We start from the raw sequence: 72089 nt of genomic DNA on the forward strand, positions 1-72089 counted from the left end.
GCTGCATCACCACTAAACCCTGCATCCTCTCTTTTCTCCAAGTTACCTGTCCTTTTCCCCAGCCCCCCCCCCCCCCCCCCAACACTACACTAAAGCCCCACCTTACCCACCACCTGCTATCACCCTTCCTCATTCAGAAGCCAGCCACATACCCCCACACTCCTCCTTATCCCCCTGCTCTAGATCAATATCACCTCCACACTACATCAACCCTAATAATCTCATTCTCCTCTCGCCTCTTAACTGTCCCTCTCTCCTGTTCCCTCTGGAAAGCCAGTTTTGACTATAATAAACTGGCCCCTGTTCATGAGCACTTCATCTGCAACGCCTTGATTCTCCTTGCCATAACCAAACCCTGGATTTACCCATCTGACACCACCGCTCCTGCAGCTATCTCCTTTGGGGGCCTCACATCCTCTCACACACCCTGGCCTGGAGGTTTCCGGGGTGGTGGTCTTGGGATCCTGCTATCCTTGGGTCACTCCTACTAAGTCTTACCTTCTGAACCCCCCATCTCATTCTTTCCATTCAACACTCATGACATTTGCCTCTTCCAACTTCTTCAAGTAGCTGCCCTTTTTTTTTTTTGTCTTCCTGGCCTTCTGTTATGTTCTGGGTTGCTTGTGGACCCGGGGTGGTAGTAGGAGCGATCACAGAAGCAGATTTGAAAATAAAACTTGGATTTTTAATAAGTGCTTGAGTAGACATATAATGTGGCAGTAAATAAAAGTCCAGGAAAATATAAAATTTATTAACAGTTTCTTATATAGCGCAGCATATTCCGTTGCGCTTTACAATTGTAAACATTGATAGAACAAAACAGGGTAATAACAGACAGACAGAGGTAAGAGGGCCCTGCTTGCAAGCTTACAATCTATAGGCACAAGAGTTCTGTGGTGGGAGCAAAAGGGTTAATGTCCAGGTAGAAACAATTAGAGCTGTCCAAGTGTGCAGGTAGTGAAACTGAAAATAATCAAGCCAGGTTTGCAGGTAGTGAACTGAAAAATAATCAAGCCAGGTTTGCAGGTAGTGAACTGAAGCGCAGGATGTCAGCAGGCTCAGGCACTCAGGTATGGGCAAGGGTGATGAAGGAAGCGGGGTAGTCCAGTGGGAACTAGGAGCTGACAGGCAGACTGGCAGACAGCGAATTCACAGGAACAGGAAAGCACAGAGAACTCCCTCTCAGCTAGGCTGAGATACACGTTGCACTGGCAAAGAAGGAAGGCACTGACCCTTCCTAAATACCCCATGCCGTGCTGTTACTGGCCGGAGGGAACATGTGACTCACCAGGATTGGCCAGCCGCATCACATGGCCAGAAGGCAAGATGGCGGCGCCCATGCCAAACGGAACGGAGACGCCGCCAGGCCTCACCAGCGCAGAGTGACAACAGGGCCGCACAACAACGCGCGCAGCCAAAGCCCCCCGCCAGACACCAGACAGCCCGCGCCACAACGATCTCACAGGTAACACCCGCCTAGCGCCATGCTGAAATACCCTGGCCGTAACAGTACACCCCCTTTTGGGGTGGCCTCAGGACACTCACCAGGCTTCTCCGGGATGGGCAGAATGGAATCTCCTGATGAGCGTGGGAGCGTGGACATCACGAGCATCGGTCCAGCAACGTTCCTCTGGACCGTAACCTTTCCAGTCCAACAAAAACAGAAGATGACCTCTGCGCAGACGAGAGTCCAAGATCTGGGCGACTTCAAACTCAACTCCTCTCTCCGTCTGGACTCGAGGAGAAGCAGGTAGAGCATTATGGAACTTATTCAGGACTAGGGGCTTTAATAAGGAAACATGGAAGGAATTGGGAATTGTTAGGTATGGGGGTAACTGTAAACGGTAGGCCACTGGATTAATGACTTCTGTTATGGTGAAGGGACCGATGAAGCGGGGTGCGAATTTCATAGACGGAACTCTTAGACGAAGGTTCCGAGTAGACAACCAGACCTGGTTTCCTACTTGCATGCGTGGAACTATTCTACGCTTCTTATCGGCCTGGGTCTTATAGCGAGAGGATGCCTTCAACAAATCAGACCGTACTTGAGTCCAGATGGCAGCAAAATTCCGCACCGTGTCCTCCACGGCCGGAACATCGAAAACAGGCAGGCTTCGGAATTCGGGAACACGAGGATGAAGGCCATATACAACCTGAAATGGCGTTTGGTTAGTTGACGAGTGGTAGGAAGCATTATGTGCAAACTCACCCACGGAAGCAAGGCAGCCCAATTGTCCTGGGAAGATGACATAAAAATTCTTAAGAAAGTCTCTAGATCTTGATTAACTCTCTCGATGGAGCCGTTGCTTTGCGGATGGTAGGCCGTGGAAAAGTTTAACTTCACTTGAAGAACAGAACACAAAGCCCTCCAGAATTTTGCAGTAAACTGCACACCACGGTCAAAGACAATTTCAGCAGGAAGGCCATGTAGACGAAATATGTGTTGGACAAACAACTGTGCCAGGTCAGGGGCAGATGGTAACTTCTTCAACGGTATATAGCGGACCATCTTAGAAAATCGGTCTATTACAACCCAGATAGTGTTGAAACCTTGAGAGACTGGCAGGTCTTTGACGAAATCCATGGAGAGATGCGTCCATGGACGTGATGGAGTAGGTAATGGAAGCAATTCCCCAGCTGGAGCTTGTCGTGATGATTTATGCTGGGCACAGGAGGAGCAGGAAGAGATAAACTCCATTATATCTGCCTTCATAGAAGGCCACCAATAGTGTCTTTTCAGGAACTCCAAGGTCTTCCGAGTGCCTGAGTGCCCTGCGAAGCGAGAGGAATGTGCCCAAGTGAGAAGCTGCTTCCTTAATTCCGGGGCCACAAATGATTTTCCCGTAGGAGGCTGAAGTTGTAATGCAGCGAAAACTCTTGATTCCAAGACAGGGGTATTGCTTTGATTTTCAGATTGATCATCACAGAGGAGAGATCGCGATAGGGCATCAGCCTTCTGATTAAGTGCTCCAGACCAGAAGGTCAGGGTGAACTGAAACCTGGCAAAGAATATTGCCCAGCGGGCCAAACGAGGACTCACACATTGGAGGTTTTTGAGAAATAGAAGATTTCTATGGTCCGTAAATACAGTAAATGGAAACTTGGCGCCTTCTAGCAAATATCTCCATTCCTTCAACGCCAGCTTTACAGCTAGTAGTTCTTGCTCACCTATGGCGTAGTTCCTTTCGGCAGGAGAAAATTTTTTAGAAAAGAACCCACACGGATGGACTCGGTTGTCCTCATAACGTTGAGACAAGACTGCTCCCACAGCTTCAGATGATGCGCCTACTTCCAACAAAAAAGGCCTGTCCAGATCGGGTTGTCGAAGAACTGGTGCTGAGATAAAGGCCTGTTTTAGAAGATGAAAGGCAGACTCTGCCTCAGGTGACCATTGGGCAGGATTAGCACCTTTGCGGGTCAAGGCTGTAATGGGAGCCAGCAGTGTAGAAAATCCCTTAATGAAGCGTCTATAATAATTTGCGAAGCCCAACAATCTCTGGATGGCCTTCAGTGTCTGAGGTCGGGTCCAATCCAGAATTGCTTGCACCTTCTTGGGGTCCATTTCTAAACTGGAGCCAGATATTACATAGCCGAGAAAAGGTACACTGGGCACTCCAAAGACGCACTTCTCCAGTTTGCAGTAAAGGTGGTTTTCTCTCAAACGGGTCAGAACTTCTTTAACATGTTCTTGATGTTTAGCCACAGAGGGTGAAAAAATCAGTATGTCATCCAGATAGACAACAACCGAAACATATAACAGATCCCGGAAAATCTCATTAATGAAACTTTGAAAGACAGCAGGGGCATTACACAATCCAAAAGGTTTTACTAAATACTCGAAATGTCCATCTCTGGTATTAAAAGCGGTCTTCCATTCATCGCCAGCTCGGATACGAATGAGGTTGTAAGCCCCTCTCAGATCTAATTTCGAAAAAATGACAGAGCCCTTGACCCTATCAAACAACTCAGTAATCAGGGGAAGAGGGTATCGATTCTTTACAGTAATGTCATTAAGGCCTCGATAATCGATACATGGTCTTAGACCACCGTCCTTCTTGCCAACGAAGAAAAACCCAGCTCCGGCAGGTGAAGTAGAGGGGCGAATGAACCCCTTTGCCAGGTTGTCCCGGATGTATTCGGTCATGGCTTGAGTCTCAGGAAGGACAGCGGATTGGTACGACCACGAGGTGGTATCTTATCAGGTATCAATTCAATTGGACAGTCCCATTCCCTATGAGGGGGTAAGATATTTGCTTGTTGTTCAGAGAAAACGTCGGCGAACATCTGATATTCCTTGGGAATGGCAGAAGAAACTAATGGAACTGTCTTTCTCACAGGTCGAATTTTTGGAAGACAGGATTTCTGACAGTCCATACCCCATGACAGAATCTGCATAGAACTCCAATCAATCCTGGGATTATGTTGACGTAACCAGGGTAGACCATAAACAATTTCTTGAGAGGCCTCTGATATCACCAGGAATTTTAAGGACTCAGAATGAAGTGCCCCAATTCGAACTAATACTGGTTGAGTCTCTTTGGTGACTATCCCGTTAGTTAGAGGGCGTCCGTCTATAGAGGTCAGAGAGATGGCATGGTTGAGAGACAAACAAGGAATCTGAAATTTATCTATGAAACTAGACGTTATGAAATATCCGGCTGCTCCCGAGTCGAGTAGAGCAGTAGTAAAGACAGGTTTGGGTTTAAGATCCAAGGCTAGGGTAATCGTGAAATCTTTAATTTTTGGAGACGGGTTCATAACTCCTAACTTGATGTCTCCAGGGTCAGTTAGGATTTGGCATTACCCGGTTTACAGGGGCAGGAGATCAGCAGGTGACCGGACTCTCCGCAGTACAGACAGAGGTTCTTTTGCATTCTTCTCTGACGTTCTTTTTGAGAGAGGTGTGTATGATTCACCTGCATAGGCTCCTCTTCAGTAGGGGAAGGAATGGGACGGGTAGAAATGGAGGGGGTAAATGACCTTTGCCGGTCAGTTCTGTTTTTCTCAGCCTGACGTTCCCTGAAGCGTAGGTCAACTTTGATACACAACAAAATCATGTCGTTCAGATTAGTAGGAAGCTCTCGAGTGACTAGATCATCCTTTAGTCGGTCTGACAACCCATGCCAGAAGGTCGAGGTGAGGGCTTCCTCATTCCATTTGAGCTCTGATGCTAAAATTTGAAATTGCACGGTATATTGACTGACAGGACGGACCCCTTGTCTCAGTGTCATGATGTTTGATGATGCTGATACAGTACGCCCAGGTTCATCGAAAATCCTCCTGAAGGATGACACAAAGCCTGCATAATTATCCAGCACCGGATCTGAGCGCTCCCAGAGTGGGGAAGCCCATTCCAAGGCCTGGCCGGATAACAGAGAGACTATATAAGCCACTTTAGTTCTTGCAGTTAGAAAGTGGTCAGGCTGCAGGGTAAAATGTATGTCACACTGATTTAGGAATCCTCGGCAGAGTTTAGGATTGCCGTCAAATTTATTTGGTAAAGGAAGACTTAAGCGGGGAGATGATCTGCCTCCTGTATTCCCAGACGCTGATTTCCGGATGTAGATGCTGGTACTTCAGGGGTAGAAAAGGAAGTTTGCAAACTATCCTGTCGCTTGGACATCTCTTGCAGAAATTGAGCCATCTGATGCTGCATGTTTTCCAGAAATGCACCGGAACAAATCCACTCCTGACTCCTGATAAGTGGCCGGCTCCATGGGGCCAGTGCAAACTGTTATGTTCTGGGTTGCTTGTGGACCCGGGGTGGTAGCAGGAGCGATCACAGAAGCAGATTTGAAAATAAAACTAGGATTTTTAATAAGTGCTTGAGTAGACATATAATGTGGCAGTAAATAAAAGTCCAGGGAAATATAAATGTGCACAAGAGTTCTGTGGTGGGAGCAAAAGGGTTAATGTCCAGGTAGGAACAATTAGAGCTGTCCAGGTGTGCAGGTAGTGAAACTGAAAATAATCAAGCCAGGTTTGCAGGTAGTGAACTGAAAAATAATCAAGCCAGGTTTGCAGGTAGTGAACTGAAGCGCAGGATGTCAGCAGGCTCAGGCACTCAGGTATGGGCAAGGGTGATGAAGGAAGCGGGGTAGTCCAGTGGGAACTAGGAGCTGACAGGCAGACTGGCAGACAGCGAATTCACAGGAACAGGAAGCACAGAGAACTCCCTCTCAGCTAGGCTGAGATACACGTTGCACTGGCAAAGAAGGAAGGCACTGACCCTTCCTAAATACCACATGCCGTGCTGTTACTGGCCGGAGGGAACATGTGACTCACCAGGATTGGCCAGCCGCATCACATGGCCAGAAGGCAAGATGGCAGCGCCCATGCCAAACGGAACGGAGACGCCGCCAGGCCTCACCAGTGCAGAGTGACAACAGGGCCGCACAACAACGCGCGCAGCCAAAGCCCCCCGCCAGACACCAGCTCCGCCACCAGACAGCCCGCGCCACAACGACCTCACAGGTAACACCCGCCTAGCGCCATGCTGAAATACCCTGGCCGTGACACCTTCTTTCAAAATTCCTCCATCACTTGGCTTCCTGGATCTTAATCTTCAAATGGGCTCTCAAGACCCATTTCTTCCTCAATGCTATCCAGCGCTCATCCTAACTCACTACTCTATGCTCCTTCCTCACTATCTAGCCCATCTGTGTCACCCGTTTGTCTGACCCTCCCCTTTAGAATGTAAGCTCTCGCGAGCAGGGCCCTCTTCCCTCACGTGCTTCTTCTTGCCTTACTTATACTTTAATTTACAATGGCACCTAAAACCTGGTTACTGACACCCTGCTGCTTATTTAGGTATTATGCAGCATTGTTTATAAATCATGTACTTGTCCTGCACTGTCTGTACTGTTAATAAGTGTTGTGTGCTCGTTTGTTTCTGTACTTTGTAAAGCGCTGCGGAACCCTTTTGGCGCCGTATAAATAAAAGGACAATAATAATAATAATTTAAATAGCGCCATCATTTTATGTACAGAGGATATTTACCTGCCTCATTGGATTTACAGTCTAAGGGACCCATCTAATAACGAGTATTATGCTTCTTATCACTCTGTACCAATCTTAAAGGATGCTCCAACCAATCAGCTTGTCACTGGAGTATTGAAAGCTGAGTTCCAGGGTTGTGGGAGGAATCGAAGACGAGGGGCCTGGATATAAGATCTCCTCATCCACAGGTCTTGGACGTTGGCGAGACCTGGTCAAAAGAAATGCCTAACCAAAGGCACAATTTCACAGAGGGGTTTCACCAGAAGGTGGTACCCAGGAATGGGTACTCTGACGCACTTTTGCACTAGAAGATGGCACTAGAGGAGGTAGACTGCCAGTGGTGTACTGATGCACGTTTGCGCTGGAAGCTGACACTTGAAGTAGTACACCAGCAGTGGTGTACTGATGCACATTTGCACAAAGGGATAGCACAGGTAGCGCACACAGGCAGAGATGTAATCGCACTGTTGCTGGAGGGGATACAGATTAGTTGCACACAGGCAGAGATGTTAGTCGCGCTGCTACTCAGGATGACCCTGGCAATTGGCACACAGGCAGAGATGTTAGTCGCGCTGCTACTCAGGATGACCCTGGCAATTGGCACACAGGCAGAGATGTTGATCGCACTGTTGCTCAAAGGATACACTGGAAACTCAACTTAAGAAGCAAGGGAACCTGGAACGAGGACTCAACTAGTTACACTAGAAGCGACAAACGTTGTTCAGGCAACTTCCTGGAGACCTGGAGCCGGTTATATACCCAGGGGTAGCAGCTGATAGGAGAACAGCGTCAGCTGACAAACCATGCTACCATTGGCTGGAGATACTGTCACGTGAGAAGGACTGTCATGGCGGCGCCCATGAGAGAGACCACGATCCCCAAGACACAAGGCCGACCACGAGCGTCTAAGGCAGAATACTCAGCGCATCACCCGCCGTCGCACCAGACGTCTGACCGCACGAGAAGTCAGGGGAAGCCGGCGCGGAGGTAAGAGACAGCCGATCCTAGGCTGAACCCTGACACAGCTCCTGTCATTTTTCAAACACAGACAGTAAAGTGACAGGAGCGGATTGGTTTCGAGCACCTGTCAGACTCTCCACCTCTTTCCAAAGTTTCAAACAGGCTCTTAAAATCCACTTCTTTATTAAAGCCTTTCAGCTCTCATCCCAACCCACCGCAATAAGCTTTTCCTTCCCTCACTTATACCATCATCTCCTCCCCATTACCAACAGCAGTACCGAACCTTTGGCTTCAGCCGGCGCTGCCTTTGTGGGTATCAGGACTGCATGTGCAGCAATGTTTTGATAGCTTGTTTTCCATGTTCTGTACTTGAAAACTTCTGCACCATTTTCCTGTTATGTTTGCACAGTTTCTAAGAATTTTACTCACCATAAAATCTCTTCCTTGGAATCCATCTGGGGGATGCCATTACTTCTGGGTTATGCATAGTGTGGTGTGGAGTTGGGCACTAACTAATTAAGACTGGCTCCCACCCCCTATATAACCCCTCCCCTTCCACTAGAACCTCAGTCTATGTTTAACAAAGCCAGAGACAGACCACGGAAGAACTGAGGGCCTGATTCAGAGCCGAACGCTCTGACCAGAGCGCTCACTCTGAATCAGGGCCCTCCTCCATGAAAATGGAGCGTCCTCCTGGACGTTCGCATAGCTGTGGGTGATCACCCACAGCTTATGCGAGAGTCCATGATGATGGTCGCGATGGTCAAGACCATCGCGACCATCGGGCTTGCGACGGAGACCCTGCGATAGGGTCTCGCTGCCGCAAGCCCTGGAGTGATTTTGGCTCTATCAGAGCCAAAATCACTCCCACTGACATCACTAGTGATGTCAGTGGGGCCGGCTTCAGACGGTAGGCGTTCCCATGGGAACGCCTCCGTCTGGCAGCCATGCCCCCGGCACGCCCACCAAAGGGGGCGTGCTGTCAATCAACATCGACAGCACGCCCCCTTTGGTGCGAGACCCGGAGCGACGGAGAGCCCGTCGCTTTCCGGGTCTCGCGCATGCGCACGACGGAGCTCCCTCCGTCGTGCGCATGCGTAGTGGGGCAACATCGACCCGCTTGCGAGCGTCCTGCGCTCGCGAGCGGGTCTGAATGACCCCCTGAGACACCAGAAACCAACAGGTCACTAGTATGAAACCAAACAACGGTGGGCATCCCGTAGTTGGAATATTCAACAGTCGGGTTTCCGGCGTCTGTATTTGAACCGGCGGCTATTCAGCCGTCAGGATATCATACCCAACCCCATGGAAGATTAAATACATCCATCAAAGTCCAACAAAAGATTTCTGCATCAGAATTTGTGTCCTATGCGTACCAGAAACTGGTGCCAAATTCTACCTGATCTGTAACGCATCATAATAACTAGAAGGGATAAAATGTATACTTATTTTAACAGATTTTTACAACTAAGTTTCAGATCTGTGGCAGTACAGTTATCGGACATTCAATCACCCAGGTAGAGTGCTTCAGTCCAAGACATTTACATGATAGTTTAGCTGCTAGCTGGGCATCAAAGCTGCAATCATGGAAAACCATAGGAAACAATAGGACAATACAGTCACATCAAACTGTAGGTAAAGAACTGCAGCAGTAAATTACCGAATACACTAAAGGGCAAAATCAAATCCGGTTCTGTGCACTTGTGTACAGGCAAGGTTATTAGGATAGGCAACACATCACTCTTTGCTCATGCCAGAGGTGTAAGCAAAACAAAGCATGGTTTTCCTCCTCGGATATCCCACAGAGGTTCATTGAATCTGCCACTTCCACAATTCTCTAGTGTTCCCTTCAATGAATCACATTGCTAAAGAATGCAATAACCTGTCGCGAGAACACTGTAGTACAGTCCAGGATATTCTTATGACATTCCCCACTTAATTGGCTGCATAGGAAAAAAATATGAATAAAGTCTGATGAAAACTTATTTAATTTTTCAGTAAAAAATACAAAATATAGGAGTATAACTTCATGCAGTTTGGATTATAGTTGTTTCATTATACTGATCAGATTGCACATCAACATAGAAAAGCAGTCAAACTGTATACATTACAACAAACTCTACATCACAAATGTGTCCAGACTCCATTCTGAGTAATGAAATTCATCATAGCAACATACATATAGTTAAAGTGGACATTTGCACTGTATGTAATTGCCATTTTGTTAGCATCAGCCGTTGTTCTCAAGTCATAGATCAGAAACCAGAATGTTCTACTAGCGCAGGGAATGCTGTGAGTTACAGTTCCACAATAGATGAACACAGATTATCCAAAAGCTATTAGACTGGTTTTGAACAGTTCATTCATACATACATACTATGGCTGGCCTGACAATTCAGCAGTCAGAGCTGAGGTTTAGTAAGTGTGAAGTAAGAAAGATTTTATATATGAAGAGTGAGGATCAATTGTAAATCGCATCCGGTTTACTGAAAGGGTTTTGACGATTTAGCCACGAAATTGAAAGCTGCAATTTATTTATAGTCAAAACCAACCTGATTGCGTTTTTAAAAATATTACTGCTTTAATTTTGTGCTAAACTGCCAAAACATTGGAATTTCTGGTAACCTGGAGGCTATTACATCTGGCCCAGAATGTCAAGGAAGGACGTCTACATTCATTATTGCTCATCTCATTTCTGAGAAAATAAAAAAAACATTCTTTGTAGTACATTATAACTCTGTAATAAAACAATAAGATTAGAAGAGAACCATTATTGCTTTGAATATACTTACAAAAATACAGATTTGTTATACATATGTGCAATTATACAAACTTTTAAAAGAAATAGTCCATTTACAAGAAAGAAAAAAAAAAGTGTAACATGTTACCAATGTATAATTGGCCTATCTGCGCCCCAGTGTGCCACATAATGTTGGCGCCCTTACTCAGTGTTAAATTAAATCAAATGTAAAAATAAGTTCTTGAAAACAGTAAGACTTTGATTATTGATTTTTTTATATTTTTCAGCTAAACCTACCTAATATCACTTAGCGGCCTCGTCTGAAGTGTCCATAACTCCTGGCATGTAATGATTGGCAGGGACCTAGTGAGGTAATAACAGGTGGGCTGACTCACAGCCCGAGAGTAGCAGCATATGGAATTTGTGCCAGAAAACAATCCTCATTCACATTCTAGGAATAAGGACATGAGGGTGGGGGAACCTTGCACTGAAAAGGAGGAGTTTAATTCCCACTTTATACCATCTTTTATCCTGAGGGCTTGGTCTTCCCTCCACCCAGAGAAGCTCTCTCCTCCAGATAAGTACCAAATGAAAGTTAATTTTAAGTATTATTGTGTTAGCATATTATTCAAAAAGACAATGCCTCAAAAATTCCTAGCTGAACAAAAAGATAAGAAACAATAGTGCAAGAAGCACTGTTTACATAGGATTTGAATGAGCATATAATATAATTCAGATGTGTGATTTAATAGATATTCTGAATATATTAGTCTACTAAAGCTGGAGTGCATCTTTGAATAAACACAATTTATAATAGGCACTCAGAACGTTACAAACTCTCTCCCTCCCCCCCTCCCTCCCGAGTTGAGGTTCTGTAAACATGTAAGATAGCCATACAAAATATTGAGCTCTGACCAAAACAATAAGTTTCATGGAGATGGTCTAAAGTCTTATACACTGTTCACCTACATAAGCAGTGCTGGCAATTCCGCCCCCACTGTGAGGTTCTCAGTCACATGCACTGGGAAGTACACAAGTAAGAGGCAATATGTGAAGCACTTCCTGGATGGATACGGCCAGTAGGGCAAGTATACAGAAAATCTGTGCAGGATTGTTGGAGGATATAGGATTTCATATGTTGTCCAGAAGGTTATTCTTTAAAATCTCCCTTCAAATATTTTTGGTTAAAAAAACACCCAGAGAATAGTGTGCATTATCTTCTTTAGTAACACCGAAATAGAGAACCGGTGTAGGCCTAATAAAGCTCAGTCTCATTCCTCATTTAATAAAACCTGAGGGCTCACGTGCCCACATCCCTTTATGGAGAAGTATGCTTAGACAAACTCATCCCAGTGGTACACATTAGGAATACAGTAACATCACCCAAACGGCAAGTATTGGGGGCCAGTGGGTGTCTAAGCATATACATGGGGCACGTTTTCTGCAGACATACAACCTGTAGGAAACAAATCATCAACATTTATAAACCTGTTAAACACTTCTATTACCTAAACTGCATAGATTGACATTTCTGGCACAAAGAGACTTCATGTATGTGATTCAACAAACTCTGATCAAACCAAAAGGAGCTTCGCAAACTCTGTAAACTTTAGCACACGATGGACAAGTCATTCCTGGGCAGTTACTTCAGGACACTTCTGTGAGCCAGCGAATACAAGTGGCTACAATAATGTTCAGGCAGCTGTGAGGAACAATATATAAATATCAGAAATAAACAACTGTAATTAAACAAAAATGCCTATATACAGCCTAGACACATAATAGATCGGTCATAAATATACTGCTTCTAACCTGCACTGTTACATATTCACTGTCTGGTTCTGTTCAATAAGCCTGGATAGCAGATATTTGAAATGCATATACACCATGCAGGCAGCCACATCTATGTAAGTATCCATTATAATAGAGTAACCAAGGGTAAATACACATCATATGCGACTATTCATAGCCAAGATGCGATACATACACACTTACTTTCCAGTGCTTGGAGGATCCATTGACTCAGCAGGAACCTTGATACATCCAATACACAGAGAAGAAAAACCTTTCTCCTGCTTGGCTGGGCCTTGCTCAGGTTACTGATGCCCCGTTCCCAGTGAACTCCCACTTGTGATTGAGAAGCTCAAAGGGGAGGACTTTGACCATACCCACCAAGGCCTGCCAAAGCAAGATCTCCTGCATGGATATCGGGGGACATGCCAAATAGCAAGACCCAACGAGCATCCCTTGCCTCTGGAAGCTCTTCCCCAAAACAACAGTGACAACTTTGGTCTCCTAACTCTTGCTGCATATTGTATTTAGGTCTAAGACCAATTAAATTAAGATGGATACATACGGATACTACTGCCTGTGTTCTATTTATCAGCAGATAATTTATTTTTTATTTTTCACAGAAAATACTTTATTCCATTTAGTCTCTTTAATATAGGGATTCAGGCAGTTTCCAAATGTTGTAGATGTGGGTCAGCTGAGGGGACTTTTTGGCACTTCTGTGTCTTTTTGGTTTCTCCCTTGAAGAATTGTTTGAGGTCATAACCTATGTTTTTAAGTTGTTATCCCTGGCCAAGGTTATTATAGCACTGGCATGGCTCGGGGTTGATCCTCCTCTTTTTCACAGCTGGGTCTCCTTTGTTAATGATACTGTTAACCACAAAAGATTTCTGTATACAGCTAGAGAAAATTTGCCCAAATTTCACAAATTATGGTCACCATGATACACATCTCACTATGGTCGAAGGGGTAGCGCCTTCTCCCTGCCTGACACTGGTTGATTTGGGGGGGGCTGCCAGCACTTGCTATTGTACTACATTATTTGCTGCCACAACGTTTTAATATTTGTTTAATACTATGTTCTGCATACACACACATTATTATATATATATATATATATATATATATATATACACACACACACACACATATACATACATATATATATATATATATATATATATATATATATATATATATAGTCATAACCACATGTTACTGTGATTCTTTTTATTGTTCATTCTGTGACTGTTTGAACAATACTCTTTGTACTGCTGTTTTTTATTTTCTGGAGTTTGTTTTTGTTTTATTGAAAATTAGGATGGATACAAGAACTTTGCTTATGTGACAAACCATTACCCGTACAATCAACCAATTTGCCATTTATGCCCGAATGGTGCCATTTTAAGCATATCAAAGCTTAGAGAGGAAATGTGAAATAAAACACAAAGCAAAATGGTAGATATAGTCTACATCTGTAGCCCATAAGCTCCAATGGGACAGGGACAGATGTGGATGCCCCATATTCTATAACAGATTTAATAGGCATTATAGTGATACTATTGTACCAATGTTATGCAATGTACAGTTGTGCTGAGGTGACAAGTTCACATGTATTGCTCTTGACGTGCAGTTATGAGACATACCTGTGCTCCCAGTCTTGAAAGATATCGAACCCTCACAGCAAATGCACTCAAAGGCCGAATCCTACTTTGTGAATTTTCCCGCCGTAATCGTGCTTTCTCTGCCCTATAAATAACACAATACACGGTAAGTAGATGGGAAAACATAATACACAGAGTAAGGACAAGCTCATGCTGGCGCTCGGCTTACTGTAAACTCACAGAAGAACACAAGATGGATCCATAAGCATGTATAGCACTGAGTTATAAATCATGTTAACGATCTAGCGAAACACATTAAACAATCAACATCAGTATGTAGGAGGCCTAAATAAATATTCTAGGAGTGCAAAAGGCTAATAATGTTCATCTTATGCCTTTCATAATACTGTATCATTTAATAAAAACACCACAAAGATTTTTTTTTGTAAATGTTTTATTATAATCCAAGTATTTATCTAATAAAGTTATCTTAAAGAAAGTGCATAAAATAAAAGATAAATACAGAAGCATTAGTAAGTGCTAGTGAGCAAACACAACCATAAAGGGAAACTGCCCTGAGAATGTTACGCAAATATAAATAATACAACTGAATAAAAATAAGCAGCTTAATATACATCCAGAATTTTAAGGACAGATGTAGAAACAATTAGAAAACTTAGCTGCATGTGTACCGAACCGTCAGGACTGTGCCTATATGTAAGATGAAAGTGCAAAATTCACTTATAAACACAGTCATATCTCCAAGAGCCATTAAAGGGAAGTGATTTTCTTCAATGCAGGGTGAATAGGTCACAAAAAGCTAAATGACAAGTCAAATGCTTCACCTACATGCGCTTGGTGATAAATAGGGATGACATTAAAAATGACAGCATAAAGAGAGTACAGTATTTGAGTGATATTTATACAGATAAATCTGTTTGCAATCTAAGCCTTGGATGACTGGGAGCTGCGATGATGATTGTATACAAGTAGAGAGCAAAGAAAATTGCATGGTCATGAAAAAGCTTTGCGTCTACTTACTAGGTGCATTCAGTATAATAACTGACCTTTTAATGATATATACACACAATTAACCAAAAAAAATGTAAGCTGATCCGAAACAATAAAAAATACATCTAGTAAAATCATCCATGCACAGCATAGCCCGATTTCTAGCATCTTTAGCACTAAAAAACAAACAAAAAAAACAAAATATTCCAGACCCTTTTCCACAAGACCCCATAAATGCTTTTATATCAAGCAAGTAGTCTGTAAAACACAATATAATTAGAATACCCACAGATATATTAACAAACTGATGCAATATTTCCAACATTATAAAATTAAGTTAAAGAAGTAAAAAAATAAAAAAAATTGTTATTTCCTGTTTTTTCTTAAGACCACCCCATATTTAGCCATGTTCTGCCTTTGAGGAAATGCTTATGGCAAGATTATTCCATAACAATTTAAGATACAGCGGTACCTGCAACATCACTAAATTAGATGGGCTAAAACTGAAACGACCACACACCTATTTACTGGTACCCTACCACCGAGTGACATCACTTGAATTCCACTATGTAGTCACATCACACAGTAGAGTACAAGTACAACTGGTACCCTACCACCGAGTGACGTCACTGGAATCTTGCCATGTAGTCACATCACACAGTACGAGTACAACTTTTTAGAACATACAAACCTATTTCATACAATACTTCATACAGCGGCAGGGTTAACATGTGCCCTCCATTCCAAACAAAAAGCTGCACAAAGCACACAATTAAATTATCCCAATTATGCACTTCAACATAAAGACTGCTTTACACAAATGCAACTTCAATACAAATAACTCAAGTGACAAAAACAAAACACTTTGCTAACTAATAAATGAACAAACCCAAGCAGCTTTCACAGAGTGACTGAGATGAACATAGGGCCTGATTCAGAGATGGACTTTATTGTACAATAATATGCTGATGTCGCAACAGGCGCGTAGTATAAAAAGTTGCCCCCTGCCAGCATCGTAGATCTGAGAGCTGCGTCTAAAGACGCATCATCGAGTCACTCTGGGTGAACCTCAGGTTACTCAGGATGGCCAGTGTTTTCACGCTGGAAGACGCAGTCACGGGTCTCGGCACGCCTTGTAAATGGGGCAGACACACCCCCATTTTAGAGAATGCTGTCCGTTGGTGCGTAGTCCCCGCCCTCAAAAAGATTACCATGCTGCAGCTTACGGGACACTGCGAGGGATCTCGCAGAAAGATCTGCATATAAGGTCCATAGTGCCGCATAGCTCAGCTATTGCCTTACACACTGAACATGCTAGCGTGTATAGCATTCTGGTCCAGAATGTCTAAACATATGCAAGTAGTGATGTACATGTAGAAATAAAAGCATGTATAAATCCATGGGAAAAAAAAAAAAAAAACAGGATGTCTATAAATCTACAACAACAAAACAAGAGTCTTAAAAAAACAAAAAAAGAAAAACAGAAATTTTAATTGACCTGTAGCTTTAAGAAAATGAACATCTAAGTGCTACACAAAAACTATGTTTAATAATGATTAGAACACAGAGGAAAGGATTCACCCGGTTACGAGTAGCTTAAAGCAAGCAAAACAACACTAAAACCACTTTTTGTTTAGGATAAATGTGCTCCCTAGACAGACATAAGTACACTACACGTATAATTCCACTGATAATATATTTCTGCACATCACTCACTGGTAGTTGTTTTTTTCCCTTTTATACATGTTAATTAAAGTGCATTGTGAACAGTAAAATCCTTAAGTACCGTTTTGTGCTCACCTGACTGCACCACATAAAAACAATTATGCTTCTAAAACTAAGTGCTTTGTTGCATTAAATTTAAATGAACTCTCAAGAAGAAAACCTGGTAAATGCACAACAGAAATGAAGTCCCTGTGGCAAACCTAAAAGTCTGAGGAAGAGTGTCGTAAAACCCTCAATTGTCAATTTAATGCTTTATCATTTTGGAATTAATCCAAGACATGTTAGGAAATTACTAAGTGCTATAAGAACAGATAAGAGCTTTATCAAAATACAAAGTGACCTCAGCTAAGCGATTTGTGACTTAATGTCGCAAGAAAAGTCAGTTAATTAAAGCAAGTATCAAGAGAAAACGAAGGCATATTGACCGTAAGAAAAGTTCCCCCCCCCCCCCCCCAGTGCCAAAGACTAATGCCACATAACCACTTATCCCACACGAGTCCTTTCTGGCACCACCAACGTGCAAACACGCGCGACTGAAAGGAAAGTTTCCCTTTTGGTCTGTAATAAGAGTCCTTTTCCTTTCACTACAGTATTACTGTAAGATGGTTAGTTTATGGAAGGTAATTGAAGTGAAATAATAATTTGACTATTTGTAGCAAGCTCAGAAGACACTAAGGCTCCTCGAGTTGACAGATTGCTGACCACTTTCTGCATACGTGAAGATGACATTTTGCTATTCAGTTTCTTTTCTGCAAGAGATTATTATAAAATGTTAAGTTAAAATGGGCAAATGCCGGTGACGAACACACTAGAGTACAGAATGATTTGTATAATGGATTCAAACATATCCAATACTGGAATAAATTAAAGCAACTATAAACCGTATAACTGTATCAGTATTAAAAGGGCATATAGGTTTTATCTTCAGAATATCCGACTATCCTCCAAATAGGAGAATGGGCCCTAAAATCAAAATCCACTGAATATAGAGCTTAAGCCTTTATGGCTTCTCTGATGAAATCAGTGTAACTGGTTTTCTTACATCGTTTCATTGGTCTGGGTGGCTCGTACAGCCTACATTAGTGGTGTCTGATGAGATAGCCTTCACCCACTCACATAATATTAAAGGCATTACTATGGGTTCACAAGGAATCCCAAACATGGGAAGTTGTACATATAAATGTTCCATACCGACTTATGAGTTTTGACCGGTTACCTGAAATACATCAACGTAAAGACCGAAACCGAATGGGTTTGCATGTGTTGGCAATGTACTTTAAACAAGTTTCATGAAGATCTCGCTGTACCAACACAGTGGTTATAAGTGCATTTTAAAAAATATAAATAAATGCACATTTACTATGTAAAAAAAAAATAAAAAATAAAAAAAAATAACCAAGGCATGCATTGGTAGGTATGGATCATTACAGGGGTTAGGTTATATTTTTAAAAAGCCAGATTGGTGTGCAGGAAAAAATAAGAAGGTTCTGTAACCCACAGCAACCAGTGTTCATAATAGTCCTTGTTTATTGTGCAGGTACTACCGAATTTAAATTGGAACCATATTTCTTTGGGAATGGGTTTTATGTTCTAGCTAAACACTTCAGGACATGGAGTAGCCCACCTGTTATACATTATATTGTGAGTGTATAATGTGCATAATGTAAAAAAATGTCTAATTCCTCTAGTGTATGTTATGTGCCACTTCTAATAATTACAAGTTCATTGGGGTTACTGAAAACATCCTAGGTCTCAGCTTTGGCCAAAGACATGTTTAGTTTAAAGTCAGCAGAACAATATGATAAATATGAAATGCATGTAGCTGTAACTGTCATATAAACAACCCATTATTACAACAGCAAACTGCAACTATAGACTAACAAATTAATAGGGTTGCTGAAAAAACAACACGTGCAAATCACTATAGCGTAAAAGGTTTAGCAAAGCCAAAAGTAATAATATGCAAAGCACAAAGATGCAAAGCACAATGAAAATAGCTTAGCTGCAAATCAAAGGGTAAAGCATTCTTACATTACCAGAAAGAAGTCCTATTTTAGAAATGCTATTAAAGTAGAAATCCTCACAATGACCAAAGTAGTGAAATAACCTCTGAAGACAATACGTAAGAAAGAAAAAAAAAAAAAAAAGAAGAAAAACTTGAGCTATATTTACGAAGCTGAGGCTTTTGTAAGCCATCACTTCTTTTTGGGTTGGAGCTGAAAATTTAAAGGAGTACTCAAATTAAGGGGGAGAACATTTTTTTTAAAGCTTCGAGCAAATCAATTTGAGCTTGTTTTTTTGCATCCAAAAAAAAAAAAAAAAAAATCTGTTTTCGAGCAAAGACCAGATAAGTTCATGGACCTATGTGCTTTCGCTGGCGGCTTCCCAAATACAGGCTAATTATCGAGAGTGGTACAATAATGACAATCTGCAGGCTAGAGTGAAGCATGGTGGTGGTTCCTTGCAAGGTTGGGGCTGCCTTTCAGCAAATTAAGTTGGGGATTTGGTCAGGATTAATAGTGTCCTCAATGCTAATACAGGCAGGTACTTCATCATGCAATACCATCAGGGAGGCGTCTGATTGGCTCCAATTTTATTCTGCATCAGGACAACGACCCCAAATATACAGCCATTGTCATTAAGAACTATCTTCAGCATACAGAAGAACAAGGAGTCCTGGAAGTAATATGGCCCCCACAGAGCCCTGATCTCAACATCATCGAGTCTGTCTGGGATTACATGAAGAGTCAGAAGGATGTGAGCAAGCCTACATCCACATTGATCTGTGGTTAGTTCTCCAAGATGTTTGGAACAACCTCCCTGCAGAGTTCCTTCAAACAACTGTGTGCAAGTGTACCTAGAAGAATTGATGCCGTTTTGAAGGCAAAGAGTGGTCACACCAAATATTAAATTTGACTTAGATTTCTCTTCTGTTCATTCACTTTGCTTTTTGTTAATTGATAAAAATAAACTATTAACACTTCTATTTTTTTAAAGCATTCTTACTTTACAGCATTTTTCCACACCTGCCTAAAACTTTTGCACAGTACTGTGTGTGTATATTAACGAAGTTGATTACGAAACGCATTAGGACATGGCTTGCTGACTATCACCACATGACCCGGCGTCCCAGTTCCTGTACCTGAAGAAGTGAAGGCGTGCTGCGGCTTTCGAGGGAGCAGACTGTGTTCGGCTTATCATCGGCGGGGATCAGCGGTGGTTGAAGATGTGCCTGGGTTTAATGTTGTAAACCAAGTGGTAACCAGCACACTCCGTGGGTTACTCGGTACGAGTCTATTCGTGAGCAGTGGTTATTTTTAACTACCTGTTTTATAAATAAAACTTTTATGCACTATGGAGTGTTCCCTTTGTTCATGTTCATATATTTAGGCAAAAATTCGATTTTCATGAAGATAAGATTAATAGAGCAAAAGCCAGTGTTAAGGAACAGGTTATGCAAGATGCAACACTGAGAAGTAGCCACAAAGCAGCGCCCAAAGACTATAACGTGGCAGAAGCAGAAAGCAACAATGACCAGGACAATCACATTATATGAATAAAAGCCCATAAAGGATTTCTTAAATTTGGACAACAACCCCTTAAAGTATCCAGCATGGAGTCTTCACAACACTGCAGCTCTCACCAAGTTATTTACCAGTCCAGTCCTCATCAAGTTATCCTTCATAAAGAGGACTTGTCAGATGGAACAACAGTGTGATAGTTTAAGACATGGCTGGTGACAGAATATATTAAGGAGGGTTGTCTCAAAAAGGAAGTCCCTTTAAATATACATTAAAATAAAAGTATACATTAAAAACAAACAAAACAAAAAAAAAAACACTGGAGTTGTCCTTTAGTGTCTGTACTTACTCAATGGCAGCTCTTTTCTGCAGCTTTTCCCTCTCCCATGAGGATAAATTAAGATCTCCACCTGGGATGAACAGAATGATTTGAAATAAGTTGCAACATTGTTTAAACCATGTCTGGTGCTAAAATAATTTTGGATTAAAAAGCCCAACCTTTATCCAGTATATCTTTATAAAGGTGCCATGCTATGTAACCTTTTCCAGCCTTATCTCTACTCATACTCCCTTCTGCATACTTCACTCTGCCAATGACCACCACCTCACCGTACTCCAATCTGGTATTCAGTACTTTTCCCATGCCACCCCCAACCATTACTCAAGCTTACCACCCTTCCTTTTACCATCTATACTAACCTTTGTATTCTCTATGTAATTTAAACACTGTAATTACGTAGTTAAGTATAGGTGTATGCTGGAAGTTATAGATTAAAGACAGCAGGAAACAAATACGAATCCCCGATATCATGCATGACATGTAGACAACCCCACATTAATATAATTGCGCCGATGCCTTTTATGTTTAAACAAAATACTACTTTCTTACCTCTAAGGAGGTTCACAAAATACAGCATAAACACAGCGATAATGGCCACTGCAATGATAAAGCAAAGATAAAAAACTGTAAAATGCAAATGTTCTACATAGTTTGAGTATTTCGTTAAAAAAACATATACAAGATCAGCAGGATTTAAGAGATCCAGCGTGTATTCAGAGCCATAAACTATCATTGCTAGTGACACGGAGAAGGTGTAAGGTTTCCAATAACTGGATGAGGAAACGTCAAAAATCCCACTCACACACAAAAGTACCTAAAGAAAGCTAGATGCAGACAGATATATGTAAGATACATACAGATAGATATATCCATCTACCCATCTATCGATCTACTAGAATGACAGAAACCAGGTTAAGCTAGTTGCAATAGAGGCTGTTGTGTCATGATGTAGATTGCAGAGAACACAGGGCCTGATTCAGCAACGATCGCTAATCTGCTTATACGCACGCAACGCAGCTGCTAATATCAGTGGTGATAAGTAAATAATTGTATCTGCATTGCGATCCCAGCCTAACATAAGGACGCACACTTCCCCTTACTCACATCCGTATACTTTGGCAACATATCGAAACAATCGGTAACATCGGACACATACACACAGTTAAGGCAGGTCAGACCTCCCTCAGGAATTGCTTACTTCAGTGTACGCTATGAGGCCTCAGGCTGCGTCTGGTATCGCAGTGGCTAATTTATGCACGCCCATGCAACGTTGTCCCAACACACTGGCAGGCCTGCGTTTGTCCGACCACCCTCCAACTGTCCCCACCCAGAAACGGCACTTCCTGTCAATCACTCTGCCATGAGTGTGTATCCTCTGCGATCACAGCAACCACGTCACGCACTGCAAGGCATATGCAGTACGCAACAATCGGCCGATTGCGTGCATATAAGCATCTGCGATCCTTGCTGTATCAGGCCCACAAACTGAAACTTTCATGGCTACATTATGTGATAACATGAAGCTTACTGCAAATGCAAGCACTGAAGAAGACTTCTAGAAACAGATATCCTCGGGAGTCCAGAATAACTCCAGCAACGATGGCAATAATGGCAAGGCCCAGGTTCTGTATAGACTGCATGCTGCAAGAGAGATCCAGAGTACATCACACACGAGTAAGCCTATGTACACATTTACATCAGATGGTTAGATCATCATGAACCATAGACGCTGCATACTTATGAACATCAAATTTGCCCACAAAAAGGAAATACAAAGTCACCAATGACAGTGAGCGAAAAGTGTACTTTAAGGACAGCAGGTATTAAAGAAAAATAGAATATTAGATAGAAATCATACTTACAATCCATATGCCGTACCCAGCTGATGCTCTGGTACAACAAAAGCCACCATAGGCCACAAAGCACAAGCCAAAAGAGAATAGGAAACACCCAATAAGCTCTGTGGAAAGAAACAGCATTCGTGATGAAGACTACATATATGCAAAATGCACCAGGTTCTCAGCTTATATCATCCATATCTTACAGGGAAGAAAAACAGGTTAGTAATACATAAAAGTAGTGCCACATAGCTGAAGGGCGACATAAGACCCAAAAGGACACTTCTGTAGAGACATACGAAAGGTACAGGTGGACCAGGGAACAGAAAAACCCGATTCCCTTGTATCTGTTCTGTCCCACACTGCACAGCGTATCATGAGACTAAACTTTCTCTGCCGCTGCCTGGGAAACACAGCAAAGGTCAGTAGGAGCATGGTTATGTGATAAGCAGGTTATGTGATAACTCACATAACCTGCTTAGGACTGGAGAAATGAAGAGTTGTATTAAAAGGTAAATAAAGAGTTGAGTTACCAAAAACAGGATTTTGGTACTTACCGTTAAATCCATTTCTCCGATTCCACAGGGGACACTGGAGCTTCATGACAGTGGGGTATAGACGGTGGGTTGAGTTGAGCCTGGCACTTTAAAAATCTACAAGTGTGACTGGCTCATCCCCCTCTATGCCCCATCAGCCCCAGTTTAAAGAACTGAGCCCGAGAGGAGACTGAGAACAGACTGAAGAACAGAGAAGGAGAACAGGAAAAGAAACATCCAACATACTGACACACTGCAAGAACACAGCGGGCTGCAGGGATGAACAGTCACACAACCATAACAGACCAAACTGCAACAGAACTGAAGCAGAACAAGTAACTAATAAACAGGCAAGAAGCACTGGGTGGGCGTCCAGTGTCCCCTGTGGAATCGGAGAAATGGATTTAACGGTAAGTACCAAAATCCTGTTTTCTCCTTCATCCACTAGGGGACACTGGAGCTTCATGACAGTGGGGACGTCCCAAAGCTACCCTCCTGGGGGGGAGAGTGCTGAACGCCCTGCAAGACACTGCGACCAAAACTTGAAGCAGAAGCCGCAAAAGTGTCAAATCTGTAGAAACGTACAAAAGTATGAACCGAAGACCACGTCGCTGCCCTACAAAGCTGTGAAGCAGAAACACCTCTACGTGCCGCCCAAGAAGTACCCACAGAGCGCGTAGAATGCGCAGAAATGGATACCGGCGGTGGTCGAGCAGAAGCAACATATGCCTGACGAATAGTCAGACGAATCCACCTGGCCAAAGTCTGTTTAGACGCAGGCCAGCCACGCCGATTAGCATCATAAAGGATGAACAGAGCCTCTGATTTGCGTAGTCCCTCCGTACGGGCCACATAAATGCGAAGTGCCCGAACCACATCCAAGGAGTGAGAATCCCCGGAAGAGTCCGACAACGCTGGCACTACAATCGGCTGATTCAGATGAAACTCCGAGACCACCTTGGGCAAAAAGGAAGGGCGGGTACGAAGTTCCGCCCGATCCTCGTGAAAAATCAAGTAAGGGGAACGGCAGGACAAAGCTCCAAGTTCAGACACTCGTCTGGCCGAAGCCAGGGCCAATAAAAGGATCATCTTCCAAGTCAAATACTTCAATTCCACATCCTGTAACGGCTCAAAGGTGGCTGTCTGAAGAAAAGATAAAACAAGATTCAGATCCGAAGGAGCCGTGGGTGGCACAAAGGGGGGCTGAATTCTAAGTACCCCTTGAAAAAAGGTCTGATCCTCCGGAATCAGAGCTAGGCGACGCTGGAAAAAAATAGAAAGAGCAGAAATCTGCACCTTAAGCGATCCCAAGCGTAGGCCCGCATCAAGGGCTTTCTGAAGAAAAAGAAGACGATGCGGTAAATGAAAAAAGGAAGTGGAAGATCCACGACCTTCACACCAGGAGATATAAGCCCTCCAAATGCGATGATAATGCGCTGATGTTACCGGTTTTCGAGCCCTAAGCATGGTAGGAATGACCGACCTAGGAACACCATGGCATCTTAGGACGGCGGTCTCAATAGCCACGCCGTCAAACGAAGCCGCCGTAAATCCGGGTACACACATGGACCCTGGCGTAGAAGGTCCGATCGCAGCGGAAGTGGCCAAGGTTCGTCTGCCAGCAGGAATAATAGATCGGAGTACCAAACATGACGAGGCCAATCCGGAGCCACTACAATGACGGCGGACGACTCTCGTTTGATCCAATAGAGAATCCAAGGGAGAAGCGGAAACGGTGGGAACAGGTACACAAGGCTGTACGGCCAAGGGATAAGTAAAGCATCTGCTCCCACCGCTGCCGGATCCATGGTCCCGGAGCAGTAAAGGGGTAGTTGATGATTTATCCGTGATGCCATCAGATCTATCTGTGGTTTCCCCCATCTGCAAACGAGCTGACGGAAGACCTCGGGATGAAGGGACCACTCCCCGGGATGAAGATCCTGACGACAGAGGTAGTCCGCTTCCCAGTTGTCGACTCCCGGAATAAATACTGCCGAAATGACCTCTACGTGTTTTTCTGCTGACAGAAGGATGCGGCTGGCTTCTCTCATTGCCAGACGACTGCGGGTTCCTCCTTGGCTATTAATGTATGCCACTGCCGTGGCGTTGTCGGATTGTATCCGAACCGGAAGTCCCCGTAACAGAAGAGCAGCCTGTATCAAAGCTCTGTAGACTGCCCGCAGTTCGAGAACATTGATTGGTAAGAGGGACTCCTGCTGCGACCAAAGCCCCTGGAAGTGATTGTCCAGAACCACAGCTCCCCATCCGCGGAGGCTGGCGTCCGTGGTGACCAAGGTCCAATTCCAAATTCCAAAGCGCCGACCCGCTAACAGATGCTCCATCCGAAGCCACCAGAGCAAGGATATGCGGGTCCTGGGAGACAGACGCACCAGCCGATGCATCTGTAGGTGGGACCCGGACCATTGAGACAGAAGATCCAGTTGAAAAATTCTGGAGTGAAATCTGCCGAATTGGATGGCCTCGAAGGAAGCCACCATTTTTCCCAGGAGACAAATGCAAAGATGCACAGACACTTTCCTGGGTGTGAGCACCAAACGAACCAGCTCCTGTATGGCTATGGCCTTGTCCCTTGGCAGGAATATACGAAGCAGAACAGTGTCTAGAATCATTCCTAGGAACTGAAGTCTTTGCGACGGTATCAACTGAGACTTCTGAAAGTTCACAATCCATCCGTGTTGAATGAGAATCTGATGTGTAAGGGACACTTGGTGTAAAAGTACTTCTGCCGTCGGAGCCTTGATGAGTAAATCGTCCAGGTACGGAACTATCGACACCCCCCGAGAGCACAAGTGAGACACCATGACGGCCATCACTTTGGTGAATACCCTGGGAGCTGACGAGAGACCGAACGGCAGGGCCTGAAACTGGTAATGAGCTTCCTTGATGGCAAATCTGAGCAAAGCCTAGTGAGGAACCCAAATCAGGACATGCAGATAGGCGTCCTTTATGTCTATCGACACCAGAAACTCTCCTGCATCTAGTTCCGCAATGACAGAATGGAGAGACTCCATTTTGAACCTGTGAAATGAAAGATACTGGTTCAAGGATTTCAGATTCAGAATGGGTCTGACTGACCCATCCGGTTTCGGAGCCACAAAAAGGTTTGAGTAAAACACTTGTTGTCTTTGTGCAGTGGGAACCGCCACAAGAACCTCGGCCAGCAAAAGTTTTTCGATCGCTTGACGCAAAATTAGTTGCCTCAAGGGATCGACGGGAAAACCTGTTGTAAAATAACGCACAGGAGGAGTGAAGGCGAACTCGATCTTGTATCCCTGAGATACCAGATTCCGAACCCAAGTGTCTGGAGAAGTCAGTCTCCAAACGTCCGAGAAACACTGGAGACGAGCCCCCACCTTCGGATTTCCGAGATGGGATGGGAGCCCGTCATGCCACAGGCTTGTCTGCTGGCTTATGATCTGGACGGCGGGCATTAGTCGCTTGACGTCCTCTAGCACGGCCTCCTCGCCCCGCTGAAGACTAACCTCGCAGTCGTCCCTGAAATCTTGCAGATGCTCGAAAGGAACGAAAGGAAGGTCCCCTAAACAATCGACATGGAGGAGGTGCTGATGAAGGTAGAAAAGTACTCTTACCTCCAGTGGCCAGCGAGATCCACTTGTCCAGCTCTGGACCAAATAAAATATCACCTGTGAAAGGCAAAGCTTCAACCGCTCTTTTTGACTCAGTATCTGCTTGCCAGGCACGAAACCAAAGTGCCCGGCGAGCAGAGACCGCCGAAGCAGAAATCCTAGCGCCTACCTGTCCGATATCTCTGGAGGAGTCTCCTAAGTATACTGCAGATTCCTGAATGTGTTCTGCCAAGGTGATCAGATCTGCCCGCGGAGTGTTGGATTTAAGACCCTCAAGTCAATTGTTCCGCCCATTTTTCCACAGCCTTGTTGACCCAAGAGCCTACCAAGGCCGGCCGGCCGGCGTGCACCTGCAGCCGTATAAATGGATTTCAAAGTGGTTTCTAATCTCCGCTCTGAGGTTTCCTTCAATGTAGTAGCTCCTGGAACAGGTAACGTGGTCTTCTTTGACAACCGAGAAACCGAAGAATCCACAGGTGGCAGGGTCTGCCACCTCTTTCTATTTTCCGCTGGAAACGGGTAAAGAGAGAAAAAACGCTTAGGAATCTGGAATTTACGGTCCGTATTCTGTCAGGCTGCTGTCATCTGTTCTTCCAACTGGAGAGAAGCAGGGAATGTGACAGCAATCTTCTGTGACCTGGCAAATAAGGAGTCTTCTAACAATTCTGGAGCTTCCGGGCCAGAAATCTTAAGAACTTCCCTCACCGCTAGGATGAGTGCATCAATGCCTTGCATTGCCTCAGGTTCTTGTAAGTAAGTCTCTACATCTGATTCGTCCAGCATCTCCCCTTCCTCCTCCTGGGACGAGTGATCAGCTGCAGAATCCTCATCTGACTGGAGAACCGCCGGAAGAGCCCTCTTCTTAGATGGGCGACTTACCATAGCCTCGGGAGCTTTAGACGCAGAACCCATAACCTGAGCAAGGCTATTCACCGAGCAGACTAAACTCTGAGCCCACGCTGGTTCTGGTGCTAGAAAAGAAGGGTGAGATGTGCTAGGTAGATCTCTGGCGGCCTCCCGTTCCCTACGGGCAGCGGCTAATTCAGAAGAAAGATCCGCCATGACCCCTGCCAAACTATTTATGAAGGAGGGAGTGACAGACTGCGTGTTAGTACTCTCTGCTTCACACGCATCGCACAGGGAAGACCCTTCGGAACGAGCATGGGTAAATTTTTTCTTGCACTTAGTGCAGGCAAACAGCTTTTTGTGAAGCTGCTTTGTCTGTTCTGGAAGTCATCATTTACTCACAGACAGACACCACATACAACTCAGTAATGCAGAAAGAGTATAAGGAGGAGCAGAATTTCAATAATAATGCTACTCAAGTATAAGGAGCAGACAGAGCAATATAGGGAGGAGCAGTATGTCAATAATAATGCTACTAAATTAGAATAGGTAGGATAGTCAAAGCTGCCCTACTGTAAGATTACAGACCCTTGCAGCTGAAGCTGTCAGTCTCCTTCCAGGGAGCCCCCGTTATCAGTACACGGTCTGGCTATACTGAGGCGCCACTCCCTTGTGTAGAGAAGGAGGAAGAGGAGGAGGGACACTCACTATGCAAGCTCCTCCCCCCTATCTATAATGGCCACCGCTATTATATACACGCGACTAACCTCCATTACAGACCCAGCGGCTGTGAAAGCAGTCGCGCTACATACTAAACGTGCGGGGGCCAGAGATAAGACCGCCGCAAGCAGTACTGATGTACACGCCGGTGCCTTCACACAAGCACCGGCACGCAGAGGTAGGACCGCCGCACTGTGCAGAGCGCGCCTCTACCCAACAACCAGCGCCGGTGTTTCTCCTCAAACACCAGCGTGGCACTAACAGCCGTGCGCTGTTAAAAGCCCAGCAAATTATTTATACCTCTCCTGCTAGCCAGGAGAGGTGTGCATACTCACAGCTGCTGCGGCCAGAGCGCTGGGCAGTGAGGGGAGAGCGGAGACCCGGACACAAGCCGGTGTCAACTGTGGCGGGCCCCGCTGAGTCTGATGACTCCTTTAACTGCAGAAGAGCAGCCTCCCCTCTATAGGGTGAGCGGACACAGGCTGCAGTAGCCGTGTGGTACCCTCTCTGGCGGTTCCCGCGCTGCAGGCAGACTGTCACAGCCAACAGTCTGCCTGTCCTCTTGCTTGAATTCTTTCTTTTTTCTTTATATAAATTAATATAAGGGCTGGAGACAGCCCCTGTGCACCGACTCTACTCGGGCACATTCTAAAAACTGGGGCTGATGGGGCATAGAGGGGGAGGAGCCAGTCACACTTGTAGATTTTTAAAGTGCCAGGCTCAACTCAACCCACCGTCTATACCCCACTGTCATGAAGCTCCAGTGTCCCCTAGTGGATGAAGGAGAAATACTAGTGTGGAATTCCAGCTCGTGTAGAAAAAATGTACTCTCAGTGCACAATACTGACTAATTTGAGATATTGCCAAAGCAGCTCTAAAAGCAACAAAAACAGACTATTAAATAGCATACACTCTTTTGCTATCTGATGACTATATAACTTTCAAAGAGACTTGGTTTCGATGGCTTGACTTTAAGGAGTCTGCCGCCTACAAGTCCCATTACCCTTCTATTACTGTGACAGCCTCCTATACTCCCCATCCCTAGTTCCTCCCCTGAAGCCCTTCTAACCGGCACGTATACAGTGGGACCAAGACCTTACTAGTTTCATGCCCCTCATTATTATTTTTTCTTCTCATGTTAGAATCTATACCAGTGGCGTAAGTTCATCCCAGACACCCGAAGGCAAATTTTAATTTGGTGCCCCCCCTAAAAAAAGGGAAATATATATTGTGCATATCTATTACATATGCACAAAAACACTTTTTATAAAATAGCCTTAAGCGGGGTGAATATATTGTGGGCAATGGAGGAGGTGGCTCATCAGTGCTGGCACCCGACGGCAGGCGCCTCCATTGTCTCCCATAGTTCTGCCCCTGATCTATACTATTTGTTTTATAATGTATACCCAGCATAAATTAGTCCTAATATCAAGTGTTTAGTAAAAGTATTATAAATTTACAACAAAAATTTATTTGCTTATTTTTATTCGGAATCTTGAAGTTAGCAGCGTTTCCGAAACTAGGGGCGAGGGAACGGTGCCACCAACCAGGAAGCAGGGCCTCAGGGGCAGTACCATTGCTCTCCATGACACAAGCCTTTGGTTTGCAGGGTGTCTGGAACAGCACCCTGCAGTTTATAGTCCCCTGTACCATCCCCGGATGCTCCGCTATTTCCTGGTGCTGGAAGCCCTTTCCCTTGTGACCTCACATGTTCGTTAGCAGGTTTATGCATAGAATTGGTCTTTGGTGTTCATTTAGGAAGCAAAAGATTTTGGAAAGAAAAACCATCCATACTTACCATAGCAATCCAGGGATTCCAGAAAGTGAATGCCAACATGAGGTGAGCAGCAAGAGTGGCCACAACCGCACACATCACCCAAATTATGTTCTTCCCAACTCGGTCAACTACAAATCCAAATACCGGTGACAGTGGTGCAGAGATTATGTAAACCACACTATAAACAAGAGAAAGCAAAGAACATTATGGTCAAGGTGTAACTTGTTTAATGACAGTACTATATAGTAAAGCGGGGATTCTCTTGGATCTCGCTTAGTAACTGCAGTACATTAGCGTACCTGTTTATTGCTCCAGCTTGGAGGGGGGAAAATTTAAATTTCTCAATGAAAAAAACTCTATGAACAGATAAAAAGAAAAATTACAAAAACAGTATGACAATTTATTGTTACAAAATAGCTAGTATATAGTATCAATGGCAACAGCCAACTGCAATCCCAACCCAGTAGATATATAACCTACATTTCCTTTACCCATTATAATAAAATGTTCTATTAATGGGCAATGAAGAGCCAAAGTTAACAAAACTGTTCTTCGCCTCTCAGAAAGATTTGCAAATGTGAATAAGTGGTTTGATATTCTGCTCATTAGACTAAAAACAACATTTATGCAAACAAGTGACATTACATTGTTTATTTTAAAGGGATTTGAAGTTGGAGAAATTCTCCTAAATGGTGCCGCAAACTGCATATGCCAAAAAATATATATTTACAAATTTACTGTATACTTACTTTCCAAGTCCAATGAAAGGAAACACAGCTACATAGTAAAAAACGCATACTAAAAAGATCAGCCAGAGGCTGAGAGAAAAGTCCTTGACATCAGTAAGCTTGATGACTTCCCCTGGAAAACAGACAGAAAAAAAAGGGACATCTTCAAGAACAGCATGTGCAAGACAGATGTGAGAGCTGCCGAATATAAGAGACTCCGAGGGATGGTGAACAGTCCCCGAATAGGTATGGCGGGAATTATTCAAACTAATTTAAAGATAAAAAGGAGAAAACAATGCTGCCAGAATGCTTACACTTTGCACAGTAATCATATTTGATACAGTCAGGGATTCCCTACCAGTTTTTCCCTGTTCTTTGTTCAATATTTTCTCTGCTCGCCTGTCCAGGTAACCAAGTACAAAGGCACATATCAAGGAAAAGAGACACGTTACAGAGCCTGCAAGAGAGGAGACACAACATAGTGTAGGAATACTCATGAAATGGCAAAAGCAATGAGAGACCAGCTACACACATGGCCTGTGCTGTTTAAACACTAGATAAGCGATACTCCTACAAATTCACAACTCAGTCATCTTGAGCTTGTTTTTTTCCCTGACTAAAAGAGCCATTTAGCATTATAACTGGTAAGACAGAAGGGGTAGGGTGTCCCTTATTTTTGGAGCTTCGAATATGTACCGGGGACACCCTCTAATGTTTTCCCTTTTGGTATAGTAAGAACGTATGCGCAATCTGAGCTCGATCGGACAACTCCAACCCATACCTCAAGTGGCTTGAAGTTTTCAAATTTTACAGTTTTGCATGTAAGTTTGTGCCGTGCGTACCGGTACTTGTGGTAGGCTCAAAGCAGGGCAGATTGGCCTGCCGGGACAGTCTCATTGTCCCCTCAGTGGCCTCACTCACCCCTCTGTCTAGGTGCTTCAACAGGTGCTTTCACAGTAGACCTGAAAACCATTAACGTGAATAAGAGTACACTGCACCGTGATCGAGGGCGCTTGCGAGAAGAAAATGCTCAGAAAGTGGAAGATCAGTTTTAGAGTAAAGTTAACTTGCCAATACCGACAATAGCACTGGGGTAGGAAACCAATGAAGGTAGGTGCAAGTACAGCACCTGTCCAGGAAAGATTGCCTGTCTTGGTCACCGGTCACAATTTAGAAGAGCAGCCATTGGGTGCACCAAAACTAGACCATGCAGTGGGTCAGACGCAGGCGCACGCTGCAGCAAATCTTCTCTCAGATAAAAGTTCAATCAATGTGACCGGACAATGCAACAACACAGGTAGGAATAGCGTTTATTGTTCAGATCAGGGACAACAGATATTTCATAATTTTCTTATACATGACCAAACATGTTTCGCAGGTTCCGTAAGTGGCATCTGCGATATGTTGGAGAAAATGCTTGACCGAAACCTTCTGTACATAGCTTGTCGACACCATACGTTCAAGGTAGTTCTGAAGGCTGTTTTTCGAGTTGACAATGTCAGTATCCTCTGGCACTGACATAACACTCTTTAAGAGGTTCCAAGACTCTCGGAAAGAATTAGACTAAACCTCATATGTTACAGGGATCAAGGACAGACACTAGTCACCGCATCTGAAACAGAAAGCAGAGGAAGTACTCTCCTTGTCATGGAATAGTTCCAGGTAAGCAAAGTAAAGTACTTACCGATTACCAAATGTAAACTAGCCGATGGATTTTTTTCTTCACGACCAGAGACACACTGCAGGGACTATTACGGAGAATTCTCGAGCTTGTTTGTATATATTTGGGTGGAACTCCTGCAAGAGGCATCAAATTTGCCCCGCCTGGTGCCATTCATGATGCCCATTTCATGGCTTGAGCAATATATTATTTGAAGGTCTTGCACTTTAAAGTCCAGTTTAAATTGTTGCATCGTGAGGAAGTGGGACTGCGTGACTTCTGTTTGTTCGTAACAACTGTGTACATCACAGCATGGTTCACAGCACCTTGCTGTTCATGCCCTGTACCAGGATTTTAATTTCATGATACTCCTGCATGTCTATGGTGATGTCAACAAGAGAGTTTCATAAGAGGCTGTGAAAAAATGTGTGGTCACCTTTGATATCCGACACCTGAATTGGCTGGGTTGGCTCTCTTGGATGATGCTGCCCCATTGGAGAAAAAACGCAGCATGGTCACAGCCATGCTTGCTGATTTGGATGAGAGTGAAAATACACCCGTTGCTGCGACAAAAAATAAACATTGGTGTCCAAGAGTATGAGTGACTTTCTTCAGAATCTGTATGTATTTTTAAGAGGTTCGGCTTGCCATGTGATTTTTTTTTAGATGAAGATCTTGCGGAGTGGAATGATTGTGCAGATTTTAAGCAGGCCTGTGACTTTAACAATTTTTCTGTCGTGAATGATCCAGCTGAACTGGGAGTTGGTTTGACCCAAGTGTACCTCGGTTAAATTAAGAGTGAGCATAATTTTCAGAATCGGTTGTCGGTTTCTCAGCACACATGCAGGGCAGTAACATTCTTCACAAAGGAACATTTGTCACTTCATTTGTTCGACTAATAGAAACAGTGTCAGAACATTACTTCACATGTATAAATGTGATTATTTTGTTATTGCAATCCAAATACATAATTTATAGCATTTCAACTAAATTGTCTTATTTTCAAATCCTTTGAGGCACAAGTTGGGGTAGTCAAGAGCTCAAACTTCGCATACATTTATATTATACAAAAAGGAAAACAATTAGGGGGTGTCCCGTATCAAATTAAAACCATTTCAGAATCGGCCTACATAAGGGACACCCTAACAGAGGGTGGAGGCCTTCCACGCTGGTAGACAGCAAAAGGCTAATCAGGACTCCCAGGTAACTGGAGGCTAAATATTTATTATAGTAAGTTGTAAATCACAGAGGGAAGACAAGTTCTTTTCTCAAGAATATTAAAATAACTAATCTGCTATTACTGTACAGTTATTTTTTTTAAACCTTTGAAGTGCTGCTCATATCATTAAGCCACAACGTGCATACAGTCAGGTCCATAAATATTGGGACATTGACAGAATTTTCAGATTTTGGCCTCTATTCACCACCACAATGGTTTTGAAATGAAACAAACAAGATGTGCTTTAACTGCAGACTTTCAGATTTAATTTGAGGGTAATTACATCCAGATCGGGTGAACGGTGTAGGAATTACAACAGTTTCAATATGTGCCTCCCACTTTTTAAGGAGCCAAAAGTAATGGGACTATCAACTCAAAAGCTATTTCATGGACAGGTGTGGGCTATTCCCTCATTATTTCATTATCAATTAAGCAGGTAAAAAGTTTGGAGTTGATTCTAGGTGTGACATTTGCATTTGGAATCAGTTGCTGTCGACTCTCAATATGAGATCCAAAGAGCTGTCACTATCAGTGAAGCAAGCCATCATTAGGCTGAAAAATCAAAACAAACCCATCAGAGAGATAGCAAAATCAACTGTTTGGAACATTCTTAAAAAGAAAAAAATGCACCGGAGAGCTCAGCAACACCAAAAGACCCGGAAGACCATGGAAAACAACTGTGGTGGATGACAAAAGAATTATTTCTCTGGTGAAGAAAAACCCCTTCACGACAGTTGGCCAAATCAAAAACACTCTCCAGGAGGTAGATGTATATGTGTCAAAGTCAACAATGAAGAGAAGACTTCACAAGAGTGAATATAGAGGGTTCACCACAAGATGCAAACCATTGGTGAGCCACAAAAACAGGAAGACCAGATTAGAGTTTGCCAAACAACATTTAAAAAAGCCATTACAGTTCTGGAACAACATCCTATGTACAGATGAGACAAAGATCAACTTGTACCAGAGTGATGGGAAGAGGAGAGAATGAAACTGCTCATGATCCAAAACATACCACCTCATCAGTGAAGCATGGTGGTGGCAGTGTCATGGCGTGGGCATGTATGGCTGCCAATGGAACTGGTTCCCTTGTATTTATTGATGATGTGACTGCTGACAAAAGCAGCAGAATGAATTCTGAAGTGTTTCGGGCAATATTATATGCTCATATTCAGTCAAATGCTTCAGAACTCTTTGGACGGCGCTTCACAGTGCAGATGGACAATGACCCGAAGCATACTGCAAAAGCAACCAAAGAGTTTTTTAAGGCTAAAAAGTGGAATGTTATGCAATGGCCAAGTCAATCCCCTGACCTGAATCCGATTGAGCATGCATTTCACTTGATGAAGACAAAACTGAAGGGAAAATGCCCCAAGAACAAGCAGGAACTGAAGACATTTGCAGTAGAGGCCTGGCAGAGCATCACCAGGGATGAAACCCAGCGTCTGGTGATGTCTATGCATTCCAGACTTCAGGCTGTAATTGCCTGCAAAGGATTTGCAACAAAGTATTCAAAAGTGAATGTTAGATTTAGGATTGTTTAGTTTGTCCCATTACTTTTGGCCCCTTAAAAAGTGGGAGGCACATATAGAAACTGTTGTAATTCCTACACCGTTCACCTGATTTGGATGTAATTACCCTCAAATTAAATCTGAAAGTCTGCAGTTAAATCACATCTTGTTTGTTTCATTTCAAAGCCATTGTGGTGGTGAATAGAGGCCAAAATCTGAAAATTCTGTCAATGTCCCAATATTTATGGACCTGACTGTAAGTACACCAATCAGCTATAGCGTTAAAACCCCTGCCTAATATTTTGTAGGTCCTCCTCATGCCACCAAAACAGCTCTGACCCATCAGGGCATGGACTCTACAAGACCTCTGAAGGTGTCCTGTAGTATATGGCACCAAGACATTAGTAACAGATCATGTTCCTCAAACTACTCGTGAATAATGTGTGCAGTGTGACAGGGCACATTATACTGCTGGAACAGGCCTCTACCATCAGGGAATACTGTTCCCATGAAGGGGTGTATTTGATCTGCATCAATGTTTAGGAAGGTGGTATATGTCAAAGAAATATCCACATGAATGCTAAGACCCAAGGCTTCCCAGCAGAACATTGCCCAGAGCATCAAACTGGGTGCTGTCGCAGTGGACAGAGGTCAGCATGGGCACTCTGACCGGTCTGCAGCTACACAGCCCCATACGCAGCACTGCACTGTGTGTTCTGACACCTTTCTATCATAGCCAGCAACTTTTTCAGCAATTTGTGTACAGTAGCTCTTCTGTCGGATAGGACGAGACGGGCTAACCTTCGCTTCGCTTCCCATGCACATCAATGAGCCTTCACCACTTTTCCTTCTTTGGACCACTTTTGTTAGGTTCTAACCACTGCATACCGGGAACACCACACAAGACCTGCCGTTTTAGAGATGCTTTGACCCAGTCATCTAGCCATCACAATTTGGCCCTTACACTTGCCCAATTTTCCTACTTCCATCAGATCAACTTTTAGAACTGACTGTTCACTTGCAGCCTAATATATCCCACCCCACCTTGACAGGTGCCATTGTAACAAGATAATCACTGTTATTCACTTCACCTGTCAGTGGTTTTCAAGTTATGGCTGATGGGTGTATAACCAAGGCTTCTCACGAATACCAGGCTGAGAATGTACAATGAAAAATATGTACTCAAAACTGAGTTTTCTTATTATTAAAAAAAACATTACTGAATCAATACATAGTTGAAGACAGCCCTAAAAAGATGCATTTTCTGTTATATTGCAGACGTCTAGTTACCAATCATGAGAGTTACACCAAGTGTAGTGTAGCCTGCAGCCCCCATAGCATCCTTTATCCGTCCATACACAAGTCCCATGACATTCATATTCACTGTGCTGCCCTGAAATTAGAAACACATCGTTCACTCCACTTCTGCAAAGCGTAACATCTAGATGACAGTGCATGAGAATATAATTATATATATATATACACACACACACACACACATATATATATATATATATATATATATATACATATACACACACACACACACACACTGTACATCTACACACACAGTCTGAAAAGGCATTTTACAAATTGGATACACAGGTTTCGCAATTTAAATAGTTGCATATTTACAGATCTATACTTGACAGCAAACAGCGTATTTGTAAGTGAGTGATTTTCAGACTTCTCAAACAACTATTACAGCACGTATGAGTCATTATAGGGCAGTCTTACTGGAAACGATGGAATATAGATATCTCTATGCACCTATGGTAACTTACAGAGCCCATTCTGGAAAAATTTATAGAGATACAAGTACACAGACAGACACAGACTAAAGTGCCAAAAGTGCATGTGATAGATGCCTAGTATCATTTAGGACCTCCTCTAGCCCGGCAAAGTGCAGCAACTCAACGTGGCACACACGCTATCCTAACAGCATCCCTGATATTTGTAGGTGATATTTGTAGGATCTTCGATGCAAATGTTCCTCTCCACCATGTCCCAAAAATGCTCAATTGGGTTCATGTTGGGCGAAACGTGGTGGCCACACCATTTATCGTAACTCGTCCAGAATTTGTTCAAGGAACATTGTAGACAACTTGAAACCTGCTGGAATATTCCATCATTGTGGGGGTACATGAAGTCTATGAAGGGCTGCAAATGACAATCAAGCCATGCAACATAGCGATTACCAGTCAATGACGTGTTCAGGTGGACCAGCGCAGCCAACCTATGATACATGAACACACCCCACACCATTATGGAACCACCACCAGTTTGCACAGTACTCGGTTGACAACCAATCAGCGATGTCATGAGCCCTGGGGAGGTGCTGTGTCTGGTGTCAGTGTTAGCAGGGGCACTCTGGTGGGTCTTCTGCTCCCATATCCCACGAAAGCTAAAGAACGCTGCACTGACCGTCTTGTTCCTGCTGCATTGAATGTGGATGTGATTTGAGACAGTGTCACTTGTGTGTTACCACGGACAATTCTGGCCAGACTCTGCTGGTCACAATCATTAAGCACCCATGGTAAGCCACTGTGCTGTCCATGGTAGGTGGTAATGCCTTCCATGAGCTATTCCCGGGACACACAATACACCATAGATCAAGGAAACAGGATTTTGGTACTTACCGTTAAATCCATTTCTCCGATTCCACAGGGGACACTGGAGCTTCATGACAGTGGGGTATAGACGGTGGGTTGAGTTGAGCCTGGCACTTTAAAAATCTACAAGTGTGACTGGCTCCTCCCCCTCTATACCCCATCAACCCCAGTTTTAAAGAACTGAGCCCGAGAGGAGACGGAGAACAGACTGAAGAACAGAGAAGGAGAACAGGAAAAGAAACATCCAACATACTGACACACTGCAAGAACACAGCAGGCTGCAGTGATAAACAGTCACACAATAAAACAGACAAAACTGCAACAGAACTGAAGCAGAACAAACAACTGAGAACAGGCAAGAAGCACTGGGTGGGCGTCCAGTGTCCCCTGTGGAATCGGAGAAATGGATTTAACGGTAAGTACCAAAATCCTGTTTTCTCCTTCATCCACTAGGGGACACTGGAGCGTCATGACAGTGGGGACGTCCCAAAGCTACCCTCCTGGGGGGGAGAGTGCTGAACGCCCTGCAAGACACTACGACCAAAATTTGAAGCAGAAGCCGCAAAAGTGTCAAATCTGTAGAAACGTACAAAAGTATGAACCGAAGACCACGTCGCTGCCCTACAAAGCTGTGAAGCCGAGACACCTCTACGTGCCGCCCAAGAAGTACCCACAGAGCGCGTAGAATGCGCAGAAATGGATACCGGCGGTGGTCGAGCAGAAGCAACATATGCCTGACGAATAGTCAGACGAATCCACCTGGCCAAAGTTTGTTTAGACGCCGGCCAGCCAGGCCGATTAGCATCATAAAGGACGAATAGAGCCTCTGATTTACGTAGCCCCTCAGTACGGGACACATAAATGCGAAGTGCCCGAACCACATCCAAGGAGTGAGAATCCCCAGAAGAGTCCGACAACGCTGGCACTACAATCGGCTGATTCAGATGAAAACCCGAGACCACCTTGGGCAAAAAGGAAGGCCGGGTACGAAGTTCCGCCCGATCTTCGTGAAAAATCAAGTAAGGGGAACGGCAGGACAAGGCTCCAAGTTCCGACACACGTCTGGCCGAAGCCAGGGCCAATAAAAGGATCATCTTCCAAGTCAAATACTTCAATTCCACCTCCTGCAAAGGCTCAAAGGTGGATGACTGAAGAAAAGATAAAACAAGATTCAGGTCCCAAGGAGCCGTGGGTGGCACAAAGGGGGGCTGAATTCTAAGAACCCCTTGAAAAAAGGTCTGAACCTCCGGAATCAGAGCTAGGCGACGCTGGAAAAAAATAGAAAGAGCAGAAATCTGCACTTTAAGCGATCCCAAGCGTAACCCCGCATCGAGGCCTTTTTGAAGAAAAAGAAGAAGACGTGGTAAATGAAAAGAGGAAGTGGAGGATCCACGACCTTCACACCAGGAGATATAAGCCCTCCAAATGCGATGATAATGCGCTGATGTTACCGGTTTTCTAGCCCTAAGCATGGTAGGAATGACCGACCTAGGAACTCCATGGCTTCTTAGGATGGCGGTCTCAATAGCCACGCCGTTAAACGAAGCCGCCGTAAATCCGGGTACACACATGGACCCTGTTGTAGAAGGTCCGATCGTAGCGGAAGATGCCAAGGTTCGTCTGCCAGAAGGAATAAAAGATCGGAGTACCAAACCCGACGAGGCCAATCCGGAGCCACTAGGATGACGGTGGACGACTCTCGTTTGATCCGCTTGAGAATCCGAGGGAGGAGCGGAAACGGTGGGAACAGGTACACAAGGCTGTACGGCCAAGGGATCAGTAAAGCATCCGCTCCCACCGCTGCCGGATCCATGGTCCTGGAGCAGTAAAGGGGTAGTTGATGATTTATCCGAGATGCCATCAGGTCTATCTGTGGCTTCCCCCATCTGCAAACCAGTTGATGAAAGACCTCGGGATGAAGGGACCACTCCCCGGGATGAAGATCCTGACGACTGAGGTAGTCCGCTTCCCAGTTGTCGACCCCCGGAATAAACACTGCTGAAATGACCTCTATGTGTCTTTCTGCCCACAGAAGGATGCGACTGGCTTCTCTCATTGCCATCCGACTGCGGGTTCCCCCTTGGCGATTTATGTATGCCACTGCCGTGGCGTTGTCTGATTGTATCCGAACCGGAAGTCCTCGTAACAGAGGAGCAGCCTGTATCAAAGCTCTGTAGACTGCCCGCAGTTCGAGAACATTGATTGGTAAGAGGGACTCCTGCTGCGACCAAAGCCCCTGGAAGTGATTGTCCAGAACCACCGCTCCCCATCCGCGGAGGCTGGCGTCCGTGGTGACCAAGGTCCAATTCCAAATTCCGAAGCGGCGACCCGCTAACAGATGCTCCGTCCGAAGCCACCAGAGCAAGGATATGCGGGTCCGGGGAGACAGACGCACCAGCCGATGCATCTGTAGGTGGGACCCGGACCACTGAGACAGAAGATCCAGTTGAAATATTCTGGAGTGAAATCTGCCGAATTGGATGGCCTCGAAGGAAGCCACCATTTTCCCCAGGAGACGTATGCAAAGATGCACAGATACTTTCCTGGGTCTGAGCACTAGACGAACCAGCTCCTGTATGGCTATGGCCTTGTCCCTTGGCAAGAATATACGAAGCAGAACAGTGTCTAGAATCATTCCTAGGAACTGAAGTCTCTGGGACGGCATCAACTGAGACTTCTGGAAGTTCACAATCCATCCATGTTGAATGAGAATCTGATGTGTAAGGGACACTTGGTGTAAAAGGACTTCTGCCGTCGGAGCCTTGATGAGTAAATCGTCTAGGTACGGAACTATCGTCACCCCCCGAGAGCGCAAGTGAGACACCATGACGGCCATCACTTTGGTGAATACCCTGGGAGCTGACGAGAGACCGAATGGCAGGGCCTGAAACTGGAAATGAGCTTCCCTGATGGCAAATCTGAGGAAAGCCTGGTGAGGAACCCAAATTGGGACATGCAGATAGGCGTCCTTGATATCTATCGACACCAGAAACTCTTCTGCCTCTAGTCCTGCAATGACAGAATGGAGAGATTCCATCTTGAACCTGTGAATTGAAAGATACTGGTTCAATGATTTCAGATTCAAAATGGGTCTGACTGACCCATCTGGTTTCGGAACCACAAAAAGGTTTGAGTAAAACCCTTGTTGCCTTTGTGCAGTGGGAACCGCCACAAGGACCTCGGCCAGCAAAAGTTTCTCGATCGCTTGACGCAAAATTAGTTGCTTCAAGGGATCGACGGGCAAACCTGTTGTAAAATAACGCCGAGGAGGAGTGAAAGCGAACTCGATCTTGTACCCCTGAGATACCAGATTTCGAACCCAAGTGTCTGGAGAAGTCCGTCTCCAAACCTCCGAGAAACGCTGGAGGCGTGCCCCCACCTTCGGATTTCCGAGATGGGATGGGAGCCCGTCATGCCACAGGCTTGTCTGCTGGCTTGGGATCTGGACGGCGGCCAATATTTGCTTGACGTCCTCTAGTACGGCCTCCTCGCCCCGCTGAAGACGAACCTCGCGATCGTCCCTGAAATCTTGCCGATGCTCGAAAGGAACGAAAGGAAGGTCCCCTAAACGAGCGACGCGGAGGAGGTGCTGATGAAGGTAGAAAAGTACTCTTACCTCCAGTGGCCAGCGAAATCCATTTGTCCAGCTCTGGACCAAATAAAATATCGCCTGTGAAAGGAAGAGCTTCCACTGCTCTTTTTGACTCCGCATCCGCTTGCCAGGCACGAAGCCAAAGTGCCCGGCGAGCAGAGACCGCCGAAGCAGAAATCCTAGCGCCTACCTGGCCGATATCTCTGGAGGCGTCTCCTAAGTATACAGCAGACTCCTGAATATGTTCTGCCAAGGTAATCAGATCTGCTCGCGGAGTGCTGGATCTAAGACCCTCAGTCAATTGTTCCGCCCACTTTTCCACAGCCTTGTTGACCCAAGATCCTACCAAGGCCGGGCGGAGAAGTGCACCTGCGGCCGTATAAATGGATTTCAAAGTGGTTTCTAATCTCCGCTCTGAGGTTTCCTTCAATGTAGTAGCTCCTGGAACAGGTAACGTGGTCTTCTTTGACAACCGAGAAACCGAAGAATCCACAGGTGGCGGGGTCTCCCACCTCTTCCTATTTTCCGCAGGAAATGGGTAAAGAGAGAAGAAACGCTTAGGAATCTGGAATTTACGGTCCGGATTCTGCCAGGCTGCCGTCATCTGTTCATCCAACTGGAGAGAAACAGGGAATGTGACGGCCATCTTCTGTGACCTGGCAAATAAGGAGTCTTCTAACGATTCTGGAGCTTCCTGGCCAGAAATCTTAAGAACTTCCCTTACCGCTAGAATGAGTGCGTCAATACCTTGCAATGCCTCAGGTTCTTGTGAGTAAGTCTCTACGTCTGATTCGTCCAGCATCTCCCCTTCCTCCTGAGACGAGTGATCCGCTGCCGAATCCTCATCCGACTGGAGAACCGCCGGAAGAGCCCTCTTTTTAGATGAGCGACTTACCGTAGCTTCAGGAGCTTTAGACACAGAACCCATCGCTTGAGCAAGGCTATTCACCGAGCGGACTAAATTCTGAGCCCACGCTGGTTCTGCTAGAAAAGAAGGGTGAGATGTGCCAGGTAGATCTCTGGCAGACTCCCGTTCCCTACGGGAAGCGGCTAATTCAGAAGAAAGGTCCGCCATGACCCCGGCCAAACTATTTATGAAGGAGGGAGTGACAGACTGCGTGTTAGCACTGTCTGCTTCACATGTCTCGCACAGGGAAGACCCTTCGGAGCGAGCATGGGTAAACTTCTTCCTGCACTTAGTGCAGGCAAACAGCTTTTGTGATGCAGTTTTTTCTGTCCTGGATGTCATCATGTACTCACAGACAAGCACCACATACAATTCAGGAATGCAGAAGAAGTATAGGGAGAAGCAGAATTACAATAATAATGCTACTCAAGTATGGGAGCAGACAGAGCAATAAGGGAGGAGCAGAATTTCAATAATAATGCTACTCAAATTGCATGCAGAGCAGTATAAGAGGAGCAGAATTTCAAGAAAATGCAACTCAGTAACAGGGGCAGACAGGCATATAAGGGAGGAGCAATCAATAGGACCAGAAAGTAGTTAAAAACCACCCTCTGTATTTACAGACCCCCTGTAGATGCTCTCATCTGCTCCTCTCCCCCTCCGCTCAGTGCCTGCAGTCTGAGGCGCCACTCCCGTTCAGAGCGCGCCAAACTAGCCCAGGCAGTGAAGGAGGAAGAGGAGGAGGGACCCATAAGCTCCTCCCCTAATGGCCGCCGCTTTGTATGCGCGCGGCATACACTTATACAGTGGGACGTTCTGTCCCCGCACTAACAGCGGGGGCAAGCGGCACGACCGCCCCAGTGATAACCGTGCCGGTGCCTTTTACACAAGCACCGGCACGCAGAGGCAGGACCGCTGTGAGCGCGCCTACCTAACAGCCAGCGCCGGTGTTCTATCACAACACCAGCGTGGCAACTGACAGCGGGGCTGACAGCCGCGCGCTGTTTTCAGACCCAGCAGTTATTTTCACCTCTCCTGCTAGTCAGGAGAGGTGTGCTACTCACCGAGCTGCTGTGGCCAGAGCGCTGGGCAGTGAGGGGAGAGCGGGGACCCGGACACAAGCCAGTGGTAGCTGTGGCGGGCCCCGCTGAGTCTGATGACTCCTAACTGCCTAAAGCAGCCTCCCCTCCATAGGGTGACCGGACACAGGCTGCAGTGGCCGTGTGGTCCCCTCTCTGGCGGCTCCCACGATGCAGGCAGACTGTCACAGCTAACAGTCTGCCTGTCCTCTTGCTTGATTCTTTTACAAATCATATAAAAATTAATATAAGGGCTGGAGACAGCCCCTGTGCACCGGCTCTACTCGGGCACATTCTAAAAACTAGGGTTGATGGGGCATAGAGGGGGAGGAGCCAGTCACACTTGTAGATTTTTAAAGTGCCAGGCTCAACTCAACCCACCGTCTATACCCCACTGTCATGAAGCTCCAGTGTCCCCTAGTGGATGAAGGAGAAATATTGAATATTCGCACAACTTTGGAAGTTAAATGTCCCATCAGTCAGGCACCCACTATCATGCCTTGTTCAAACTTCGATAATTCACGTCACCTTGCTATGTGCAGCCTAGCCGGTGTTCAAACTGACTCACGAGATATCAGATTGCAACTGATGCAGGTCCGAGCATTCCAAAGACATCAGAGTTCGGTGACGCCACCTACCATTACCTTTGCACATTGCTATCCCATGACTTTTGGCACTTCAGTATATTTATGCACTGTATTTGCACAAACAAGTTTGCCTATTTATGTAATCTCACTTGGGATAAACACCTTCATTGGTTCACAGGTCCATTTTAACTCACCACTCTTGCCATACTGAGCTGCAAACCAAACACCAAGTTCAGTTCCTTTCCTTTGAACCAACTGACCGCATATGTATTCTGAGCAACAGCAAGGGACTCCCCACCAATCCTACAAAAACAAAAAAATCAAATCATGTCGTCAGCATATCCGTATGTTAGGTGACATCAGCACAGGCAACGGTCATGTGTTACAGCGCCTGTGTGTGGAGGGTTTAGCATTTTAATTCTTGGTAGGAGACAGTTATTCTTGTGCTTCTCATATTATATAATGTATCCCCAACGGATATAAACAAAGGCAAGGGGGGATTTATACTAACACTATTTTTTATTTTGAAAACCAAGTAAGCTAATGTATGAAACATGAATTTTCTCAGCTCTCCTCTTCTAGCTAGAATCAAAATTGATTTTCACCATCACCCCCGATATAACACCCTCATAATGCATAATCTATTTTTTGGTTTATAAACTATAAAAGCTTTCAGCAAGCCCAGATGGCTAATTTCAGCTATGACCTTCTCACTCACCCAAATACCAGTCGACCAACTTCCATTAGCCAGAAAGCATTAAATAAGGCTCCTGCTGCAAATATAACCTGAAAAGTAAAATACAACTCAAGTTAGTAACACAAATAGGAGTTGTGTATTAATTCAAATCTAGATAAATACAATGAGACCAAACATTTTCTGTTTGTTCTCATTACCCTGCATTATAAGTAATGTACATTCTAACCTTCTGCTGGCAGATACAAGCCTAACCCGCTCTCATTTTACTATAACATTTGGGACTGTGAGATTGGGGAGGAATTGGGTGAAGACAAATGGGAAAAGATTTTCCGATTAGCTCATGCCTGTTCCTCCAGTGTGTGTGTTGTGGAGATTCAACATAAGTTAATGTCTCGTTGGTACAGATGCCCAGACACCCTTTCTAAGATGGGAATCGATGTGACTAATATTTGCTAGCGCTGTTCCGATGGTCCGGACAGCCCGATTCACTTTTGGTGGCAATGTCCTATACTTCAACCCTTTTGGAAAGGGATGATTAACCGCTCTTCCAAAATTTTGGGGGAATCATCCCTACAGATCCCCTATTTTGGTTGTTTCATCTTTCCTCAAGACCCATTTCAAAATATAAAAAATCCTTATTGTGCTACTTAAACAATGCTGCTAAATCAGTCATCCCTGTATCATGGCGCTCCTCCTCTCCTCCGACAGTAATGAACTGGTTTAACAAAACTGACTACTATATGGAAATGGGTGATATATATTGACTTCCGCAGATGAGGGCTTTACTTCCTTTAGAGATACCTGGTTCCGCTGGATGGACTTCAAAAAGTTTCTCTGGGTCTGACCCCAATTGCAGGAGAGTTTGATCTCTGGATGTTGATTAGTGTGCCTTCATTACAGCACTGCTTTAAACTGCCTCCTTTTTTAATGGTTCTGGTCGTTTGTAGTATATAACGTCTGTTTCAGAGCAACTTTTCCTGTACTCTCCTTTCTTTCTTCCTACCTCGTCCCTCCCTCCCCATTCACTTGATGTTATAGTCTTTATTTTTATACGTGGGTCTTTTTGTTTTTCATCGGATTTACGGATGACATTTTTTCTTCTTATTTTTAGATTTTTATAGAGTTTGATATGTAATCTAGTGTATCTGCATTTTCTAATGCTATTTCTATAACGGACATGTTTCTGTAGCTATGTGCTATACAGTATTTTGCACTAAATAAGTAGTGTACATTCTCACTCATAAAAGGACATTTCCACCGTTGGACATAAATGACTAGCTCTGCCCCACCTCCTAACTTTTATGATTGGGAACTCCCCAGGTTTCCACCTATTCAGACCATGGTATAGGCTCATCACAACTGTCACCTGGTTTTAAAGTTTGAGTATGAATAGTTTCTGCTGTAAGTTCTAAACCTGCGGCAGGTATCATAAGCATCTAGTTTCTATCCTATCGCAGAGCAATGCCACCTTTCAATATTTGTTAAGTAGAGATCTCAAATATTCATAAGCAATATTAATGAAGTTGAATACCTTGAGAACACCTGTCCTTAATATAAATAATCCTCATGACCCATATGCAGAAGTCTGATTTATACTGGAAGCCAAACTCTGTCCAATTATTATTCAGAAAGAGTTTGCTGCAGTTTTCAAATTAAATACGTTTGGCTTAATAACAGTAGTGAGGGTTCCACAAACAGAAATGAACGACTGTCAACAATTATTACTATAAAATTATTTAATGTTAAGTGTTATTGCAACTGTATTTCTTCCAATAAGCATTTGGCAGTTTAAAAGAACTCTTAAAAAAAATAAAGTTACATAAAATAGTTTGTCTGACATCTCACAAAATATAACGGCACTTACCTGCCCAACACACACGAACAGGCTAAATATTATAGTTCCCAATCTGGGGAGAGAAGAACAAAAGCTAATTAATTTCATGTAAGTGTATGCTACTGTTTTTTTATATAATTGAAGGAAATAAATAATACAGAAGGTGCAACCTGCAAATCTTTGCAAACTAAAATCTAATGCAAGTAAATGTAATTTTAAATCAAAACAATCTATTGCCACTAATCAGACATTTTACACTGATTTGTGTTGTTTAAAGGGAAGCTAGACCTACAATATAGGATGATCCAAAATGAAAACTGCAATTCAAAACACAAACTTAGAAGTCTCTTAAATATGAAACAACAACATGTTACCTTCATATAAGTCACTACAAGCTACAGCTTAGGTTACATGCAGGATTGGTAAAGGAATTTACCAGGTGAAAGGGTAGCACAAGTGAGGATCCTTTAAAGGATATCTAATAATAGAATTAATAGGATAAACCTAAGGGGCCCTTCATTCAATTTCCCATGTTGAAAAAAACTTACTTACATAGAAGGCAATCATGACCATATTGCACAAACACGAAGGAATTGGAATCAGAGCAGGATTTAGACCTCATGGGGCCCCAGGCAAGATAAAAGTTTGGGGCCCCCCTCACTCAAACAATCCATAGCCCTATATTTGTGTTCCTGATTCATTCAAACCATCCCTACCCTAATCCTGCCCCTAACTCAACCCTAAGCTCAAACCTCACCCTAATCATAACCTCTAACCCTAATACCCCAACCGCTAAACCCTACACCATCCCTAATACCCAAACACCTAATCTGACCTTAATACCCTAACCCAAACTGATACACCAACCCTAATACCCTATCCCTAATACCATAAGGATTTCCCTCTTAAGGCATCCAACCGCTAGAAGATCAGGGAAAGACAGAACGATTACGACATTCTGGATTGATGTACTAATAATACTAAATCATGATCATCATAATGTATATTTCTATATGCTTGTAATATAAGGCAGTCATGTCCACCTCCCAGATCCCACCTGCCAAAAAAAATAAATCCTACATAACTCAATCTATATTAGAATAGTTGAGCTAGCACACTAGTTTACCTACCTGCCTGGCTGCTGTTCTTCCCTGAGATCCAGATCCTTGGTCAATGTCTCACACAGCCAGACTCTGCAGCTCTTCCTTTGCCTATCCCTCTGCTCCTCGCTGAGTGCTGCGTGTTGCTGGTGGCAAGCTGAAGGCCTGGCAGTCAGTGGTAGAGGCTGCTGTGCAGGGGGTGGGCTGGAGCTGGATGGGGCTGGGAGGAGGACCCGGTGAGTCGGTGACCCTGTCACTCTGCGACATTGCAGGTCGCGGTGGCGCAGCAGGACTCTGGGAGTACAGGTGGGTCCATGTGACATGACGTACCCGCGCAATGCTCCTCTGCGAGCGTTTTCGACAGGTAACATTTTTCTGGGGAAAAGGGTCCCCTCGGGACTTGCGGGGCCCTAGGCGAGCGCCTAGGTTGCCTTATGGAAAATCCGGCCCTGATTTAAATGCCAATTCTAACCCTGCTGTTAAAAAGGGCACCTGATCTGGTATATGCCAGTAGAGGTGCTGTTTGACATCCCAAATTACAATGCCCAGAACAAGTAATGCAAATTTCTACGGAGAACATATTCATATAACATACCGAATTCCAAACAGCCGGTCAATGAGAAATCCTCCAAAGAAGCAAAGGACTACATTAGGCCAGGAATAAAATGCATACAGCTGCATGAAGTTTGCTGTATTCACCTTCATGTCCTGTAGAACAGATTAAAACACAGATTAATAACAAGCGTTATTAATATGAAATAAATCAGATGTGAAGTGATTAATTCCTGCGCAGATTTCACTTCCAATGTTGAAGCTGGAAAACTTTTTAAAGTCAGTTAAGCTTGATTTAGTTCAAAAAATTAAAAAAAAATCCAAGTTTATGATCTATGTGAAACCTTAAGTATAAAAAAATAAATAAGTAGACACAGAGGTGTCTATTCAAATAAGAGGAGGATAGTGTTCACTGTAGGTGCAGGGTGCTGATCAGAGAGGGCATATTTTAGTTTTGACGGGCAACATTTTAGATGTAATGTGTCGCTACAGGTACTGTGCGATACATCACGTCTAAAATGTTGCCCTCCTCACTGATCAGCACCCTGCACCTAGAGTGAATACTAGAGGAGGTACTGTACACAGGTTTACGTTTAAAGACTCTCTGCTTTATCTGACTGGGCACAGCCATGAAATCTATTCAACTGGAAGGTACTGTGCAGTATATGTGGAGACCATATAAAGACCCAAATTAGTCGAAATGTTTTGCTTATGCAGATTTTTTAATGATCGCTAAAGAGTATGCAAAGTTCTATTAGTAGTACACAACATCTGATTTGTAGTATTACTAAATAAATAACATACCTTAAATAACCAGAGAACTTCTACTTAATTATGCCCTATGTACCCAAGCAGCCGGATGAACTGTTAGAACTAAAAGAGGCTTGTCTATCTGGACAGGATGATAGATGGAACGATTCTTAGTTGGGAGCAAATTAAAATAAGTAAGCAGCTTTGTATCTGGAACAAACAGTGTTGAATGCAGGGGTGCAAATACATCTAAATCTCTCTGCACCTTTTAAATCTGCCCCACCTGCAGTGCAACATTTTGCTTTGCTCCCACTAGGAATCAGCCCCAATGTCTCACAGGCTTGGGCTGTATAACTGCACTGTGTGGTGTGGTTTGGTGGATTCATACAGTTACATCACAGCAACTGAAATTACTATTTTGGGACCTGCATCAGATCCCATTATGACCCTGTCCTACAGACGAGGGGGAAGGAGGAGTGTTTAGCTTCCTGAAAAGAAGATTTCAGGTAAAACTTTACTTTACTTTTTAAACAGAGGTGCAGTAAACACTGAACAATGCATTTGATCTTCTTTCTTCATATCCAAAACTGGAGGTTTAATTCTCATAGAAAGCTCTAGAAAGCAAGAAGTCTGCTCTTGTATACAGTGTTGCTCAACAGAGATGTTTATTGATCCACATCAATAATTAAGGGATTTGGGGAGAAACATATAAGAAGGAACCGGGATAAAACTGGAAGGATAAAAAAAGATCTTATAGCATTAGAGTACAGACTCCTCCACAACATTTTCAGACTAACAGCACTGTATGTTCTAAAAATGAATGTAATTTAAAATGTATGTTGAACACTTACCAGTTGCACCTGAGTTTGCAGTGCTGCTGGGTTGTCATAGCAGAAATAGCTACCTGTAAGAAAATATAAATCTATTAGTAAACACAACTACACATCATAAGAATAGGGAGAAAACACCAGAAAAAATATATTTTCCTTAAAAGAGAACCTATCACCTACACCCAATGGTGGAAGCCCCTTTGTTGGACAAATTAATACTACAGGTTGAGTCTCCCATATCCAAAATGCTTGGGACCAGGGGTATTTTGGATAACGGAATATTCCGTAATTTGGAATATTTGCATATCATAAAGAGATATCTTGGGAATGGGACCCAAATATACACACAAAATGCATTTATTTGTTATATACACCTTATACACACAGCCTGCAGGTAATATTATACAATATTTACAATAATTTTGTGGCTCAAGCAAAGTCTGTGTACAGAAATGAAATTAATTTATGTTTCATATACGCCTTATACACACAGCCTGATGGTTATTTTATACAATATTTGTAATAATTTGTGCATTAGACAAAGTTTGTGTACATTGAACCATCAAAAATCAAAGGTTTCACTATCTCAGTCATGCTAAAATAATTCTGTATTTCGGAATATTTGGATATGGGAGACTCAACCTGTAATAATATATCTGTGGAAGCAATCTATCTCACTAGGAACTGGGAGCCCTCACAAGGCACAGGTGGTGATGTCACTAGATCACAATGAAGTGATACATACATTGTTATTATTAATTTAGCCCACAACAAACTACTCTCTGCAACATTCGAACAATGGTTACAGTACATTTATTTAAGCAACAGTTTGTACAAAGTGCTTCAAAGTGGTAACAAAGAATCTAAGAATGAGTAACATTTTCCTCCAATGTTTGTGTATCAACTAGTAAATGAATACTAAACTGGATCCACCCATAATGACAACAGCAAATAGGCAGAGATAAAACACCTTGAGCATTAAGTTCTTGGGTGGTTTGTGTAAGAACGAGCACCTTTATTTAGGTTTTATTTTCATATCCAACAATATTTTAGTTTATTTGTGATGGGAAGCTGGGAACAGAGTGTCAGATTAATGGGGCATCCCAGGGCATTATGCTGTGGTTTACATAATCAGTGATTTTATATATCAGGTTTATAAAATAGTGCAACTTTTGCCTTATGTAAGGACATTTATACAATTACAATCTGCAAATTTCCTTGACAAACATACTTCAGCTTTAGACATAACACAGACAGTTTCCTTTTACTTTATCAACTTTAATAATTTTAGGACCCCATGCGTGCACCCACAAGCATCCCATACCCATCCTTGTTCATTCTAGCACCGTGCAACTGTCACAACCTGTGCAGTTCCTCTTTCCTGCCTGTGGTGTCACTCTCTGCTCTAGTGCTTCAAGTGCACACTGGTCTATATCTTAGCAATTTTGTGCTAGAAGCACCAGAGGAGAGAGCGATACCCCAAGAGGAACTGCATGGGTTGTGACAGATGCATGGTGATAGAATGAACACTAGAAGTAATTCCCTTACATTACCAGGTTTTCATTCCAACCAGCCGGATTGGACAGATATCTGACAGATAATTGTATAGAGTATGCCCAGCATAAGTGTGTCACAGCAGCAGACTGGTTATCTCATGGAAATCTGTAAGTAAGACTTAAGGTGCATACACACAACGATTTTGTTACCAACGATTTTATGAACGATTTTCTGTCAGATTATCTGTCAGATTTTTTAAAGTGTAATGAACGATTTTTTTGAACTACAAATGATTTTTGCATATTCCCTTAATGAAAATCGTTGACTTGACAAGCCTGACTGAACTACAAACGTGAACGTGCATGAACGATAATCGTTCATCATTCAATTTAGCGTGATGCTGAATAGCCCTGGGAGAGAGCTCCCGGGCTATTCAATTCACCGCGCTGTTTGGTTGGACTCAAGGATTTCTTCTCGCACCCCGAGGGTGCGAGGAGAAATCCAAATAGAGTGGCGGCCGTGTTGCTTATTTCCTGCTTAGCGTGGCGATGACAGCCACGCGGCCAGGACTTTAGTGGGAGAATGACGGTTCTCATGACTAAACACCCAGATTAAGTCGCGAGAACCGGCATTCTCCTACTTAACCTCTTCCCGACTAAGCAAACACAGCAGTGAATTGAATAGCTGCGGGAGCTCCCTCCCGAAGCTATTCAGCATCTCGCTGAATTGAATCGCCCAAATTGTATAAAAGAGAATTACAATAACCCTCTTTCTTTTGGCCAATGAAACCACAAGCACAGGGAATCAATGCTTCAATAGATACTCACAACCCCCAGAATGGGTAACCAATGCCAATAGCATCAAAAGTTGTAACTTCCCCCCCTCCCCCAATTGATATTCCCCATTGAACGATGCTAACTAGAGATGTGCAGTTCGGTTCTCCAGAAAACTGAACCCACACGAATTTTGTGAATCTAGATCAGTGGTTCTCAAACTCGGTCCTCAGGACCCCACAGTTCACATTTTGCAGGTCACCCAGCAGGTGCACAGGTGCATACATTACTCACTGACACATTTTAAAAGAGCCACAGGTGGAGATAATTATTTCACTTGTGATTCTGTGAGGAGACTTGGAAAACATGTACTGTTTGGGATCCTGAGGATCGAGTTTGAAAACCTGTGATCTAGATAAATCTGAGTCGCGGTTCTGATCTCCTGTGGAGATCAGAGTAAATCAGAGTTGTGATTATGATCTTTTCGCGGTTCGGAATTCGGAGTTTAAATCCAGGTTTTGGATTGCATAAATTACATATTTTTAGCGGTTTTAAAAACTTTTTATCTATTTTTTTTTTTTTTTAGATCTAAAACACTTGAAGATGAATTTGCAAAACGAAAACACGAAGATGAATCCAGATATAAATATGGGGGTCAGCGCACATCTCTAATGCTAAAAATGTTTGTTATTAATTCATGATATCCTCCATTTCCTTCATTAGTGGTGCTTATACAAATATTAGAGGAGACAGTGTTCAGATAAACCAGGAAGGTAAAATATATTGTTAACCACTTACCTGTCGACAATGACAATACGGCATTCATAAAGTTGATACCACAATGTCGGCAGTGATGATGACTGTTAAAATGTCAACATGTCATTGTCAAAATCGACATTAGGGGAGAAATATTCACGCCAGAGTATCATAGCTCAGACCTGGAAGTCACAATCACTAGACTGCCAGGACCCAAAAGGCACGCTGGACTCGCTACAGCCATTGGGAGGACTTGACAAGTAAGCGCTGGCCACCAGGTACGGTATGCAGATAGCGTCCCCGCTAGGCTGTTTTAGCCTGCTCTTATGGCGGTGCCCTGCTAAAACAGCGTGCCGGGTGCAGTACACAACCGCAGGGCGCAGTGTCCCGCACGGGGGGGGGGGGGTTGCGGTGAATAGAAGCGGTGCGCATGTCATCTTTTCATGGGATCAGTATGAATCAGCTCATATCTGAAAACCCTGATCGGTAAGCACACTAACAAACCTAACCCTCCATTACGGGTGCCTAACCCCAACTATCCCGGGGGAGGGTGGGGGTGCCTAACCCTAAGTCACCCCTGAGAGCCCCTAGCTTAACCCTCCACCCCCGCAGCTGTCCGCGCCTGCCGCCCTTCTCCTGACGTAGGGATAATGATGGGCAACTGGATTTCGACGCCTATCATTTGTCCCGTCGGGATTGGACAGTCGGAAAGCAGGTGGTCGGCATTTCGACCGTCTGCTTCCTGACTGCATACCCTTTTCACAGTGAGTGACGAGGAGTCAGCCCAGCATGTCCGTAAATTCTGGGCACGGCTCCAAGAGTAATGAAAAGGGGGCGCGTCTTAGGGGTAATAGTTATTTCATGTATCTAAATCAAACTGGTAACACACAGCCTTTGATATATACAGTAGTATATGAAAGAGAGGCTTTAACTTTTCATTAGAAGTGTTTAGTCAATAGTTTTGGGGAGAGGGATGTGAGAATGACTAGTAGTTCCTTTCTGATAGCAAAGTGGAGAAATCCTGATACATTGCAAAACCAATGTGGTCTATGCATTGCTAAACTCACAATTATATCAGAGAGCAGTTTTAAAGATAGGACAGCTTCTGTGATCTAGAAATGCACACTTTACCCAATAATAATACAGTCACCATCTTTCATTTAGCCTCATACATGAAGCTAAATCCACTAGGAAGATGACCGTAATCAAACTCTGGGAAAAGGGATATAAGCAATTTACAGTAGAGATGAGCGGTTTTGATCTTTCTGCCAAGTTCAGAAGTCCGTGAAAGGTGACATTTTGCCTTGTTTTTGCATCTGAACTTGGCAAGAAGATCTCAGCAAAAACCGAAACGCTCTTCTCTACTTAACTGTATACTGTACATGTCATGCATGCGCTGATGGTCCAGGTCTTTAATGGCTGCTAACCAATATTACCAGGGAGCAGAGTATCACTCAGCTGTCCCAGCAAATATTTTCATAGTATTTTGGGTAGAAAAAAATTAATGGAGTCCTCTAGGAAATGCTCCATTTAAGAATGATATATAACCCCTTTACCAATCGCTAAAGGGATTATGGCCTCCGTTCTATATTTAAAAAAAACAGCACTAACAGCTTACCGCTGTTTGTCACTGTAATGTCGTGTATCCGCTAGCAGATATTAAAGAGCGATTGCACGATTACGACATAGTAATCGTGCCCTTTAATGTCGGAAACGACCAGCGAAACGCGCTCCCGCTGATTGTTTCCGACAATCATCGGCTGAAAATGACGGTCAATCTGCTGATAATGACAGATTGACCATGTTCGGGGATGATGGAGGGTGCCTACACTGAATGACTAATCGTTCAGTGTAGGTACTGCAGGGGATGGGGAACGATGGTACGATTACGATGTTGTACTGTCGTTACCTTATCTGCTAGTGGATATGCGCCTTAACACTTACACATTCTACAGTATAGATAAAATTAGCGGTACGCTCTCCATTGCCGGCAATAGGGGCCCAGCAAAAGCCTTTTTGGCTTCAGTGAAGCCTTCCTGGCTTTGTTTAGTCCCTTCCAGGCTGAAGTGCAATTTGCAAAAACAGCCATTACACATTTCTTAGCAGCCAGTTGCTTGCAATGGTAGTCTGCCAGCAACATAGCAGAGAATGACACTGATGCTGGCCATACACAGGACGATTGATCACACGATTTGGGCAGTTTCTACAGGTTGGACAGACCAATCATTTGAAAATAGTTGTATTGTGTCTTCTGCGACCCCGATGCACGTCCCCGCTGTTGTCTAGTTGGATCGCAGATCAGGTGGGTTTGCAGAGAGATCTCAACTGATCGTGTAGGAATTGACACACATTATGTGATGCGATTGATCAAATCGTATGTACTTATGTGAAATAGTTGCATTTTAAATACAAATCGTCCTGTATCTGAAGGGAAGAATTTTCAAGGGAAATCGTACAACTGATCAACTGATGGCCACCTTGAGTAGGACGATGTAGCTGGACCTGACTGAAGAGGGGAGTATTGTTAAAAGCCAACGGAATATTCGTTGGTATAACTGTGATGCTAAACAAAATATGCAGCCGGCCATAAGTATCAGTATTAAACGGTGCCTCAGCATAACAGAAACACAAAACACCACATCCATGTGCAAACTCTGAGGTGTTCTACCCAGAAACTGTTTCCAGCCAGGTGGCATCAAGAAGTAGCCGGGTGGGGGCCTTCGTAATAATGTTTTAAACCCTGACCTTATAGTCCTTTTTATACAGCTCCCTGATACTGTCCCCACTTGCAGGCAAGTGCCGGGTGGTAGGCTGTTTCTAGCCAGGTGGTGCACCCGCAAAAAAACAGCCTGGGGAGAACACTGCCCTGTGTGATACATTGCGGCTAAGCAGGAAAAGAGATTAGTACAGGGCTAACTGTATGGTTAAAACAGATGCTCAGAGTAGGTGCCAATGGCACATGTGCAACACCAGCTGTTGTGTGACTACAGGTCCCAGAAAAATCTGCAAGCCTCCAAGCTGCTAGATGCTGCAGAGCCACTGCTGACTACCCCTTTACTCACTGAACTCTCACCACCATGCCGATGGACTGGCTGATGACATCAGGGTCAATCTACGGAAGGGGATCTAGCTGCTTCCACATGCCCATACCTTGGAGAAAGGGCATACAGGCTGTACACACAACTCACCGAAGCCCAAGAAGCACATGAGGATCAGCACCACGATCCGATGCGCGAACCTACTAGGGTCACAGATTGCCGACATCTGCCCCCGACTCATGTTGCTGGGGCTTTCATCTCCCGCCCCGGGTAGCAGCGCTTCCTGCTCCTCTCCCACCGCCATCTTCCCTGTGCTCTGGTCACGTGATAATACAGAGCGGTCATGTGACCAAGGGGTGATGAGAATTGGGGAGGGAGCATAGGCGGGAGTGCTGCTGGGCTGGCTGACTGTACAGAGTGAGTGCTGCTGTCTGCTAGCTAGGGAGGAAGGAGCGCCACGCATCAGTTTCCCCCTACGCATAGCAATGCTGGACATGGGGGCTACCTGCAGCCACAGAGACCCGGCAGAGACTGATTCCACCTGGGACCTGGAGGAGTGCAGAGAGTGCCCATACTACAGCAGAGGGGCTGTGCCATGGGAGCACCCACCACTATACCTACTGTATACCTGCTGGGAGGGGATGTGTGTGTGCACACGTCACTGTATCTATCATACTGACTATATGATGAATGGCACACACGTATAAATGTGTATATAGTATACATTGTTTTTAGACTGCTTACGTTCTCTGTAAGTATACAGCATGGTTGGCGTAGTGGTTAGCATTACTAGCTCACATCACTGAAGTCTTGGCCCCAACAGTGTGGGATTTGTATGTTCTCTCCACAATTTGAAAACATTGGTAGGTTAATTGGATCTGGCCAAAAAAAATAACGTGTATATGTCTGCATGTGTACAGATGTGGTAGGGAATATAGGCCCTGATTCAGACCCACTCGCGAGCGGCTGTCCGCTCGCAAGTGGGTCGATGTTCTGCACTGAGCATGCGCACGACGGAGGGAGCTCCGTCATGCGCCAGACGCGACGAGCGAAGGACTTTCCTTCGCTCGTGTCTGATCAAAGGGGGCGTGCTGTCGATGTTGATTGACAGCACGCACCCTTTGGTGGGCGTGCCTCCCTGACGGGGGCATTCCTAAGGGAACGCCTCCCGTCAGAAGCCGGCCCACTGACATCACTAGTGATGTCAGTGGGAGTGATTTTGGCTCTGATAGAGCCAAAATCACTCCGGGGCTTGCGGTTGAAAACCTCAACCGCGGGCTCCGGCTCGCAGTTGCGATGGTCACGACCATCGCGGCCATCAAACTGCATGCTCGTATAGGCTGTGGGTGGTGACCCACAGCTATACGAGCGTCCAGGAGGACGCTCCATAGTTATGGAGGCCGGCCCTCATTCAGAGCGTGCGCTCTGCTCAGAGCGTACGGCTCTGAATGAGGGCCATAGTTTGTAAGCTCCACTGGAGCAGGGACTGATGTAATTGAATAAATATTCTCACTAAAGCGCTGCAGGATATATAAATAACTCATACTTGCCGACATTCAGCCCCCTCCTTCAGGGAGGGAGCTGAATGCCTGCATACAGCGGGGGACGTGGCCGGGCTATGATGCCATTTGGGGGCGGGGCCAGGGGTGTGCCTGCACAATCACGTCATCGTGGCCCCACCCCCTCTTCACAATGCCGAAAACAAAAGCATTGTGAAGCAGGGGGCGGAGCCATGATGACGCAATTCAATGCAAATCGCGTCATCGCCCCCCTCCTCCCCCTGCTGTGGGGGTTTCTAGAAGTAGTCCGTGGGGCGGCTGCCTTTCCGGGGGTCGGGACCGGCACCTGATATTCGGGAAGCTCCCGATCAAATCGGGAGGGTAGGCAAGCCTGAAAAAACGTAATAAATACATATACGCTGTTGCTACATGCAACACTGGCGATATTTAAAGCCGTTAGGCTAAAGAATGTTACCTCTATTTTGTTATATGCTACTTGGAACTGATAAATAATATTATTCACCTGGATTGGAATGCAGAGTAAAGCTGGGTACACACTATGCGATCCCTTGTACTATATAGTGGATCACACAGTGTGTATACCGGATCGTGGATGCCCGCGGGTCATTAATCTCATCGTCCCATCTGCTGTGCTGCACGGCAGCTGGAACGATGCAATGAAGGACCTCATGCTGCAACACGCAGCATGGAACCACATTGTTCTGTTGTGCACCGTATCCTGCAGTGTGTGTATGGATGGCACAATGTGTTGCTCCATTGCATTGCTGAGTACACACATTGCATAGTGTGTGCCCAGCTTAAGTTAGAGATGGACATCGGAATCCCGGCATCAAATGGTTGCCGGGCTTTCAACATCAAATTCACTAAATTCCATTAAACAGTATAACCATCGCGATGGTCATACTTGCGGGGAAGACTGGGGGCAGAGCATATGTGAAAGGGGCATCTTGGAGATTGCTGGGCTGCCCCCGGGTTCCCCCCTATACTGAGATGCGCACAGCTTCTATTCTGCTGCTCATGTGTGCTCCCCCCCCCCCACAGCCAACCATCGGATGGACATCGGAGTGCTGCGAATTTCCGGTATTTGATGAAAAAAGTACTTCTGTCGAATCGGAAACATTGATGGTTGCTAAAATTATATTAATTCACCCCAAAACAGACATGTCAGAAAATGTAAAAAGTGTTGGAAAATGGGGCTAAAGTACTGGGATAGGTATTTTGGGGTGCTGTATGGATGGGATAGGGGTTTTAGGATTGCAGGAGGCTGCAGCAGGTGTATTTTTTTTCTTCTGCACTTTACAAACCCCAAAATATACTAGTATCCATTTACATATACCATCAATTTCACTACAGCAATCATTTTTCATAAAAGACATTGCGTAATATAATTTTTCCACTTATGGAAATATGCATATAACAGCCCTTTTACTCATAATAAGATCCCTAATTACTTTTATTATGGCTAATAATACACTTCTATATTGATTCCCCGGGTGAGTTAGGCTTTATTGGGGGTACAGACTGTTTTCCACAAAAAAAACACCTTTTCGCCAGTTCCGCTATTCACTGCATTTGCCCATATGCGTTTTCGCCTGTTTTCCAATTGAATAGGGCAAAAAGCAGGTGCGCACATTGAATAAACTGGCAAAAACTTAGCTTGAAAACACGCGAATGAGAAACTTGCTTTTCGCCTACCTTGGCATTTTGCAGCTGAATCCTCCCCTTAGACTGAAGTCCTGACTCCATGTTTGTGCACCGAGCAGGTTTAAATACCCTGATTTTCTAATAAGGGGTAGACCTTGGCCATTTGTGGTCATGTGACTGAACATTTTAAAGAACAAGAATGTGCGGATACACAACGATATTGCAGCCAGCTGTAGCAGTAAATACAAGCAGCGCCTGAGAATTACCTGCTCAGCGAGCACCAAGTGGCGCATAAGATACCAGTCAGTACGCTGGAAGGTCCAGACAACAGCATGACTACACCTTTCAAGAGACTGCTGGTCTTGCATTAACAGTGCCCAGGCACTACATTACCAGCTTTGGTGGTTAGTGTGAGGTAGTGTAAAGACTAGAATCCACTCAGTGGCAACAGCAGTGATACTGGTATCATTGACACCGGTACCTAAAAGCTCTGAATAAATAGAGTAAAAAGAAGTAAAAGCACAGACCATTTTAAAATGTATAGAATAAAAAAAAACTCTCAAAACTCTTGATCATCACTTTTATTTTATTAAAAAAATATCTTAATCTGTTGTAATTCAAATGGGAAATAAACAATTTTTTTCTTTCTTGATCTACTGTAGTCTAAGGGCCGTATTCAATTGGAAGCGAAAAGCCAGTTTCGGGAGATACTTTTTCGCCGATGACATCATTTTCGCCGATTCCACATTTACCCGTATTCAATTTGGCCGGCTTTTCGCCAGTGCAAAAAGTCAATGCAATAGACCTGGCGAAAAAGTATCCCCATTGAATAGGTGGCGAGAAAAAGAGCAGAATTGGGGTTTTGGGGTGCAGACTTCCAAAAACCACCCTGCACCCCTTGGACAGTCCTCTAAAGGTAATCTGTCAAAAAAAAAAAAGTACCTTAGGACACCACAAAAAAGTACTTTCGTTTTGGGGGCGAAAAAAAAAACAAAGATGGGGGACAAACTTCTAAACTAGCTAAATAGACTCTGGGGGGTCCCAAGTATGCCACAGGTAGTTGCAGCAGGTGGATTTGTGACGTTTTATAAAACTTCATATTAGCAACTTTAAAATATGCTAGTACCCATTTTCAAGTACCCCAAATGGGACACATTCTTTTTTTCAAAAAGTTGCTAAATGCTATTCTTCACCACTTTACCAAAGACGCTATATAGCACCTATTGAGACCTTTAGCAGGGCTATTCGGGGGTACCCATAGTGATTCCCCCTTTCAGTGCATCTTTTGCGGGGTGTCAGCCTGATTTCCCCAAATCTGACAGAACTTTTCGCCGATTTAAGTTTCACCGGGTCCCTTTTTTGCCGATTTGGAATTTAATACGGGGATAAGCTGGGATGAGTGCAATACTTTTTCGCACCCAAAACCAGAGATGATGGCGAAAAATCCGGCAACAGACTATTCGCTCCAAATTGAATATGGGCCTTAATGGGTGAAGAAAAACAATGGGAGAAGGTACTGCCCAGTCAATTCATCACATTAAGAAAAAAAAGCTTAAATGTTTGGGCTTTTTCTCCATTTCTATCTCTACTGCTAGAAAATTGAAATGCATGAATTGATGGAAATTGTTACAGGTTGAAAGTCACTGTTTAAGAATGCGAACATGAATTCCTAGTATTAGTGACTTATGATTTTGAAGTAGAAATATCGGACAGACACTTGACATCTCGTAGATTTCCATATTAAAAAATTAAAAACCCAGTGCTCTTCAGCTAAATTACTGTGTAGGTCCAAGATAGTCTTTCTGTTTAATTTCTGGTCACTTCTAGTCATTCCCATACTTGTAGATGTTCCATACATACAAATGCTGCAATATGTGGACACAAACTAGGGGTGTGCACCGGCCACTTTCGTGTTTTGGATCTGGATCTTTCTTCGTGTTTTGGATCTGGATTGGTTTTGCCAAAACCACCCTTCCGTGTTTTGGGTTTTGTGTTTTGGATCTGTATTTTTTTGAAAAAAAGCATAAAAACAGCTAAAATCACAGAATTTGTAGGTTTTTCTGCTCCTATGCTATTATTAACCTCAATAACTTTAATTTCCACTCATTTCCAGTCTATTCTGAACACCTCACAATAGTGTTTTTATGTCCAAAAGGTTGCACCGAGGTAGCTGGATGACTATGCTAAGCGACACGAGTGGGCGGCACAAACACGTGACCCATCTAGGCGTGAAACTGCAGTGGCAGACAGGATGGCAGTTTGAAAAACTAGGCCCCAAACTGTACATAATGCAAAGAAAAAAAAGAGGTGCAAGATGGAATTGTCCTTGGGCCCTCCCACCCACCCTTATGTTGTATAAACAGGACATGCACACTTTAACAAACCAATCATTTCAGCGCCAGGGTCTGCCACACAACTGTGGCTGAAATGATTGGTTCGTTTGGGCCCCCACAAAACAAGCTGGCAATTAATCTGTCCCTGCACAAACTGGCTCTACGGAGGCAAGATGTCATCCTCATCCACCGATTCCTCACCCTCTTCAGTGTGTACATCCTCATCCTCACAGAGTATTAATTTGTCCCCGCTGGAACCACAGGTCCCTCTGTACGTTCTGGAGGCTGGTCTCCCTGGAAGAGTTGATAATTCATTTTATGAACATCATCTCCACATTTTGTGGAAGCAACCTCCTACGCCTTTCGCTGACAAGGTTCCCGGCTGCACTAAACACTCTTTCGGAGTACACACTGGAGGGGGGGCAACTCAGGTAAAATAGAGCCAGTTTGTACAGGGACCTCCAAATTGCTTCTTTTTCCTGCCAGTACAGGTACGGACTGTCTGACATGCCTACTTGGATGCTGTCACCAATGTAATCCTTTAACAGACAGACGCACGCTTGTCGCTGCTGCTTTGAGGATGCAAGTGCGGCTACAGCCCACACAATTCACAAAGACAGAAAAAAGAAGAATATTTTTATTGTTTGTGGAGCGCACTTTGAGGGTTACACCACCCTTTAACAGACAGACGCACGCTTGTCGCTGCTGCTTTGAGGATGCAAGTGCGGCTACAGCCCACACAATTCACAAAGACAGAAAAAAGAAGAAGAATATTTTTATTGTTTGTGTAGCGCACTTTGAGGGTGTCACCACCCTTTAACAGACAGACGCCCGCTTGTCGCTGCTGCTTTGAGGATGCCGGTGGAATCTAGACAGGATTTGGAACCGGGGACACACTACCTCCATCAATTGTCTAAATCCCACTGCACTAATGGCGGATACTGGACGCACGTCTAACACCAACATAGCAGTCAAGGCCTCAGTTATACTTGCTTCAGGATGACTGCTGTCGTACTTCATCCTCATCGCTAGGGACTGTTGGAGGGTCAATTGTTTAGTAAAAGTAGTGATGTTCCTACTTCCTCTCTGGGATGATGAACAACTCCCAGCAGCAGCAACAGCACTAGGAGGAAGTGGTTCTTGATCTTTCCCCATTTTATTTTTATCGGAGAAAGTTTGGTCCTCCATTTATGTTATATTGATATATACGTGCGGCTAAAGCGCACACAAACACAGAAAATATTTTTTTATTTTTGCTGGAGAGTAGTGCACTTTGTGGGTTACACCACCCTTTAAGAAATGAGCCAGCCGGCTCTTTACTTATGGGACACAGGCGCACGCTTCGCGCTGCTCCTTTGTTGATGCACGTGCAGCCACAGTGCACACAAGTCACAAACACAGAAAATATATTTTTTTTTGGTTTGGACTGGAGTGTACTTTGGGGGTTACAGCACCCTTTAACGGTCAAGCCAGCCGGCCCTTTACTTATGACACAGGCGCACGCTTGGCACTACTTTGTTGATGCACGTGCGGCTACTGCGCACACAATTCACAAACACAGAAAATATATTATTTTTTTAGCACTTGGGGGGGAGCACCCCTGATGGACAGAGCACCCCCTGGACAACACTACAGCACCCCTTTAGGACTGGGACACTGCACAGGACTTTGGAGTGGACACAGCCCCTATGGAGAACTGACTGCACAACACAGTCCAGCCAGCCCCTATGGACTTTGAAGTAGTGGACACAGCCCCTATTAACAACAGCAGCACAACACAGCCAGCCCCTATGGACTTTGAAGTAGTGGACAATAGCAGCACTACACTACACAGCCCTAACTCCCACCCTCCCTCTTCACTGTCCACATCCGAGTGAGAAAATGGCGCCGACGCGGGTACCTTATATAGGATCCAAAACCCGCGAGACTCGGAAGGCGGGATGATGACGTTTTGCCTCGATTTCAGATCAGAGTCAGGCGGGAAAAGTCGAGCCTGACTCGGATCGGGGGGGTTCGGATTTCAGAAATCCGAACCCGCTCACCCCTAACACAAACCACCACCGCTGCCTGCAAGTTATAGGCAGGGCTGCCATCAGAAATTCTGTGGCATCGGACTGACAAAATAGGAAAGGCTCCCTGGGGGCGGAACTGTGGATAATGTGGGTGGAGCTAAATCATGTGGGGACATCAATTGGTGCATAAACCAATTTAAAATTTTTTTAAAAGTTTGGGCTGTGGGGTGGGTGTTATTATTACCTGTCATTCTATCATATAAATTATATGGTGCCCTTTAAATACACATACCCCATACTGTGCAATTTTCTTTGAAAAAGTCCAGAAATGCATAAAACACATTGGTTAGACATTTTCTCTCTGGGATGTCTACGTTCCACCAACGCCATGGTGCCTTCCACCAGACGAAAGTCACATAACTGTAGAGGAAGAAAGTGGTGTACACAAACATTCACATGGGGACTAGCCAGGGTGAGAGTATAGAATAAGAGTGAATCCCTAAAAGAATATCTTGTTTTATCCCTAGCAACCCGCCACTCCACATAACATTACCGCATTTCACTGCAAAACTTGACTGCGTCTGACACTTTTTACCAAATGTGATTTCCATACTTATTAGTTGCCTATTCTTTAATGTGAGAATGGTAACAGCACAGATATTGCTTTTATATTGTCATATATTAGCACACACGCACGCAGGGGGGTTCTGAGTAGCTAGAAACCCCCCCAGCCCATTCGCCCGAGCAGCTGAACAATTTAACTTTTTTTTTTTTTCTTTTCAAGAGGCCCTGTTATACTGCCTGGGCTGGCTGTTGGGGGAGCCCCTCCCAGTCAGTTCTTGTAGGATCGTGACCGGCATGTGAGAGCGAGGATGAGCGCGCCTATCGCCGGGTGACACTGTATTCCTCTGCTGCCAGTGCTGTTGTGTCCCGGAGCCGGGCGCCATAGGTGGAGGTGCGGCAGGAGCGGGGGTGGTGCCAGACTGTATTTATTTGGTTAAGTCTGCATTCGGGTTTTTAGGTAAGCGCTGGCTACGTTGCAGCGTGTGTGTGTCCGTGTTAGTGTGTGTCTATGAGTGTGTCAGTGTGTGTAGGCTAAGGGGGGGAGCGAGAAAAGCATGGCAGGAGGACCTGTAGGAGTATGTAGCAGCAATACACTGTAGAACAATTTATTATAACAGTGTAAGTATTAAGGACTACAACTGGGGGCACTGCATAGGGGGGACCACTACTGGGGCACTGTATAAGGGGCACTACTGTGTGCACTGTATAAGGGGCACTACTGAGGGCACTGCCTAGGGGGACCACTACATAGGGGGGTGCTGTATATGGGGCACTACTGGGTGCACTGTATGAGGGGCACTACATAGAGGGACCACTACTGGGGGCATCTATATATTTATTTCTACTTCAGGGTCCATAGGGTATCCACAGGATACCTTGGGGTATAGGTGTGACGTCAGTCATCGGGCACCATAGAGTTAAGCTTTCAGCCTCCCAGGATGCACTAGGGTCCCCCTCCTATACCACGCCCCCGAGCCAAGGCACCTCAGTTTAGTTTGGTGCCCGGCCGGAGTCGGGTGCACCTGTTGGAGTGGGGGCTAAGAAGAGTCCTGACGTCCATGCTGTCTTCCCTACAACCCCGCCGGTGCCAGAACGCCGGTACCGATCCGGGGATGCTGGTGAGCATCTGGGGTCACAGCTAGCGGTGACCCCAGATGCTCCGGACCATGGCCGGAATCAAGGGGGACAGCAAGGTAAGCAGCGGGATCCCGCGGTGGGTCCCCGCTGTTACATGGTCCAGAGTCCCCAGGCAGGGGGCTCCCTGGGGACTGGCTGCAGCGTGGAGCCGGGTATATAACCTGCGCTTCCACTACCCCCCCTGGGACAGCGGACCGCAGCAGAGCGGTAGCGCTGCGGCATCCCGGGGTTAAATGCATGCCAGGGGAGCGCGCCTTCCCTGTCTCACAGCCGGCGCCTCCCCCACTGCACACAGCCCTCTCTGCAACACGCTGACTGGCCCTGTGGCAGCGCTCCTCCCCCAGGGCATCTTCCAGAACACATGGTGAACGCTGCTGGAAGTCTGGACGGAGGCATCGTGGTCTGGGTCCCCCCGCATACCTCTCCTCCGCTGTGGTCAGGTCTGTGTATGCAGCGCTGTGTCCTACCAGACTCTGTGTCTGTGTAGTTGATTTATCAGCGCTGGTTAGTGCAGGAATTGAGTTTCTTTGGATTGTATGTGACTGTGCTAGCGCTGCTGCCTGTACTTTCCATTTCTGACTGTCAGCTTTATTACTGTCCCTGTTCTTTCTGCTAAAGCCCTTGCGGTGCGGTGCTGCAGGGTGATCTCTCGCCTTTTTAAAAACAATTGGTGAGAGGGGTCACATACTTTGTACCATCATATCTGAAAGTGACTTTCCTCTCTGGCTACAGTGTACTACGTGTAAAGTACCTTTAGCGGAGGGGGAGGGTAGCGCGGAGGGCCTCTGCCGGCAGTGTTTGTCAATGGCGCGGCCTATTACGGTTACAGCACCGGTACAGGAGCCGACCTGGGCTTGTTTCGCTCAGTCGCTTACAACCTTAGTGGGCCAGTTAGCTCCGCAGCCCACATTTATGCAGATGGGTTTGTCCCAGCAATCAGTGGTGTCGCCACCCATGCAGGGTTTCCCAAGACAATTGGTGGTACCCCGCAGTCTCCCTATTTCCCCTCTCCCGGTTTCTCAGGAGCCGGCGTGGGTTAACTCCCTGACGAGTTCTGTACAGCACTTGTCGGATGTGTTGCAGGGGGAGGCTGTGATGCGGCCACATAAACGGCCGGTGGCGTCTCTGTCGGCTCCTTATGAGGATGACGAAGGGACGTCTGATGATGGGGAGATTCAGGATCCTTACGATCAGGAACCTTTCCATACTAAGGACGCAGATGCTAGGTCCAAGGTGTATATTCCTGGAATTATTCGGGCAGTCCGCACAGCTTTGGTGATTGAGGACGAAGTTCCCCCAGCGGCTAAATCCAAGTATGCCTTTTTTAAGGATGTGAAGGGTGATGCCACAGTCTTTCCTCTTTCAGGTCAGTTGGTGGACCATTTAGAGGAGGCGTGGAAACAGCCTGGCAAGCGATACCAGCTGCAAAGGCGCCTGGCGGTGGCTTATCCGTTCGCGGATAATTATTTTGCTAAGTGGGAATCCCCTCCACAGGTGGATTCTCATGTGACACGTCTTGTCCGTAGTGCCACATTACCAATGCCATCCATGTCCTCCCTTAAGGATGCTACGGACCGCAAGGTGGAGATCTGCCTGAAGTCCGCTTATTCCCTTGCGGGGGGGGCAGCGCAGCCGGCTATGGCCATTTGCTGGGTTGCCAGAGCTATGGAGCGCTGGGCGGATTCATTGGAGGCGTCCTTCGATTCCGACTGTCCGGCTGAACAGGCGGAGTTGATTAGTAATCTCCGTGATTCGGCCACTTATATCAATGAGGCGGCCTTAGACATTAGTACCCTGGTGTCTCGAATTTCTTCAGCAGCGGTGGCTGCTCGTCGCACCTTGTGGTTGCGATCCTGGAAGGCGGATGCTGATTCCAAAAAGAGTTTGGAGGCATTGCCCTTTAACGGAGAAGTTCTCTTCGGTCCAGATCTGGACAAGATTGTGGCCACGCTGGCGGCAGCCAAATCGGCATGTCTCCCGTCGGCCGCTGTTCTTTCTGGTTCAGGACCATCGTCCTTTCGGTCTTATAGGGCCCAGGGCAGGCCCAAACCACAATCTTTTCCCCGACAGGCTGGTCCCAAGAAATCGGCCAAGCCCCGGAAGCAGGCATGGAGTACCAGACGTCCGGCCCCTAAGCCAGATGACAAGCCTGCGGCCTGACGGTCCGGGCCTCCCTTTGGGGGATCCCAAAGTGGGAGGCTGCCTGCTGCAGTTCGCCCAGTGTTGGTCGGTCACCACGACAGACACTTGGGTTCTCGAGGTGGTCTCCCACGGGTACGCCCTCTCTTTCCGGCACAGACCCCCGGCTTGATTTTTCACCACGGGTCTGCCATCAGACCGGAACAAGGCCACGGAGCTGTGGAAGGTCTTGCACACTATGCTCCAGGCTGGAGTTATAGTGCCTGTTCCATTCTCCCAGAGGGGCCAGGGTTTCTATTCCAATCTCTTTTTGGTGCAGAAACCCAATGGGTCGTATCGTCCGATTCTCAACCTCAAAGCTCTCAACAAGTCTTTGCGGGTGCTGAAGTTTTGGATGGAGACCCTACGGTCCATCATTCTGGCGCTGGAACCTGGGGACTACATGGTGTCATTGGACATACAGGACGCTTACCTGCATGTCCCTATTCTTTTGCGCATCTACAGTTCCTCAGGTTTGCAATCCGCAACGACCACTTTGTTTCGGGCGTTGCCTTTTGGCCTGGCGACAGCACCGCGTGTGTTCACCAAGGTGATGGCGGTCATGGCGGCTTCTCTGCGGCTGCAGGGAGTCCGCATGTTGCCGTACTTGAACGACCTTTTATTAGTGGCAGGATCTCCGGAGCTCCTTCTGCGCCACTTGGACCTGACCATTGCGCTAATACAATGGCACGGCTGGTTAATAAACTGGCAGAAGTCCACTCTAATCCCGTCTCGGCGGATTCTGCATCTCGGAGCCTTACTGGACTCAGGACAGCAAAGGATCTTTGTGACGGGGAAAAGATCTCTGCTTTACAGTCGAGGGTGCGCAGTTGTCTGCACAGCCGCCGGGTGTCTCTACACTCGGCGATGAGGTTACTGGGCTCCATGGTGTCGGTGTTCGACATAGTGGAATATGCCCAGTTTCACTCCAGACCTCTGCAGCACCTGATCCTGTCCAAGTGGAACGGGCTGCCTCAGTCTCTAAAGTCCCAGACCATAGTGCTCACCCCGGAGGTTCGCCTGTCCCTTGCCTGGTGGTTGCAGACGACCCATCTCAGCAAGGGACGTCCGTTCTGGGTACCAAAATGGGTCCTGTTGACAACGGACGCCAGTCTTCGGGGCTGGGGAGCAGTTTCGGGTACACACTTGTTCCAGGGCAGGTGGACTCCGACAGAAGCGGAACTTCCAATAAATATCTTGGAACTCCGTGCGGTCTTCAATGCTCTCCAGCAGGCACATCGGGTTCTCCAGGGTCGCCCAGTGCAGGTCCAGTCAGACAACGCTACCACCGTGGCCTACATAAACCGGCAAGGAGGAACCCGAAGTCGGGCGGCTCTCGTAGAGGTGTCTCGGATCCTGGTATGGGCGGAGCGCAATCTTCCGGCCATTTCAGCTGTCTTCATCCCGGGAGTACTAAATTGGGAGACGGACTTTCTCAGTCGCCAGGACGTTCATCCGGGGGAATGGTCCCTGCACCCGGACGTTTTTCAACTGCTGGTGGACAAGTGGGGTCTTCCAGAGATCGACCTCATGGCGTACCGGCACAACAACAAGTTGCCGGTGTACGGGTCTCGCACAAGAGACGAAGAGGCGTCTCTGGTGGATGCTCTGTCCGTCCAGTGGATGTTCCGGCTCGCTTACCTGTTTCCTCCGGTTTCCCTTCTTCCACGGGTAATCCGGAAATTCAAACAGGAAGGAGGGACGCTCCTGTTGATAGCTCCCGCGTGGACCTGACGGCACTGGTTCTCAAACCTTCAGGGTCTGTCCGTGGACAGTCCTCTGCGGTTGCCGCTACGACCGGACCTTCTGTCGCAGGGTCCTTGTCTTCACCCGGACCTGACTCGGCTGTCTTTGACGGCGTGGCTGTTGAGACAGCCATGTTGAGGTCCAGGGGGTTTTCCAGCTCTGTAGTGCGTACCATGTTACGAGCTCGGAAACAGTCTTCCGCGAGGATATACCATCACGTGTGGCATACGTTCTTCCAGTGGTGTCGACCGAGAGGTTATGCACCGCGGGAGTTTCGTCTGTCTCAGATACTCGCCTTCCTACAAGCGGGACTAGATCATGGGCTTCGCCTTGCTTCTTTGAAGGTACAGGTTTCGGCCCTGTCTATCTGGTTTCACCATAGGATTGCTACAATCCCGGATGTGCGCACCTTTATGCAAGGTGTTCTCCGCATTCAGCCGCCCTTTGTTCCACCTGTGGCGCCTTGGGATTTCGCTGTGGTCCTGAGGGCTCTCCAGGGACCGCCGTTTGAACCACTGGGCTCAGTGGATCTTAAATGGCTAACAGCTAAGACTGTTTCCCTTCTGGCCATTGCTTCGGCCAGAGGTGTTTCTGATTTAGGGGCTCTTTCTTGTAGACCCCCTTGATTTTTCATGGGAACAGGGCAGTGCTCCGCACTCGGCCTGAATTCTTCCCAAGGTTGTTTCCCAGTTTCATGTTAACGAGGAAATAGTTGTTCCGGCCTTTAACTCACCTGGCCTTTCAGTGAGTGAGGCCACTTTGGATGTTGTGCAGGCCTTAAGGACTTATGTTGACCGCACTTCTTCGTTTAGGAAGTCGGACGCCTTGTTTGTCCTCTATGGCTTCCATAAAAAGGGTTGGCCTGCTTCAAAGCAAACTTTGGCAGCCTGGATCCGTATGGCTATTTCTGAAGCTTATCTTCATGAAGGTCTGCCGGTTACTCCTTCTCTGAAGGCTCATTCCACTAGGTCTGTGGGTCCTTCGTGGGCAGCTCGACGTGGTGCCTCTGCAGTCCAGATCTGCAAGGCTGCTACGTGGTCCTCTGTCCATACCTTCATGAGGTATTACAGGTTTGACACCTTCGCCTCTCAGGATGCTTCCTTCGGGCGGCGGATTCTCCTTTCAGCACAGGAGCGTCCCCACCCTTAAAGGATACTGCTTTGGGACATCCCCAAGGTATCCTGTGGATACCCTATGGACCCTGAAGTAGAAAATATGAGATATGGTAAGAACTTACCTTTGTTATCTCTATTTCTACGAAGTCCATAGGGTTCCACAGGACTCCCGCCCTGTCGCACCTGTGCTGCAGATGGGCTTTGTTCTGGTCACCGGTTTTTCCGTCTCCCTCTGGTGAGAGTGTGATTCTTGTGTGTATCCAGATCTTCTTTCTCTCTCTTCCTTCTCCTCCTCCGGCCTATGGCTTGGTACAAAACTGAGATGCCTTGGCTCGGGGGCGGGGTATAGGAGGGGGACCCTAGTGCATCCTGGGAGGCTGAAAGCTTAACTCTAGGGTGCCCGATGACTGACGTCACACCTATACCCCAAGGTATCCTGTGGAACCCTATGGACTTCGTAGAAATAGAGATAACAAAGGTAAGTTCTTACCATATCTCATTTTTTGGCTAGATGTTTTTTTGGTAACCAAGAATTTGGAAACCCCCCTTTCAAAATCCTGCATTTGCCACTGATTAGCACGCTGCAGGAGTACTCTACCCCCCTATCCCACCAGGAGCACAATATTATTGTTTGCATAAATGCAGTAGCAACACAGAGATTCTTAGCTTCAGCAATACATTTACTGCCTGAGATTGTCAGGGTCGGATTAAGGTCTGTGGGGGCCCCTGGGCAACAAATGTGTGGGAGCCTATATATATATATATATATACCCCCACACGACACACATTATATATATATATATGTGTGTCGTGTGGGGGTATATATATATATATATATATATATATAGATGCACAAAAATGTGTTGGCGCCACCTTCAAGTTTTTTAGAGGATTGATGAAGAATATATGTAATGATACGTACTCCCTTAATATAAAAAGTGTCGGCTAAGCCCAACGTGAGAAGACTTTTGGAAGAGCCCTTAAATGTGAAATATTGCAAGTATGTTAGGTGATAAGCGACTGACGTATATTCTGCAATGATTTGTGAAGTGTGCAAATATTAACCATCAAATATATCACAGAATGTGGAATAAAAATAAATATATCACAATTTAATATTTAAAGTAATTGAATGAAACATAACAAAAGACTGTGCATACAAGCACAGATAATGCAGATAAATTGAATTAATTTCCCACAATGTGCAGAGTGCTAATAAATATTTAAGATGTTAAAAATGCAATTCATACATTTACATACATCTAAAAAGCGAATGGAGTTCATATATTTAAAATAGCCAGTCACACCTAGGAATCAGTGGATAAAAACAAGTAAAACTAAAATAATCTTCAAAGTTTGTTTACACCTAGGGGACAGTGGCCCTGATTCAGAGCCGGATGCTCTGAAAGAGCGCCCGCTCTGAATCAGGGCGTTTTTGTTTTTTTTGGAGCAGCCTCCTGGCTGCTCGCATAGCTGTTGGTGACCACCCACAGCTATTGCGAGCGGCCAGGATGATGGTCAAGACCATCGGGCTTGCGACGAGACCCTTGTGGTAGGGTCATGTGGCCGCAAGCCCCAGAGAGCTTCTGGCTCTAATAGAGCCAGAAGCTCTCCCTCTGACATCACTGGTGATGTCAGTGGGGCCGCCCACAAATGGCAGGCGTTCGTATGGGAACGCCTCCGTTTGTGAAGCCACCCCCACGCCACGCCACCACAACAGTGCGAGATGTTGATCAAAATCGACAGCCGCCCCCTTTTGGTGCGAGACCTGGAGCAACGGAGTGCCCGTCGCTAGCTGGGTCTCGCGCATGCGCACGTTGGAGCCGGCTCCGGCATGCACAGTGGCCTAACCTCGACCCGCTCACGAGCGCATAGCGCTTGCGAGCGGGTCTGAATCAGGCCCAGAGCATACAACACAATTACATTAATACAAAACCAATTACAGTCAATGTCACAAAATTACATATATGCATAACTACAGCCTGCAGGTTACATGTTACATAGATAAAACAAAGGAAAAAGACCCCTGCTCAGAAGAGCTTACATTCTAGAGGATGTGTGGGTGGACACATAGATGGAGAGTGGAACAGAGATGGGGATT

The 72089-nt window shown here is 45.3% G+C and overlaps 1 protein-coding gene across 2 annotated transcripts; it reads right to left on the minus strand.

Moving 5' to 3' along the window:
- Window positions 1–9930: 9930 nt before the first annotated feature.
- MFSD1 (major facilitator superfamily domain containing 1) lies at window positions 9931–56177 on the minus strand. Of its 2 annotated transcripts, XM_088447669.1 has the most exons (17): window positions 55890–56175; window positions 49697–49749; window positions 48139–48251; window positions 46474–46516; window positions 44631–44698; window positions 44107–44215; window positions 36426–36528; window positions 31104–31202; window positions 30767–30878; window positions 30317–30373; window positions 30039–30195; window positions 22555–22652; window positions 22221–22333; window positions 21242–21289; window positions 20702–20762; window positions 14138–14240; window positions 9931–12402 (listed from the first exon to the last, which is right to left on the minus strand). In XM_088447669.1, the coding sequence occupies exons 1-17, from the start codon at window positions 56041–56043 to the stop codon at window positions 12343–12345; spliced, it is 1551 nt and encodes a 516-aa protein (XP_088303795.1). In that variant the 5' UTR covers window positions 56044–56175; the 3' UTR covers window positions 9931–12342. The 2 variants fall into 2 exon arrangements, with proteins under 2 accessions (XP_088303795.1, XP_088303796.1); XM_088447670.1 differs by lacking the exons at window positions 9931–12402; window positions 14138–14240 and adding an exon at window positions 17284–17580 and having other exon boundaries at window positions 55890–56177.
- Window positions 56178–72089: the final 15912 nt, after the last annotated feature.

The sequence above is a fragment of the Taudactylus pleione genome, unplaced genomic scaffold (genome assembly GCF_031769625.1).
Source record: "Taudactylus pleione unplaced genomic scaffold, aTauple2 ptg000436l, whole genome shotgun sequence".
Taxonomy (NCBI): domain Eukaryota; kingdom Metazoa; phylum Chordata; class Amphibia; order Anura; family Myobatrachidae; genus Taudactylus; species Taudactylus pleione.

What these genes read in the sequence shown, in the direction of transcription:
- MFSD1 (XM_088447669.1), bottom strand. Translation starts at nt 56,043, where the DNA reads ATGGCGGTGGGAGAGGAGCAGGAAGCGCTGCTACCCGGGGCGGGAGAT. An exon ending in TGTTCGTGTGTGTTGGGCAG is followed by an intron (nt 44,699 to 46,473) that starts GTAAGTGCCGTT and finishes TTTACTTTTCAG; the next exon opens with GTTATATTTGCAGCAGGAGC. An exon ending in CCTTTCATTGGACTTGGAAA is followed by an intron (nt 30,374 to 30,766) that starts GTAAGTATACAG and finishes ATCTGTTCATAG; the next exon opens with AGTTTTTTTCATTGAGAAAT.